This window comes from Lissotriton helveticus, chromosome 7, assembly GCF_964261635.1.
Source record: "Lissotriton helveticus chromosome 7, aLisHel1.1, whole genome shotgun sequence".
Lineage (NCBI taxonomy): Eukaryota > Metazoa > Chordata > Amphibia > Caudata > Salamandridae > Lissotriton > Lissotriton helveticus.
In genome coordinates this window covers 453,646,111-453,718,199 of record NC_136068.1, presented here as the reverse complement: position 1 = coordinate 453,718,199, position 72,089 = coordinate 453,646,111, and positions in this window count along the sequence as shown.

The following is a 72,089-nucleotide window of genomic DNA, read 5'->3' as shown; positions in this document are numbered from 1 at the left end:
CAACTTTTTCTGTATGGTAGAAATGAATTGGTGGGTCATCTTCCTCCAGTGTTAAACCACATTTTCCTATTCCAGCCAAAGGGCACAGGCCAACATTAAAATCCCCACCCCAAATAGGAACAATTTCAATCTCATCTTCTGATTTTAAGTTACTAATATCCTCGCTGAGCTTCTTTTTTTTTTTTTTGAGTTCAACACTGCTTTATTGCATAGTATGAGATAAAGTACACAGCTTTTCGCGCCCACAACCCGGAGGCTGGCAGCGTACTGCAACAATTATAACACAGCCTTGTAACCGGCATCCCTGAGGCCCGGTGGCGTAATACATCTGTGAGCGAGAGTGGTAACACCGCCGGTATTGTGGGTCACTTGGAAGATGAGCAGCAGCAGAACAGTGTTATCAAATTTTACGTTTAGTGTCATAACAGCGAACAGAACTCCCCAACAGTGAAGAAACTAAGAGGCAACTCATTCTCCCTTGGAAAAATAAAAGGTATCCAGTCGGTAAGGCAACCCAGTTAGGCAGAGTCATGCATGTCGCAGTAGATGCAGCCCCATACTCCCAACAGGCAACCAGCAAGGCCGCTGATAGCAACGTGTGCGGTGGCATGAAGTGTGATGTGATATAGCTAGAATGTGAGTATGTGCCAGATGCGATGTAAGGGAGCCCGGTCTAGCCAGGGGGGGGATAATAGCCATCAAGAGGGGGGCTCTCAATGTCAGGCACTGTGTGGGGTATGGATGGTAGGCCGAATCACCCCGTTTCAAGGACAATAGGTCATATTAAGTGCAGTCTACAATGATACGTGGGTGTGGGATCGGGAATGATGGCCTGTGTCAGGGCCGCAAGGCATATCATCAAATAGCACCAGGGTTTTCTTCAGGCGTGTCCGCATCGTCTGAGCGTGTTAGCAGATAGCACACCAGAGGACCTCATATGTCCCTGGGTCGATTGGAGATGGGCAATAATTCGGCGAATGTGGTATGTTGGTCCTGACAGTAGGTCAGGTCCGCTAGCCAGTCCTTAAATTTAGGCGCCCTACCTCGGCCCCATCGACAAGCCACGTGCCTCTTGGCCAAAAGGAGCGCAGTATCGACGAATCTCCGGCAAAAGCTAGGAATCCGTTGAGTATATCCGAGAAGTGTCACTAAGGGGTCTATGGGCACAGTTTCTTTCGTCATATCTGCGAGGGCACCCGTCACCTGCTGCCAGTAACGCGCCACCTGAGGGCATTCCCATGCCAAATGCAGAATATCCGCATGGTCGGCACGGCAGCGTATACAACGATCATCATCCGCCAAACCAAATCTATGTTTTCGCACTGGCGTATAGTATAGCCGCTGTAGATATTTGTAATGTATAATTTTCAATCTGCTGCTGGCAGATATGCGGGAGGTGAGCGCACAACAGTACAGCCATTGCTCGTCAGTGATGTCAATAGCAAGTTTAGAGGTCCAGCGCGCCCGAGCACTAGAGTCCGGCATCAGAGCCTCACCCCTGAGCTGACGGTAAAGGCCTGAGACCAGATGAGTCCCGTCCTGTGAGCATAACAGGAAATGAAGCGGAGGTAGGACCTCCGGTTCGTCAGGAAAGTTGGGGATGATGTCTCTCATCCCCGCACGTAAGCGTATGTAGTAAAAAAGCTCTAGAGGGGTATGGCTGTGTGCCGCGAAGAAAAGTTCCGCCGATTTAAACTTACCATTAGAGAACAAGTCACCCCAGCAGGAGACATGAATCCTCGCACAGAGGTTGCGGAATCCTTGTTCCCACAGTAAAGTGAGGTTAGGATGATAGGTAAGTGGCAACCTCGGTGAATATGGCAGGTGACAAGACAAACTCTTGGCTATACGGCGCCACGCATCCATTGTGCACGAGACCGAAGTATTTGGCGTGGAGATGGATGATTCCGGACAGTGAAGCAAACCATTCAGCGGAAGGGGATGCACAATCCAGTCCTCCACCGCAATATGTGGCATGAAAGGCGTAGGAGCCATCCAGTGGTAGGCGAATTGTGCCTGTGCGCACTGATAATACTCCTCGAAGTCAGGGACATCAAAGCCGCCTCTGTCATAGGGGAGGGTAAGCGTGGACCATTTGAGCCGTGGGCTCTTGCCTCCCCAGAAAAGTCTGCGCAGCTCCATCTTCAGGGTCTTAAAGAAAAAAGCGCCGGGGAAATAGGGAATGTTGAGAAAAAAATACAGAAATCGGGGAAGGACAACCATTTTGATAAGGGACGCCCTTCCGGCCATGGAGAGCGGTAGGGTGAGCCAGCGATCCACAGAAGCAGTCAGTTTAGTGATTGCCACTCCATAATTGGACCGTAGTGTCTCCTCCCTATCTCGGGAGATGCGGATCCCCAGGTAACGGAGGTCCGTCCGGCACCACTCTAATGGATAGTCAAGGGGGAAGTCATCAATCGCATCTGTTAAAGGGAAGATCTGGGATTTGGACCAATTAATATGCACACCTGATATCCCGCCAAACATAATAAACTCCCTGAGTAAGGGATTGAGGTGTGTCTCAGGGTGCTTAACATATAGTGTAATATCATCTGCATATAGAGACACATCTATTTGCCGCTGTAGGCATTGTATCGCCCCGTCCCGATGTAGCTGACGTAGGCGGCAGGCAAGAGGTTCAACGGCTATGGCAAACAACAAGGGAGAAAGTGGACAGCCCTGGCGCGTGCCTCTGGTAATGTCAATAGGTTGTGAGAGGCGAGAATTGACCAACACTCTCGCCGTGGGTCGAGTATAAAGCAGGCGAACCCATGATATAAACAAGGGCGGGAATCCCATGCTAGTCAACACAGAAAATAAGTAAGGCCATTCGACTGAGTCGAAAGCTTTGGTTGCATCAAGAAAGACGGCTGCGACAGGTACGTCCGGATGAACAGTGCGTAGGAGAGAAAAAAGGGTACGAAGGTTGTGTGAAGTAGACCGGCCAGCCACGAATCCCGATTGATCGGGCAGCACAATTCGAGTCATCCGCAGTGATAGTCGGGTAGCCAGAACGTTAGCAAGTATTTTAACATCACAGTTTAGGAGGGAAAATGGTCGGTAAGAGTTGCAGGAGCTGGGATCTTTGTCAGGCTTCAAGAGAGAGGTGATTACCACTTCACGCATGGAGCATGGAAGAACGCCATCACTAAGGGATTCTGAGTAAACCTCGCGGAGGACAGGAGCCATTATGTCGATGTATGCTTTATAGAACTCGGCAGGAAGGCCATCAAGGCCCGGGGCCTTACCATTCTGGAGGGACATGATGGCATCGCGGATCTCGTCAAGTTCGAAAGGTGCCCCCAGGAATGCCCTATCCCCATCGCTGAGCCAGCACAGCGCTACATCTTTTAGGTAATCAGCATAAGCTGTGTCGGACCCTGCGTTGGTAGTGTAGAGCGAGCGGTAGTGTGCTGTGAATGTAGTGAGAATCTCGTCCGTATTCCTGATTGTGGTGCCGCAAGTATCTGTGAGTTCAAATAAGACATTACGATCTCGCGGAGTTTGTGTGAGCGCGGCGAGTACCCTCCCAGGCCGATCTCCCTCGCAGTATTTTCGGGCCAGCCAATGTTTCCCACGGAACTTAGCTTCCCTAGCAGCCTCTTCTTCATACTTCGACAACGTCTCCCTGAAAGTGGCATACAGTTCGGGGCCAGTCTCCTCCACCATGCGGAGTTCCAGAGCTCCCAGCTCCTTCTCCAGTGTGCTAATAGTACGAAGGATGTCACGCAAAACCCCACAGCTCTTGGAGATGCAATATCCCCTGATGGTCACCTTGAAGGCCTCCCATATGTGTTCAACCGAGTCCACCGAACCCTTGTTTCTAGGGAAAAAGGCGGCTATCTCTTCCCCTAGTTCAGTACGAAACAGATTGTCCAAGATTTCGGGGCGTAATCTCCAATGAGGCCTCGGGCTATCCCACCCAGGTGTGTGGAAACGAAGCATAACGGGACTATAATCAGAGTATGTCCTTGGCAGGTGCTCCACCCCTACCAACTCTGTGGCTATCCCCTTGGTGACTAGGAAATAGTCCAGTTGTGCCCCTGTCCCCGTGTGTGAGGTAAAGTGTGTGCCCTCCTTCCCACATGGGTGCAAGTGTCTCCAGGCATCTAGCAACTCGCCTTCTGCGAGCACTCCCTCTCGCGCTCTAGGTTTATAGGAGCAAACTCCGTCCGCCCTGTCTAACTGAGGCATCAGTGGCAGGTTGAAGTCACCACCCCATATGACGTGTCGTGAGCCTGCGGCCATGATCTTGCCCCACAATGTGGTGAAAAAAGCAGGTGTGTCTACATTCGGTGCGTATGCGACAACAAATGTTTATGTGTCCCGGCACAGTCTGTCCCATAGCAATGCATAGCGCCCTTCCCTATCGATCAGCTCCCCATATCTGTGAAACGGTACAGTGCGTGCTATAAGGATAGCCACCCCTCTTGCATAAGTGGAGTACAAGGAAAAAGTGCGGTCACAGGCCCAACTGCTTGCAAAGGTGATCCTATCCTGTGGCGGCAAATGAGTTTCCTGCAACATGGCCACCTGAACGTGATGTCTATCAAGATAGGCAATGACACTGCGGCATTTTTTAGCATTGTTCAAACCCCGAACATTCCATGACAAACAAGTCAATTGTGCGTTAGCATTCAGAGTAGCCATAAAGAGGTCAACAACAGGAGCGGTAATGCCAACCCAGGTATTGAGTTAGAGCCTGTCCCACCCCACCTACTGATGAAGCAAAGCTTCGCATATTTTGCGACTTGCTGTATTCATGAACCTCGTTTATGTGTAACAAGGTAATAAATGTACGTCTTACTAACGTTTATTTTATGTTTGAGTAAAGTTTATGAAGCTTGCCTATGTGTATTTCTAATGCATTTAATCCGTGTATTTAAAACATGGCCGCCGCTTGTATTTAGTTACTGCGCATGCGTCAGTCACACTCACGTGTCCTGACGTGTCTGCAGAGTTGGAGGGAAATTTATGCGCATGCGTAATACATAGCTTGTACTGCTCGTCCAGTTCGCTCTTGTTCCTGTGTATGTGTAGCTAACATTTAGACTGCATAAGTATATTTTATGATGATAAGTTGAAAGTACAAAACCAAATGATGTGTTTTCATAATGTTATTTCTATGTATTAATTTGTTTTCGCTTACTTTTCATGTACCGCGGGGAATGGGGGTATGTCTGTACCGAAAGCCATCTTGGAGGTCCCTTCTACGCATGTGCGACTTCCCGGGGACCTGACAACCTTGGCTGATGGAACTTAGCCAGCTGGCAGTGATGGGCAAGATGCTCCTGAGAAACTGACCTGCGAACTCAGCTGGACGAAATCATGTGTCCCTGCTCCGATACATTGTACAATTGTCATTGTATTTCTCTGCAGTTTCTCATGGGAACCCCAATCTCGCTAGGCGGTACCCAAAAATGTAAATGAAGCATCCAAATAGTGTGTTATGATTGGTGTGTTACCCAAAGCCTACCTTAGGACCAATCCAAATTGAGGGATTCTGACACTTTGCAACATTGGGGGGTGGTACACCGTCCCCAAACTGTATATCTACCCTGGGTTCACCTAGGGAAATTGTCCGACTTGTCTGGTTTAGCTGACCTGTCACTGACCCATCGTACTCAATAGGTGACTGAAGATACAGAGCGCTGCGGAGCACTCTGTCCGAAATTTGACCATAGACTAAGGTTCTACTGAACCTTAAAGTGCTGGCGAAGCACTTTGCTGGGAGTTCGCTGACCCAATCGGGGTCTTGATCGATAGCTGCAGAGAGGGTGGAGCGCAGGCGTTGCTTCCAAACTGCGGGTGCAGTCCTGTCCTGAGCGGTCCTGTCCTGAGGGTTTGCTGTCCTGTCCTGAGGTCCTGTCCTGATTCCTAATCTGAGGGTATCCTGTCCTGTCCTGGGTGTCCATTCTGCACCTGCTGTCCTTTGAGGGGTATCCTTCCTTGAGGGTTTCCTGTCCTTAACTGACCCGTGGCCAGGGTTTGGTTTCCACACCAGTCTAGGTAAATACTGCTCTAAGTTCTTTAAAACTTGCACCTTTCTATTTTTCTGTCTTTTGCTTTAATAAAGACACACCTTTGCACATGTTGATTTTTCCATGTTTTGCCGCAACTATTGAATCATAAAGTCAATTGCATATTTTCTTAAATTGTTCTTATGTTATTCTACCTTTTAGAAATCATATTTTGCATTGCAGTTTGTCATTTTCTGATATGGTCTAGAACGGCCTTACTTAAATTTTCTAAAGAGTTTTTGCCTTGAATGCATAGCATTTTCCCTTTTGCATCTCATATTTGCATTTAAATGGTTACCCTGACTTTATTTCTCTATAGTTATGTACTTTTCATTATCTTGGTTATTGATTGCATTATTCTTGTAAGTTTGATGCTTGATGAAAACGAACTTTAGATAAAGCTTTTAAAACTTCCAGTTGTCCGTGGTCATTTACAAACAGTATTAAATGTCAATTTGAATTTGCATTTGCTGCCTTTCCTTTCACAGCTAGGCCCCTAATCCGTTGAGGTCATAGGTACCCGTGTCGGTGGATGGTAAGTCGGGTACTCTGAGTAATAACGGTAGGGAACACACACTAATTGGTAGCAGCCCGTGAAGTCGCCCTGTCAATGAATAGTGTGAATTGAAAGTATATGGGCCCTGAAGCTGGAAACGGCGAAATCATTGGCTGGGTGACCTCGCGCGCTCTATCAGTTTTCTGGTAGATCAGAGGATGGTTAGGGACTAGCTAAAGGTTAGGTAGGACTAGTTAGACTAGTTAAGTCGGTAGCTGCTAGTACACTAATGCTGCTATAAGAGCGGCTGTTCCGAGGGAACCGATCACTCTCTTGTGAATACGCTGCTGAAATTCATGAACTGTTTTTTCATTATTATTCTTGTTCTTATATTGTTATATGTATTAATCCATGCATTTGTAAACCGTCTTGTATTGTGTTGTCCGAACTCCCCGGGGAATTGAAAGGGCAAGTGGTGAATAGAATCCATTGTCCTGAGGTCACAGGCTTAAGGAAAGTTAGGTGCAGGTTAGGATAACCGGGAAGCACTAACTAGGGTTTTCTGAATACATGTGTGAATAAATGTCAGTAACGAGGTTCATTGGCAAAATTCCCATAGTGGCATAACCTAGTAAGGGTCACATCGGAAGAGTAGCAGGTTCCTCGGAGCTAGGGTGAAAGCAGAGGGGTCCGCTGGGAAACCTTAGACTCGGATATATCCCGGAGAAGTGGATGAGTTTAGGGGAATAACAGGTTCACCGATGCTAGAGTGAAGGGTAGGCGGAAGAGATCTACCCGCAGCGCGTGAAAAGTAAATGGAAGTAGTTTACTTGCAGTAAAACAAAGCTATCCTGTCTAGACACTTGAGCACTGTGGCGAATGTGTATTTGTTGTAAAATAACCAAGCACTGAGCACTTTAGAAAGAAAGAAAGTTTCCGTTACCTTGTAAAGGGAGGGAGTCAGCCGCGAAGCGTCTCTGACGTCACTCCGTGCCGCGCTGGGATTGGTAGAAAACAGCGGGCGGGTAGCGGGGCTGGAATTGTAAAGGAGGGGTGAAGCGCCGGAGCGTGAGGACAGTCTCACGAAGGGGCCGCGCACCCATTGGCTGAAATTATTTGAACGCGTGCACCCATTGGTCGCACAGAATTGCAAGACGCGTTCTGATTGGAGGTGAATTTGTAAACAGAGTTAAGCGTAAAAATCGTATGTGGCACTCGTATTGTCCAGAGACTAGACCCGATCCAAGAAACCAAGGGTTTGAAAGGGATCAGTGGAAAGCCAATAGATACGATATTATGTACGGAGCTAAGAGAAAATTGTCCCTTGTAAGCAGGGTAAAGAATTATTTCAAAACGGACAAACCGATTAAGTCTAGAGAGGGCGTTACTATCCCGCCACCGAATACTCCCGCCTCATTCATGATGTTTGACCGAGGGTACAATACCTGTGTGTGGTTGGAAAATTGGGTGAAGTACACAAAAGATGACGGAATATTGGCTTTTCCGTTAGACGGTACTTTCAATGGTAGGATTTTATTTAATTTGAGAACCCGAATGAATGAATTGCATCCCAGACCGAGACTAACGCAGTATGAGGCATTAGAGGAATGGGAGATTGAGGCTTTTGAAAGAGAAAAACCCCGGATGGACAAAGGTCTGACCAAGTGGTACCCAAGGCTGAAACAGGAGACCAGGGATAAGAGGATGAAACAGTGGAGGCAGAGCATGATTGTTGAGGGTCTGTTTCCCATGATGCCAGCAGGTAACCCTCCTGTGGGAGAGAAAAGGACAGAAAAGAGTAAGCATTGGGGGGCCCTTGGGGAGTCAGACGATGAATTGTTAGATGACATCTTTACGAGAAGTCCGCCCCCTTATAATGAGGGAGCCCGACCTTCCAGTACAGGAGAAAATTCCCAACGTCCATCTATCAAGGAGGAGGACAGATCCCTATGTAGGGGGGGAGGTGGCCAGGTGTTGCCCTATTTTGAGAATCCCGGACTCGCAGAGGTACGCGATATATATCCTAGAATGCCTGTGAGCTCGGAGGAAAAATATTCCCGTGAAAGAACGTTTTTCCCCAGACCTCTTTATGAGAACGAAGAAAAGCCAGTAGGTTCAGGAGTGCCCTTTTTGCAGCCTCCATATGGGGAAGAGCGCAGGTCATTTGGTGCAGGAACTTTGTTCCCAAAACCAAATTATGGCGGAGGACCAAGTGAAACGCATCCTACTGCCCCGAGTTTTACGCCTCACCTGACCCCACAGATGATACCTGACCGAACCTTAGGAAGAGTATTAGATGAAAGGGAGCAGGAGGCCATAGCTAGACAGAGGACAGAAATAATTCAGAAGATCTCCCAGTTAAATACCAGTCCTGAAGCTTTGACTATTCCGGTAACAATCGGACCCGTAGTTCCGTTGTACGGGAATGGTCAAGGAAGTCCGAACCCTCCGGTTATGAACCCGATAATGGCCCCGCCGAGGCAAGAGCCCCTACTGATAGACGATCAGTCCAGTGAGTGCGAGTCCGAAGTTGTGTTCTTGGACCTGCCAAACAAACAGACTGGGAAGGGAGTGCAGAAGAGGCATAATCCTTTTGATGCGAAAGAAATTAAATTAGAATCAGCAACAGGTACCAGGAGTGTTTCTTTGGTAACCCCGGAAGAAATCGAAAATTGGAGTCGTGAATTAGAAAAACAGGCTCCGCAAACGAAACCTTTAGACCTCTACAAGCTGAGGGTAGAAATAGAAGAATTGATGGCAGGAAATGTGGGGTTAGACAGATTAAACACCTATTCTGAAGAAGAGTTGCTGTTTATGTGTAAAAGCCTTACCAGAAGTACCAGGGTGCTCCACGAAAAGCTGACAGACACCGCAGCTAGTATGGGGGTAGATATTTCAAGATCCAAGCCCTTGCAAAAGCCTTACAGAGCTGAATTCTCAGACAAGGATTTAGAGAACCTGAATGTGTCAGGGAAGAAGGTGCAGATTAAAGAGTTGCTTGCAGTTTTGCAAAAATGGGGGGACGTGGAAAGGTGGAGAAGCAGGTGGGCAAGAAAGAAAGATGAGGCTCGATGCAGACAAGCTACCCCTGAGTTCCCTTTAAGAGAAGTAGACAAGCCTGAAACATTATGCCCCATGCGTGAAGTGCCAGGTGGGAGGTATGTGCACGTTCCATGGTCCAGACAGGATATTGTGTCCTTTACTAACGATTTTCCGAAACTGCGCGAGAAGCCGGTTGAATGGTACCGGCAAGTGGAAAGGTTCGTAAAGGTGCAAAAATGCCTGTGGAAAGACCTGGATGGGTTTTTCGATATTGTGGTCCCAGTCGATCTATGGACCGAATGTAAAATAGGCATAGGCTGGCCTAGTGAGGAGTACCCGAGGGACTCTGCCACAGGGGAGCCGTCAATTGAAGTGATGAAAAAATATGAACAAGTGATTCAGCATTTGAAAAATAAGGTACCAGCAAAGGAAACTGATTGGACCAGGATAGATAGAACAACGCAGGAAAGAGAGGAGACGGTCCACTCCTATTATGAAAGGCTGTTGCAGGTGTTTAAAACATACAGTGGTATAGATAACATCGAGATGAAGGATATGACGCATTTCATTTACAGGTTTGTAAACGGTTTAAGGCCTGAAATTTGTCAATGGATAAAAGATAATAAAATCTGTTGGCATACCAAAAAGGTAGACGAGGTCCTGCGGTACGCAAAGTACTGCGAGGACGAAATGGCAGAAAAGAAAAAAGCTCTCAAGGAGAAAGTGATGTGGGCTCAGGTGAAGCTCGCAGAACAGCAGGAAAAGCAGTTGAGTAACATGGTCAAAAATGCTAAGAACGAAGGTCCTGGGGGTGGGGGAGGAGGTAAGCCCCGGCCCAGAATGAGCAGGGAGGAGGCTATGAAGAAATTTCCCTGCCATCAGTGCGGCGAAATTGGACACTGGCGTAACGAGTGTCCTTACTTGCCCGATGATAACCCCAAAACACCTGATTTAACTCCACAGACGCAGAAAGAAAGACCAAGAAAGACTCAACCACAGGTAAAGACAGTGCAGGTGCCCCGCGCACCAAAGCAAGTATACAAGGGAAAACAAGCAGAGGGAGATGAGATAGAAGTCTGGGAAAGCAATGAGAACAGAAATGCAGCAACTTCGCAGTATCTATTAAATGATACCTTCCTTTGTGATGACCAGTACTGACGGGGCCTGAGAGGGGAGGACGAGGAGTGCGTACTTGGCGCCTCCTTGCCGGTAGACCAGTCCGGACCATACATTGAAGGAAGGGTTGACGGAAATGATGTCACCTTTCTGTTGGACACTGGCGCTACCCGTTCTACTGTGAGGACAGTGGACGTTCCAAACCTACCCCTCTCGGGAGAAGCCATCCAAGTAGTAGGTGTATCTAATCAATTGATTAGTACTCCTGTTACCAAGCCCATGGAAATATCAATTGGAAACTTTAAGGAAATGCATAGATTTGTCGTTTGCGACACCAGTCCAGTGAACTTGCTGGGACGTGATTTGCTGTGAAAAATGAACTGTACCATCTTTTGCACACCAAAGGGTGTTGAAATTCAGACCCCAGATGAAGACGGCATTTATAAATTAATGTTAGTCAGACCTGACTCGGAAATTAAACGAATGACCATGCAGGATTTGCCCAAAGAACTCCAAGAAGCAGTGAAGCCAGAGGTGTGGGACTTTACTGGGAAAGATGTAGGGTTAATGAAAAATGTGGACCCCATACAGATAGCCATCAAGGACAATGCAGTATACCCCAATACTAAACCCTACAGAATGAATGCAGAAGTGAAAGCTGGTGTTACTGTGGAAATACAGAAATTGCTAGAAGGAAACATCATACAGGAGGTAATGAGTAGCCCATGTAACTCCCCGATTATGGGCATCAAGAAGCCTAGTGGCAAGTACAGAGTAGTGCAGGATCTACGAAAAGTCAACAAGATAGTAGTCCCCTGCTGCCCTATTGTCCCGAACCCAGCAGTGATTCTGTATCAGATTCCCTGGGATGCTGAGTGGTTCACTGTGATAGACCTATGTCATGCATTCTTTTCCATTCCCTTGCATCCAGATAGCAAATTTCTTTTCTCATTTGCCTTCAATGGTCACGTGTATTGCTGGAACAGGGTCCCTCAAGGGTACACAGAGAGCCCCTCTATCTTTAATCAGATCTTGAAAAAATGTTTGGAAACTTTGGTCTTACCTGGGAACTCTGTCTTAGTGCAATACATAGACGACCTCTTGGTGGCGTCTAAAAGTCATAGGGATTGTGTGATGGACACCATTGCCCTACTGAATCACCTGTGTGAGAAAGGACATAAAGTGGCCCCTGACAAATTACAGTTCTGTGCAAAATCGGTAAAATATCTGGGGCACCAGATAGAGAAAGGTGTCAGAAAGGTGACATCGGAAAGAGTGAGAATAATTCAAAAGATGCAGTTACCCCGTACTCAGAAAGAGATCAGAATGTTCCTGGGTGTGATAGGATACGGCAGGCAGTGGATTCTGGGATTTGCAGTCCTAGCTAGGTCGTTGATAAAAATGACCAAGAGAGGAGCACCCGATATTGTAGAATGGAATGATGAAAGCTTAACAGCCTTCACCAAACTGCGAGATTGTCTGTGTACAGCCCCTGCATTGGGAATGCCAGACTATTCTAAAGAATTTGCCCTATTCTGTGACACTCGCGATAATTGCGCGTTGTCTGTCCTAACTCAAGAACATGGCACAACCAGAAGGCCTGTGGCATATTTCTCTGCCACCTTGGATCCAGTGGCTGCTGGATTACCAGGTTGTCTGAAAGCAGTAGCTGCGACCTGTGCCAGTTTAGAGCAGAGTGAGTCAATTGTCATGGGACATCCGGTAACTGTGTATGTCCCACATGGAGTGGTAATTTTGTTGACCAGAACAAAAACTCAGTATCTCACCCCTAGTCGGCTGACTAAATATGAGAGGATTCTTGTGGGTGCTGCAAATGTAAACATTGTTAGGTGCAGTATTCTGAACCCAGCCACCTTGCTCCCCGACCCAAAGGATATGGAAGGGGGTGTGGATGATGAGCATGATTGCATAGATTTAACAGAATTCAATACCAAGCCACGCCCAGACATAAAAGAAACGCCATTGCCTGTGCATGATAAGGAATTATTTGTAGATTGTTCATGTCTAAGGCATGAACAAGGAGGCCTGAGTGCTGCCTATGCGGTAGTCTCCTTAGAGAAAATTGAGGAAGCAGGTTACCTGTATCACATAAAGTCTGCACAAGTCGCCGAATTGATTGCTATGATAAAAGCTTGCCAAATTGGAAAAAACCTACGCATAACAGTGTATACTGACAGTCAGTACTGTTATGGGGTTGTGCATGACTTTGGCCAGTTGTGGCTACAGAGGGAGTTCCTGACTTCATCAGGTACCCCTATTCGAAATGGAAAAGTTGTTCAGGACCTTTTAGAGGCAATCCAGTTACCAAAGGAACTGGCAGTGGTAAAATGTGTTGCTCATAAGAAGAGCATGGACAAAGTATCACTGGGAAACGATTATGCTGATCGAGTGGCCCAATGGTGCGCCAGAGATCGGTATATCGTAAATCCAAAACGAGGGGGGCCAGGAACCAGCTGCCAACTTCAGGTGTTTGAAGAAGTGCCTACATGGGATGAAGTGAAAGAGTGGCAGCAGGCGGCACCTTGGCAAGAAAGAGAGAAGTGGAAGGACGATGGGTGTAGACCAAGACGTGTGGATGGTGTCATCTTAGGTCCAACTGGTATGCCTGTGTTGCCTAGACACCTACTTAGCACAATGGCGAGGTTGATACATGAAGGATCACACATTGGTAGGGATGCCATGATTCTAGTGTTCCAACAGACTTGGTACAGTAAAAAGTTCAGGAAAGTAGCAGAGTCCCTCTGCCAGAGGTGCCTGTCATGTCAAAAGATGAACCCAGGAAAGAGGACTGTGGTGGAACTGGGAAAAATTGGGAGGTCCGGGGGTCCCTTTGTAAGGATACAGGTTGATTTCATCACCATGCCCCGTTGTGAAGGGAAGCGATATGTCCTTGTCATGGTCTGTTTATTTTCAAAGTGGGTGGAAGCTTTCCCTACTCCCCAAAATGACGCAAAAACAGTAGCTAAGTGTTTATTAAAAGAACTGATACCTAGGTTCGGGGTTCCAGTCACTATTGAATCAGATCAAGGCTCACATTTTCAGAATGCAGTGATCGACGAACTCTGTAAGGCCTTTGGAATTTCACAAAAACTTCACTGTGCCTACCGTCCAGAGGCTTCTGGAGTAGTGGAACAAATAAATGGAACTATCAAGAACAGACTAGCAAAACTGTGTGATGCAACTAAATTGACCTGGGTGAAGGCCCTGCCCCTGGTCCTGATGGGACTGAGAAGTATTCCTGATCGCAAGACAGGCCTAAGTCCCCATGAAATCATTATGGGAAGAGTGATGAGACAAGCATGGGTACCAGGAAGCAAACTGTTGAGTATTACTGATGATTTGGTGCTTGAATACTGCAAGAGATTGGGTGACCAAGTGCGTTCTATCTCTCGCCAGATCGGAGAAGACGCCATCCTCAATCCAACGACTCCTCTCCACAAACTGGTCCCGGGGGACTGGGTGAAGATAAAGAAGCATACTCGGAAGAGCTGCCTGGAGCCAAGGTGGGGAGAAAAACGTCAGGTGATCCTGGTAACTACCACAGCAGTAAAGTGTGCAGGAGTTCCACGCTGGGTACACGCCAGCCACACCCAGAAGGTACCACCAGACGAAGTGCCTGAAGCAGAAGGACGTCCAGCAGAGGACTCTGGAGGAGCCAGACCGGAAGTAGCTGACGACGTACAGCCCAGTACCAGTCGAGCTGCAGAATCAGCAGACGTTGGCCCAAGAATAGTTGAAAACGAACTACCAAGAGTCCAGCCTGCTGAAGGGGTCCAAGAAGCTGAACCAGAAGTAGCTGAAGACGAGCTGCCTAGCATATGGCCAGAGGAGTGGATTCCATTGATTGATCTCACTGAAGACCCCATTCGAACAAGTGAGAGACTTTGGGAAGGTAGAGAGTGGACTAGAGAGGAAAAGCAAGGCACAGGCGAAGAACCTCAGAATCTTGAGATTCACATCAAAACTGAGGAAGGAGAAGGTCAGACAGGGACAGAGCACGTGATTGATACAGCACAAGTGAATAATACTGAACAAGTGCCCAATACTGAACAAGTGAAGGATACAGAGCAAGTGTTTGATACTCCTCCACTGACTCCAGATGTCGGGAAGGGACAGACTAGACATAGTGTAATAGTTCGAGCAGAAGAAAGTCCAGAGATCGAAGTGCTTGAACAGGATCAGATAGAATTAGAAGAACGTGTTCAGGAAACAGAGTCAGAGACACTTGAGGAGCAAACACAGAATTTACCTGAACAAGGCCAGATTAGTAACCAGGCAGAAGAAATAGATGTGAGTCCTGGAATTAGTCAGATAGAAGAGGAAGAAACTGAAACAGAATTGCCACAAGTTAATGAAAACAAACGGGCAAGAGAAGGAAACGAAGTCCAAGTACCAACTAAAAGACTTAAGAAAAGAAAGCATCTTGAGCCTAGATTCGTAAAGAAATTAAGACTAAGGATAAAGACGGTGGAAGAAAAACGTGCAGAAGAAAGGAGAAGTGCTCGCATAGCAGAACAACCAGAAGACACTTCCAAAAGAAGGAGTGATCGAATAAAGAGACAAAACAAAAAGTACAAGTCACCTGAATGGACACTTGTGTTAGAAGAACTTGAAGATCTCGATATCACTGACGTAAGCAACGGAGAGCCCGTCCCTGAGTACTCTGACGAAGAGGAAGAAGAGCCACCGTGAATTTGCACAAAGTAAGATACTTGTGTAGAGACACAAAGAGGGTTTGAGAAACTTCTTCTGAAGCCAAAATGTCTGATTCAAACGTGAATGGTAGACCTAGTCGCAGCGGTTGCAAAACTTGCTGCAAGGTATGTGTCTGTAGTATAGTTGTCCTGATATTACTCTGGATAGGACTAACAATTTTCATTCCCTTTGCTGTAAGCAAAGATACTAATATTGTCCCTACTGAAATTGTAAATACTGACAGTGAGGAGCTGACAACACAGAGTGTGGCTAGACATGAGAGAGCACTGAGACAAACAAAACAAGACTTAGAAGCATCAGATGAGGGAGAACTACATTATCATGGAATTAAAAACAGGACACGCTTAAATGTTTTCGCAAACTTATTAATACACTATGTAGAGACTATGGAAATTGAAGATTGCTATGTCTGCATGAAGCTACCTACCTCAGTAGCTGAAGGCGTGACATACCATCACTTGCCGCTGACATACGGAATCTCCTGTAGCATTTTAGCTAGTTTATTTTACAAAAGAGGACCGTTACAGTACTATTACTCTAATAATGACGTGATCTTTTCTGAGCTTCCTATACGTGGGAACTTGAATCCTGTACATACCAAAAGCGACGTGATACGATATATGGGAGACTATTTCCTGACTATTGGTGATATTGACATAGGTGAAGCACACAGAGATAACTTGACTTGTTCTTTGCATGAGCAGGAAAAGATGTTCCTGAACATGGCAGAGAAAAGGAGAATTAAAATACAAAAGAAGGCTAATGACGAAAGTCAGAAAAAGCCAAGGTGGGCAGAGAACATGGAAGGCACCTCAACTGGTGGGGCGGGTCCTGCTCTGTTGCTGGATTTTGAAAAGAAAGGCAAGCTATGTCTTCACCGCGAGAAGACTAGCTATTATAATAACATTTTCATTGGTTCCAGTGAATGCGAACATAATTACAAGGTAATTGGAGGTTGGGGTTTCAAAAATGGGTCAGAGCCTGTGTTTCCTGGAATTTATTATATTTGTGGGGACAAGGCTTATTTCAAATTGCCGGATCACTGGTATGGAAGCTGCTATTTTGGCATTGTCTTCCCGAAAATATACCATGTGAATGGAGTTGCTGGAAGCAGTGAAAATACTAATGGCTTAGTGCGTAGTAAAAGAGAAAGCATAGGTGAAATAATGGGCAGTATTTTCAGTGCACTGATACCTGGAGTGGGAGTGGTTCTGAACACTCACAGAATTTGCAAATTGTCCACTATAGTGGATGTGTTGTCTACTGAGACAGCTCATGGATTTCTGCTGGTCAATACCGAAATGGTTGCGATCAGATCAATGGTTTTGCAGAATCGACTTGCTCTTGATACCTTATTGGCGAAAGAGGGCGGAGTTTGCCGGATGTTGAAGGCGCAACATTGTTGCACTTATATTCCGGATAAAAGTGTACAGCTCAAAAGATATGTGAAAAACATTACTAATTTGGCAAAGGAACTCAGACCACTCGAGGTTGATAGTGCCTGGAAGAGACTGGTAGATGGTCTCTCAAATGTAGGTCATTGGTTTGCTAGCATAGGTAAAGGCTTATTGTTCAAGGTACTGATGCCAATTGGAATTATAGGTCTCATCCTATTTTTCATATTTGTCTGTTGCAAATGCCGTAAGAACAACAGAAAGCATGAAGTGAATGCAAGAGGGGTGAAACGAAGTGTGGATGAGCTCGAATTGGAGGAAGTGAATAATCAGATCTATAAAAAGGTGAAGAATTCTCACCCTACCAAAACTGAAAGAGAAAAGCTGGAGCGATTGCTGGAAGAGATAGAGATGTATAAAGTATGAGAGAAAGTTGGCATCTGGTTCCACTTAATTTTGTGATGATAGTAAATATCATCAAAGAGGGGATTGATGAAGCAAAGCTTCGCATATTTTGCGACTTGCTGTATTCATGAACCTCGTTTATGTGTAACAAGGTAATAAATGTACGTCTTACTAACGTTTATTTTATGTTTGAGTAAAGTTTATGAAGCTTGCCTATGTGTATTTCTAATGCATTTAATCCGTGTATTTAAAACATGGCCGCCGCTTGTATTTAGTTACTGCGCATGCGTCAGTCACACTCACGTGTCCTGACGTGTCTGCAGAGTTGGAGGGAAATTTATGCGCATGCGTAATACATAGCTTGTACTGCTCGTCCAGTTCGCTCTTGTTCCTGTGTATGTGTAGCTAACATTTAGACTGCATAAGTATATTTTATGATGATAAGTTGAAAGTACAAAACCAAATGATGTGTTTTCATAATGTTATTTCTATGTATTAATTTGTTTTCGCTTACTTTTCATGTACCGCGGGGAATGGGGGTATGTCTGTACCGAAAGCCATCTTGGAGGTCCCTTCTACGCATGTGCGACTTCCCGGGGACCTGACAACCTTGGCTGATGGAACTTAGCCAGCTGGCAGTGATGGGCAAGATGCTCCTGAGAAACTGACCTGCGAACTCAGCTGGATGAAATCATGTGTCCCTGCTCCGATACATTGTACAATTGTCATTGTATTTCTCTGCAGTTTCTCATGGGAACCCCAATCTCACTAGGCGGTATCCAAAAATGTAAATGAAGCATCCAAATAGTGTGTTATGATTGGTGTGTTACCCAAAGCCTACCTTAGGACCAATCCAAATTGAGGGATTCTGACACTTTGCAACATTGGGGGGTGGTACACCGTCCCCAAACTGTATATCTACCCTGGGTTCACCTAGGGAAATTGTCCGACTTGTCTGGTTTAGCTGACCTGTCACTGACCCATCGTACTCAATAGGTGACTGAAGATACAGAGCGCTGCGGAGCACTCTGTCCGAAATTTGACCATAGACTAAGGTTCTACTGAACCTTAAAGTGCTGGCGAAGCACTTTGCTGGGAGTTCGCTGACCCAATCGGGGTCTTGATCGATAGCTGCAGAGAGGGTGGAGCGCAGGCGTTGCTTCCAAACTGCGGGTGCGGTCCTGTCCTGAGCGGTCCTGTCCTGAGGGTTTGCTGTCCTGTCCTGAGGTCCTGTCCTGATTCCTAATCTGAGGGTATCCTGTCCTGTCCTGGGTGTCCATTCTGCACCTGCTGTCCTTTGAGGGGTATCCTTCCTTGAGGGTTTCCTGTCCTTAACTGACCCGTGGCCAGGGTTTGGTTTCCACACCAGTCTAGGTAAATACTGCTCTAAGTTCTTTAAAACTTGCACCTTTCTATTTTTCTGTCTTTTGCTTTAATAAAGACACACCTTTGCACATGTTGATTTTTCCATGTTTTGCCGCAACTATTGAATCATAAAGTCAATTGCATATTTTCTTAAATTGTTCTTATGTTATCCTACCTTTTAGAAATCATATTTTGCATTGCAGTTTGTCATTTTCTGATATGGTCTAGAACGGCCTTACTTAAATTTTCTAAAGAGTTTTTGCCTTGAATGCATAGCATTTTCCCTTTTGCATCTCATATTTGCATTTAAATGGTTACCCTGACTTTATTTCTCTATAGTTATGTACTTTTCATTATCTTGGTTATTGATTGCATTATTCTTGTAAGTTTGATGCTTGATGAAAACGAACTTTAGATAAAGCTTTTAAAACTTCCAGTTGTCCGTGGTCATTTACAAACAGTATTGAATGTCAATTTGAATTTGCATTTGCTGCCTTTCCTTTCACAGCTAGGCCCCTGATCCGTTGAGGTCATAGGTACCCGTGTCGGTGGATGGTAAGTCGGGTACTCTGAGTAATAACGGTAGGGAACACACACTAATTGGTAGCAGCCCGTGAAGTCGCCCTGTCAATGAATAGTGTGAATTGAAAGTATATGGGCCCTGAAGCTGGAAACGGCGAAATCATTGGCTGGGTGACCTCGCGCGCTCTATCACTACATAGGCACGCATACCATCGTATAATCTGCAAATACATTCCAAGCGATAATTGCCTCTTCACCAAACTTCCCAACCCCCCTCCCACCCCGGCATCCCAATCATGCCAGTAGCCATTGAGCCCCACCCAACATCCCTCCCTCCACCCATCCACTTCCAACCCATGCAACAACATCAAAAACAGCAGCAGTCTTAAGGGGAACACCTTGTAGGGGTATAGCATAGGGCACGCACAGCCACCTCCCAGTCCATAGCTCCAGTCTGTACCGCCCTCGGTGGAGCCTAGGGCCAGAAGAGTGGGCCTTGGTGTACATTACCACAGGAATGTCGAGGTCGTGCAGGTCCGTTGCGTGTAGTCATCTCAGTGTTCACATTTTAGCGCGAGGGGTAATATGCAATCATTGCAAGGGGGTGCACCCAGCGCAGTCGGCTCAGGCATTTAGTGATCGTCCGGCGCCGGAGGTAGGTCTCCGTCTCTCAGGTCCTCTGCAGCATCACGTTCCTCCCTACGCGCTCTCCGGAGCGACTTTAGGAAGTCTTCCGCTTTCTGCGGGTTCGTGAAGAATCTCTGTTGTCCCTGATGCGTAATCCACAGCTTTGCCGGGTATAGAAGAGCGTAATCCACCTGGGCTTCCCGCAGCTTTTTCTTTACAGGGAGACATTTACGCCTTTCTTCCTGCACCATCGGTGTGAAGTCCAGATATATGGAGAAGGTAATACCATTGTACTGCAAGGTCTGTTGAGTTCGGGCCGCCCTCAATGCAGTGTCACGGTCACGGTAGTTCAATAGTTTGGCAATAATAGGCCTAGGTGGCAATCCGGGTTTAGGCACAGGTGCTAAGGAACGGTGTGCCCGCTCAACAATGAATTGGGGGGGAAAAGCGTCTTCGACGATCGATCCTTTAAGCAGTTTCTCAATATATAGTTCCATCCTCCCTGTGTCTGTAGATTCCGGCACATTCGTAACGCGTATATTGTTCCGGCGGCTACGGGCCTCCAAGTCCTCATTTTTAGCCGCTATGATTCTGAGCAGATTGTCCATCCTAGCTAGCTGCGTCGTGTGAGTCGCGGTGGCATCTGTGTTGTCAGACACACGTTGTTCCGCAGCCGTGAGCCGTTCCTCATGGCGGTCCACCTTATGGACCAAGGCGTCCAGCCGTGCGGTGACGCCGTCGACCTTTTCGACAACCGTTGTAAACCCCTGCCTCATCTCCTGGAACAGGCTGTGAAGGTCAAGGTCTGCTGTGGGGGGTACAACGATACAGTAAAGGGGGTGGTGATGGACAGAGTATTCCGAATTAATGCAGAACACTCCTACCCAGTCAACAGATCAGGGCTTGATCCATCACCGTTTTTTAGCTCACTGCACCATCCCAGTTCAGAACCTGGCTATATGCAAATTAGTCTGTCCCTGGCCCAGTGCATCATGGGAACAGGGCAGACCAAACTACCAAGCCAATTCTTTCACTGGAAAGGAAAACAAGCTTCCGGGGACCGGTTTCTGGCATTACAGCCGTCTTTGGCCCGGCTTGCTTGAATCCTGATGGTGCAGTGAGCAAGGGACTCGCATCCGAGTATACCCTTCCACGCTTATGGTGGCCAAAACGATACAGTAAAGGGGGTGGTGATGGACAGAGTATTCCGAATTAATGCAGAACACTCCTACCCAGTCAACAGATCAGGGCTTGATCCATCACCGTTTTTTAGCTCACTGCACCATCCCAGTTCAGAACCTGGCTATATGCAAATTAGTCTGTCCCTGGCCCAGTGCGTCATGGGAACAGGGCAGACCAAACTACCAAGCCAATTCTTTCACTGGAAAGGAAAACAAGCTTCCGGGGACCGGTTTCTGGCAATACAGCCGTCTTCGGCCCGGCTTGCTTGAATCCTGATGGTGCAGTGAGCAAGGGACTCGCATCCGAGTATACCCTTCCATGCTTATGGTGGCCAAAACGATACAGTAAAGGGGGTGGTGATGGACAGAGTATTCCGAATTAATGCAGAACACTCCTACCCAGTCAACAGATCAGGGCTTGATCCATCACCGTTTTTTAGCTCACTGCACCATCCCAGTTCAGAACCTGGCTATATGCAAATTAGTCTGTCCCTGGCCCAGTGCATCATGGGAACAGGGCAGACCAAACTACCAAGCCAATTCTTTCACTGGAAAGGAAAACAAGCTTCCGGGGACCGGTTTCTGGCATTACAGCCGTCTTCGGCCCGGCTTGCTTGAATCCTGATGGTGCAGTGAGCAATGGACTCGCATCCGAGTATACCCTTCCACGCTTATGGTGGCCAAAACGATACAGTAAAGGGGGTGGTGATGGACAGAGTATTCCGAATTAATGCAGAACACTCCTACCCAGTCAACAGATCAGGGCTTGATCCATCACCGTTTTTTAGCTCACTGCACCATCCCAGTTCAGAACCTGGCTATATGCAAATTAGTCTGTCCCTGGCCCAGTGCATCATGGGAACAGGGCAGACCAAACTACAAAGCCAATTCTTTCACTGGAAAGGAAAACAAGCTTCCGGGGACCGGTTTCTGGCATTACATCCGTCTTCGGCCCGGCTTGCTTGAATCCTGATGGTGCAGTGAGCAAGGGACTCGCATCCGAATATACCCTTCCACGCTTATGGTGGCCAAAACGATACAGTAAAGGGGTTGGTGATGGACAGAGTATTCCGAATTAATGCAGAACACTCCTACCCAGTCAACAGATCAGGGCTTGATCCATCACCGTTTTTTAGCTCACTGCACCATCCCAGTTCAGAACCTGGCTATATGCAAATTAGTCTGTCCCTGGCCCAGTGCATCATGGGAACAGGGCAGACCAAACTACCAAGCCAATTCTTTCACTGGAAAGGGAAACAAGCTTCCGGGGACCGGTTTCTGGCATTACATCCGTCTTCGGCCCGGCTTGCTTGAATCCTGATGGTGCAGTGAGCAAGGGACTCGCATCCGAGTATACCCTTCCACGCTTATGGTGGCCAAAACGATACAGTAAAGGGGGTGGTGATGGACAGAGTATTCCGAATTAATGCAGAACACTCCTACCCAGTCAACAGATCAGGGCTTGATCCATCACCGTTTTTTAGCTCACTGCACCATCCCAGTTCAGAACCTGGCTATATGCAAATTAGTCTGTCCCTGGCCCAGTGCATCATGGGAACAGGGCAGACCAAACTACCAAGCCAATTCTTTCACTGGAAAGGAGAACAAGCTTCCGGGGACCGGTTTCTGGCATTACAGCCGTCTTCGGCCTGGCTTACTTGAATCCTGATGGTGCAGTGAGCAAGGGACTCGCATCCGAGTATACCCTTCCACGCTTATGGTGGCCAAAACGATACAGTAAAGGGGGTGGTGATGGACAGAGTATTCCGAATTAATGCAGAACACTCCTACCCAGTCAACAGATCAGGGCTTGATCCATCACCGTTTTTTAGCTCACTGCACCATCCCAGTTCAGAACCTGACTATATGCAAATTAGTCTGACCCTGGCCCAGTGCATGATGGGAACAGGGCAAACCAAACTACAAAAGCCAATTCTTACACTGGGAAGGAAACAAGCTTCCGGGGACCGGTTTCTGGCATTACAGCCGTCTTCGGCCCGGCTTGCTTGAATCCTGATGGTGCACAGGGCCGGACTGGGAACTGAAAGCAGCCTTGGCAAATTTTGCCAGACCAGCCCCCGTCTGGTGCGTAGCGAGCGAGCGCAGCGAGCGTGCCTGACCACTACTAGGGGTGTTTGGGGAAAATTTTGGAAAACGACTGACCAAAATGGTGAATTAAACAGCACATTTTTCATTACATATTCAATTATATCAACTTTTAAAGCACAGTAAATAGTAGATAATGACCTTAAAGAACATCAGGTGACCCACCCAGTCATATGTACCCATAGACATTCTTTTAGAGAGCACCAAAATAGACACAATTAGTGAATCAGAGAGAACAAAGTAAAAGTAAGAGCAGCCCCCACATGGTGTGTAGCGAGAAAGTGCAGTGAACAACCACTACTAGGGAGAGTTTGGGGGGTTGAACTCCCCCCCCCCAAGAAAATTTGGGAGACAGAAAGGCCAAAACAAAACATTTTTCAACACATTTTTCAATACATATTAGATGGTATTAACTTTTAAAGCATAGTAAATGATTTCCTTACAGAGCACCAGGATACTCAGTCATAAATCACAGACAACATTCCTACAGAGAACACTAAAAAATGAAGCGGGAGAGAAAAGGATAGAGAGCAAGGGATAGAGAGCGAGAGGGATATGGGGATAGAGAAAGAGAGAGGGGGGATAGAGGGAGGGGGAGAGAGTGAGAGAGCGAGAGATGGCAGCACTGTGAGCCCAGCTACAGCTACCATCGAACCATAGGGCTTAAATACTACTGCTTTTCCCCACGGAACCAGCACACAGCAGGTGGATGAAGTCTCAACTAGACCAATCCAAACAGCACTACTACAGAGGGCAAGAATGTGCACAACATTTTGGTTAGGCTAAGAATGGGCTAATCTTCCATAGCGCTTTAATAAAGACTTGAAGCACATCTAACTGGTGCTATGAACCAACAATGAACCGATGAACACAACCCTGCCATTCAACAGCGTACCCATCCAAACACAAGCATCCCAGAACGGACTGATCCACAAATCACTACAATCCAGCAAGAAACCGATCCAAACAGCACTGTCATTCAACAATGGGTCGATCTACTAAGTAATACTGCATGCGATTGGACTGATCCAAGCAGCATTGCTAACCGAAAATAGGGCGATCTTACCAGCCGTACCATCCAAAAGTGGACCTATCCAAACAGAGGTGCCACCCATATCCAACAATTCACCCATCAAAATAGCATTACCGTTGAGCAATGTACGTAACATATGGTGTACAACCTTTACAACGCAACTTTTACCACGCAGTGCCTTTACGACGCAACTTTTACAACGCAAACCATTACAACGCATTGCGCTGGGGGGCGCTCTAGGATAGGGAATATATTTAATTTACTATCCAACACCTTCCCTACTATCCACGGGGACTAGAGTTGGAATAGTAAATTAAATAAATCACTATCCAACACCCAAAAGCACTATGCGTTGTAATGGTATTCGTTGTAAATACCGCGTTGTAAAGGCATGCGATGTAAAAGTATGCGTTGTAAAGTCATACACCCGTAACATATGCAAGCAGCATTACTCTCTATTCATCTACAAATTCTTACAAGCGGCACATTCAGCCAGGGGGTCTGTAAAAAAGAAAAAGCACCACATCCATCTAAGGCCCATCCAAACCACAGTACATGCAGCCATGGGCATATCTATAGCAATGCACACCTACCCAATAGGCAGGGCCACTGGAATTATGCAGGAGGAGAGGGCCAAATTATGTGGCAGGGTGGAGTAAATTTTGTGGCAAGAAAAGGCATACTATGTGGCATAACGCAGCACATTTTGTAATTGTATTACTTCATTAGTTCATCGGTTTTAAACTTGTGAACACTGTCTGGATAATGAGTGCACCTCGTTAGTACCTGTTTAATACCCAAATATACCGGTAAGCAACAGAAATGTGACCAGTCCAGCTTTGCAAAGTGCTTTCCACTGCGCAATACCACGCGTCAGTGCATTTTGAGTAACTTTTGAACCGTTTGAGCTACCCCAAAAGGTTTTAGTTGTTAAAATCTGCAGATTATGCAGCAGATGATGGATTATGTGGTGAATGCGGCAATTCCTTAATTATATGAAAATCACTGCAGCCGCACAGTTGTGTAATTGCCGTGGCCCTACCACTAGAGCATTCAAGCAAATGCAACTAACTGCCAACCATTCAATGGTCCATACAAGTGGCAGTGCAGGTAGCCATGGACCCGGAGAATCAGCACGTTGTGCCATGTGCCTCTTCAAACCAAACTGCATCCATCCATTCACCCCCACAGAAACAGTACTGTTATCAAGAAATAGGCCCATCAAGAAAGCACTAAATCCAACAGTGAAACAACAAATCACAATAGAGCTAGGCATGGGATCACAAAAAACACTTCTATCCAACCACAGGCAAAGAGTTCACCCATCCATTCGTAAGTCTAGCAAAAAACTTCACTCGGTGTAAAAATGAAACTTACCGAACATTGCTACCGGGGCCAGTTCCCACTCCAATATTATCTAGCCACGAATCAACCCGAACTCTGCTAAAAGACAGCCACGGCCACAGTAACCTGCACTACCTTCCAGTCATGGGCCCATCCAACTGGCACTGCCATCTGATGTGTGCTTTTCTAACTAGCACTGTGTTGAACTGTGGTCTCATCGTAGAACTGCATGTTTAATATTGGCCTTTGGAATGTGTGTCTGTGCAATCCTGTTTCCGGTCACGGGCACTGCCAGAGGCTATGGGTAGTGACATGAACAGGATTCCCCAGACTCACATTCCAAAGGTCAATAATAAGCATGCAGTTCTACGATGAGCCCACAGTACAACACATCACCACCCAGCCATGTGCGTTTACAAGCAGCTCTACTATTCAGTAATGTGACCTGACACACCTCATCAGCATCCTGCCAAGAGCCCATGTAAACCACGTTTCCACTCAGCTACAGCCAATCCAATCCACATACCGTGCATTACCGTTCCAGCCCAACCGCGCCGCCCTTCAGTCATGTGCCCGTCTGAACCATCTACTTTCCAAATATGTGTCCTTTCACGCTCCACTACTCTCTGGGCATGTGCAATTTCAATCCAGACTACCATTACTCCACATGAGCTGCCCAAAGGGAACTGCGTCCACCCATACCGCATTAACTTTCAGCCACGCGCCCATTCCACTAGCACTACCATCAAATCGCTTGCCCATCCAAAGCACACTGCCATCTTGCCATGTGCTCGCCCAAGAGCAATGATAGCCAGCTGTATAGCAATTTACACCTCACAATCGACAAATAGCTGCTTTATCACCGGCCCACATAGGGCTATTAAGGAAGTGTTGGGCCTCGCTAGACCACATGAGTCCATTGCTGCGGAGCGCGTGGATCTGTGCACCTGGAACCCAGGCTTCTTGGTGAGTGAGTCGGCGAGAGTGCTCCAGAGACTACTAGTGCGCTCGGAGCCCGAAGTCTGAGCTCCAGGAGGTCCTCTGCTTACCTCTGACTCCTCACTCCCCGGCCTCTTTTGCTCATCCTCAAATTATCATTTGAATCTGTTCTTGACCCCTGACCCCACCTGTCGTTCTGCCAACTTGTCGTGTTTGTGAGCGGCAGTGTTGCTGCATTAATGGGCTGTATCCAAGCAAATACTGCCGCGATTATCTGGTCCACATTCCTTTGCATAATCGCATTTGGTGTACTCACCTACGGGCGGCAGTCTGTAGACAGGGGAAATTAAATTACGGGGTGCCGCTCTCTTTCCTGGCTGTCCCCGTCTGTCTCACTCTCTGGCCTTTGAATGACTGCCTCGACCTGAGCTCAGGATCACGCGCACTTTTCTCCCCAATGCATGACCATCCCACCCTAAAAAAAAAAAAGCGGCGCGCAGGCGCAGAGGCAGTGACATCTGCGTGCTGCGCGCCGCACGTCTACAACAGCATTTCCTTGGTTGGTCAGGTGACAGCTTCAGGTCAGGTGGTGTAGGGCCCAGGGACCAGCCTGCCTTAAATAATGAAATAATTGAATTTGGCGTGTCGGAGCACCACTAGTGCCAGCATAAAAAAGATGAATGATGAATCGTGCTCATAGTCATAGGCCTCAGTCAGACAGATTGTGCTTAATGTACGCACTTTTGTTTGGATCGACCGGTCGGTCCAAATCGGCCCAAACAAGAGAACCGGCCCCCTGTCACAAAACCGGCCCCTACCCCATCCAGCCGACCTGGGGATTGCCCGGTGCCCGGAATGTCCAGTCCGGCCCTGATGGTGCAGTGAGCAAGGGACTCGCATCCGAGTATACCCCCTTCCACGCTTATGGTGGCCAAAACGATACAGTAAAGGGGGTGGTGATGGACAGAGTATTCAGAATTAATGCAGAACACTCCTACCCAGTCAACAGATCAGGGCTTGATCCATCACCGTTTTTTAGCTCACTGCACCATCCCAGTTCAGAACCTGACTATATGCAAATTAGTCTGTCCCTGGCCCAGTGCATCATGGGAACAGGGCAGACCAAACTACCAAGCCAATTCTTTCACTGGAAAGGAAAACAAGCTTCCGGGGACCGGTTTCTGGCATTACAGCCGTCTTCGGCCCGGCTTGCTTGAATCCTGATGGTGCAGTGAGCAAGGGACTCGCATCCGAGTATACCCTTCCACGCTTATGGTGGAGTCCCTTGCTCATTGCACCATCAGGATTCAAGCAAGCCGGGCCGAAGACGGCTGTAATGCCAGAAACCGGTCCCCGGAAGCTTGTTTCCTTTCCAGTGAAGAATTGGCTTGGTAGTTTGGTCTGCCCTGTTCCCATGATGCACTGGGCCAGGGACAGACTAATTTGCATATAGCCAGGTTCTGAACTGGGATGGTGCAGTGAGCTAAAAAACGGTGATGGATCAAGCCCTGATCTGTTGACTGGGTAGGAGTGTTCTGATTAACTCAGATACTCTGTCCATCACCACCCCCTTTTTGTAATTATTTTGGCCACCATGAGTGTGGAAGGGTATGCTCAGACATGAGTCCCTTGCTCATTGCACCATCAGGATTCAAGCAAGCCGGGCCGAAGACGGCTGTAATGCCAGAAACCGGTCCCCGGAAGCTTGTTTTCTTTCCAGTGAAGAATTGGCTTGGTAGTTTGGTCTGCCCTGTTCCCATGATGCACTGGGCCAGGGACAGACTAATTTGCATATAGCCAGGTTCTGAACTGGGATGGTGCAGTGAGCTAAAAACGGTGATGGATCAAGCCCTGATCTGTTGACTGGGTAGAAGTGTTCTGATTAACTCAGATACTCTGTCCATCACCACCCCCTTTTTGTAATTATGTGGGGGGTACAACGGCCTTCAAAGTCGCCTCCTTCGTCTGTCGATTATCCAGGCGCCCCATGGTGGCGGCAGGTCGCAGCGCCTTGTTGCTGCGTACCCTTTCAGCATTATGCGTACAATGGTCAAGCAAGTGGTCACAGAGTTAGTACCCGAGTCTGACACGCACTGGCAGGTCTTAACGTGGCATCCGCTGGAGAAGATGGCGACGGTGTGAGGCAATAGTCGTCGGGGGTTGGGCACGGGTCACAGGCACTCCCCAAGTTCCCAGGCGCCCCAGCGATGATGGTGTAAAAGATCCAGGGGGGGCAGCGGCGAGCCAGCTCTGGTCGACCTGCGGGCCTAGCGAGTCACGGATGTATCCCCGCAATCCAATAGCCGGTGTAATGGCCGCGGGTACAAGGCCCAGGAGAGGGCAGCGTCCCGGATGAATCCTTCAGAATGTGGCAAAGTCTAGCCTCACAGCCTGCCAGTGGGAAGCAACGCAGCGCCGCTAGTTCGAGGGGCCCGGACCTGCTCCCCTCAAGATCAATGCGTCCACAATCATACAGCATCCCATTCGGCACAGTGTGCAAGGGTCGAGCGTTTCACCGAAATGCAGAGAGCCTCAGCCCCTCTCATTGACAGTCTAATACGTGTCACTGCCGTTAGATCAGGGTATTCTATGGGACCCACCGTCCCACCGAGAGGTCCGGCACGCTGTTGGGGGGTGTACCGCCACCCGGCGCCTCTCCGGATAGGAAAAATGGTTCTCTGGCAGTCCAGGTTACGGGAGCCAGCAGCCGCGGGGCGGGGGGGGAGGCCGACACAAGCGCTGGGGCGGCTGTACCTCACCTCCAGCCGCAGGTTCTCACACAGGATCCGTCCCGACGCCGGGCGGCCGCCCGAAATCACGGCCTAAGTCCTCGTGGCCGACCCCGGTGTCGCGTAGACCGCCGCAGCCGGCTCCCTCCACTCGTAGTCTCCCGGCCGATCTCCGGTGATTTTCTATCCGGCGGTAAATCCGGCCCTGGACCTCGCAGCGGCTCCAAACTTGGGTCGAGTGCAGAGGATATCTTCCTGTAGCAGATGAGGGGTATATAAGGCGATTCGTCACCCTGTGGTCAAGGATAATTGAAGGATAGCTTGCCAAGGCGCGGGAGATACTTGCCTAAGCAGCCATTCCGCTTGTGCGCCCTCTAGCGCCCCCCTCGCTGAGCTTCTTTAGTGTGGTGCCCAGTTGCCCTTTTTCAACATTGTTGTAGAAGTTAATCATGGCTAAAATTCTGTTCACATCTAGGTGTATTAAGACAATTTGATAATAGATTTCAGAACTAATCATGTTAATATTTTGTGCCCCCGCAGATTTGAGACATATACACAAACTCCACCCTTAGATCTTCCGCTGTCTGATTGGATAGCTGGTGTGTGGAATGTCTTAAAACCATTAATAGTTATTTCATCAATGGCCCAGGTCTCTTGCATACATAAGATATCAAAGTTATTAATGAAATCCAACCAAACTGTATCATTTACTTTGTTCTTTAGACCCGCTATATTCCAAAAAGAACTCTACAGGCTTTTGTTTCCTGATCAGCTGTTTCAGATACATTCACAGGCTGAGTTATAGGTTCGCCCTCTGGTTGTAAAGCAGGATCAGGGTCTCTCATACTGTCTATCAATATATAAGATCTATTTATATAATCCGTCTTGGTTAATTCCTCGCATTTAGGATTACAACCATTAATAGTTATTTCATCAATGGCCCAGGTCTCTTGCATACATAAGATATCAAAGTTATTAATGAAATCCAACCAAACTGTATCATTTACTTTGTTCTTTAGACCCGCTATATTCCAAAAAGAACTCTACAGGCTTTTGTTTCCTGATCAGCTGTTTCAGATACATTCACAGGCTGAGTTATAGGTTCGCCCTCTGGTTGTAAAGCAGGATCAGGGTCTCTCATACTGTCTATCAATATATAAGATCTATTTATATAATCCGTCTTGGTTAATTCCTCGCATTTAGGATTGCATTCCCCCTCCTCCAATAGCTTAACCCCAGTTGAACTACACAAAACTGATACACATGGAGTTTCTGGACTATAATTAGTTACATTCCCTGGTGAGTTCCACCTAATTGGTGGTCAGTCATTTTCATCTAGGGTTGTAGTGGATCAAATCTGTTTGATGTTGATAAGTTGAAAAATGGACCATCTATGGCCTGTCTACATGGACCTTAGTTTTTTTGTTTTATAAAACACGGAGGTTGGTAAAAAAAAGCCCAATGGGAGAACTTGTATGTTTGTGTAGGCAGGGCTAAGCTCTTGTGTTCTTAATAGGATTTCCCTTACCAATGTGGGTGATGCTAATGAGAGGGCGACACAATCACCTTCAAAGAGTTTGTTGTTATTTCCCACCCAATCTATTCTACTCACCATCTTGAATTCCCTAAAAATGGCACTAGTTAGACCTGTTCTGTGTCCCAGCCAATGTATGGTTTTATTTCTTAGGGCAGGCCATGTTTCCGTATCAGCTAAAGGCAAGGACGGGACATTTGCCAGGTTAATAGTATAGGGTGTGGCTGCTGGCTGTATATTTAAGTATTTGTGGGATATGCATTACCGCTAGAGCGTGGCTATCTATAGGGGTCGTTCTTGTGCTTTCCCCTCCCAACCATCTTTCAGCTTTTTATGATTTGTCCTTCCCATCTCATTTAATCTATGAGCCACTCCCTTTTGAGGGCAAATATTTCTCTCATTTACGGGTGTATTAAGATTTAATCTTTGTCCCTTGCCCTGTTCTCTCACCCCGTACGGTGCCTCTACTGTCAGAGAGGTTGCTTTTTGGGCTGCCTTCTCACAATATGTACTCGTACCCAATAATTTCTGGTGCTCTACGCCTCTTTCTTGTATGGCCTTATTCTATTCTGAGCTGTTAAGATTTTATCTATGCCTACTTCTATTTTACCCAATCTACCCGTAAGGATATTAATGGCTTGTGTAACATTCTCCGTAAATTTTTTAATGGCCGAAGACAGGCTTACAAATTCACATGAGGTTGCGTCACCTTTATTGTTTGCCTGTAATATATCAATGGTGCCTTTTTTCCTATGCATTTTATTTTGGGGCCCTGAGATTTTCCCTGTAGCTTTTTTGAATGATTCCTAATTGGTCTGGGAGTAAGTTGTGTTGTATGCAATCCTTTAGTTGTTATATCCAGAATCCTTAAATTAGGCGATTTACAGGATTTTTTGAGGGGAGGTAAGTGATCGTTATGTAGTTCTCCAGAGGAAATATCCTTGGAAATTACCTTTATACAACCATTTTTTCGCTGCTCAAGGGGAGTGACACACGGGATGGCATGTTCAGTAGCCTCTACACCCTTTGGAATAATATTTTTGTCCTTTGGTTTTAGGGGTGGTGGTAATGAGTCCACTGTGTCAATATTTAGTGTTTCTTCCACGGAGATTATCTGTCTTTCTATGTCTCCGACAGCCCCGGTTAGATAGTTGAGCAGGGTCATATTTACTTTCTTATGTTTACTTGATGTTTTCAGTGTATGACTCGCTGTCTGCTTTCTTTTTCCCATGGTGCTAGTCAACTAATTGGCTGCTGCGACTAGAAGGTTAGAGCTCAATGTCCTCAATGAGCTCAACCCGTCCCCTAACTCTCACACACAGAATATAGAGTGCAGAGTGCTTTTTCTTTAAAAATGTCAGACCCCAGAAAGGAAGGTGCAAGTATAGTTTGTTGCCACAAGAATTCAGTTACCCTTAGTTACCCTCAGATTTAGGGATGAAGTAAAATAGCAAGATAGGTTAACATACTCTTTCATAACTCTGGGAGCACTACTTATTTCACAGTCACAGTACCTTTTGGAGCAAATATTAGGGCCGTGGCCCAATCCGGTCTTTGCCGGTCTATGACAGGCTAAGACAGCCCAGTCTTGACCCGGTCTTCGCCCGTCGCGCCCGGGATCGTCCCGCGCTGCGTGACCTGCTCCTGGTTCAAGTAGTCTCCTCCCTCCTTCAGGGGCCCTAGGCAAAGTGCGTTGTGCAGGTCAAGGGTCCGGGACAAAGTGCTGGTGCGTCTCAAATTCCAGAGCGGTCTCCCACGCTGCGGGACCTGCTACTGGTTCAAGTAGTCTCCTGTGTCCTTCAGGGGCCGTAGGCAAAGTGCGTTGTGCAGGCCAGAGGTCTGGGGACAAAGTGCTGGTACTCAAAAACATTTCTAGGTGAAATGGATTTGTGCAGAAAATGATGACCATAATGTTGGTAACAGTAAAATGTGTCTTAGTCTGAATTACCTTCTAACATTTCAGTGTTCGGAAATGCAGCAGTTTTCTCCAAATCAGTCAACATGTTATTTACAGTTTCAGACTCCCAACCATCAGAAAATGTACTGGAAGTAATAATATCACTTAATGAAATTTTAAATATATGAGAAATGTTTTAACGTTCAGTCGGACCGAATATTTTGAAATCAACCTTGTCGCAAACTATACCATCCGGTATAGGAACCACTTTGATGTTCGCTGATGACAAGTCCCTTTGATCATGATGAGTGATTGATGTGGTTTTAAAATCAAATTAACGTTCTGGCTGTAGAGCTTTGTTGAAGGTTTCGTCCATTAATAAGCATTCTAAAAGTTATAACTAAACCTAGCCAGAAAAGAAAAAAATGTATCCCAGTGATTTCCCAGAGTTCCACCGAAGGTGCTACCAGGTATTTCTTTTTGAGAAATTGCAGAAAGTCTATAACTTGCTGCTTGAGTGATTTTTGGGCTGGCATGGTTTCAGGTCCAAAGAAAAGATATCTAAGTTCATGAAATAGCCAGAAGCAGTTTGATCAATTGTTGGAATTGCATCGGGATTTGTTGAAATCGTATTTTGCTCTTGTCGAGGCATGTTGATGTACACATCTGTATTAGGTCTAATTTCAACCTGGTTATTATTTTGAAGATGAACTTCGGGTTCAAGTGGAATGAGTTCCATAGCATTGTTGCATATTCCTTCATTCGGTACAGGAGGCTCTTCCAGCGTGATGAGTCTTTCTGTTTGAGCTTCTTGGATTGTAGTGAGAGGAGGGCGTCTGCTACTGTGGAGTCCATGAGGCCTACTGTTTAGTATCGGCCGCATAGTGTGGTTTGATTATGTCAATTGAGACAAATCTTTTCTCGTTTTTCCCAGGAAGAGGTGGCAAAAGTACAATTCTTGTTCCTTATACTGCTAGGACCAGTACAGGCTTTTGGTAGAATGGCCTGAATTCTTTCTTGTCCGCTATTTTCTCTATGAACAGATCCCCGACTTTTAGGATCCAGACAGGTCTTGCCGTGACTGCCTTGACTTCCCTAGTGGTGGTCTGTTTGGTGTGGGCATTACTTTGTCTTGTCCTGGATTCATTTAGATCCTTGAAATTAGCCAAAAGATCATGGATATCAAATGGTTTCTCATCCGCCACTGCGCCTTCACAATCAAGGTCAGGTACCCACATTCTCGTTCCAAATAGGACGTCATATGGAGTGACACCCCCTAGAGAACTTCTTGGCTGATTGTTGAGGGCTCTCTGTACCCCATATAAGTGATTAACCCAACTACCACCCTTGCCTAGTACCCTAGCTGTTAAAGATAGCTTTAAGTGCCGGTTTTTCCTCTCCACAACCGAATTTCCCTCAGGATGTTACAGAGAGGAGTACTGCAATGCTGCACCCATACTTTCCATGGCCTCTTTGTAAGCCCAAGAGCTAAACACCGGGCCACGGTCTGAATGTAACATGCCAACTGCGTATGTCCCTATAAAGACTCGCAAATCTTTGATAACAGTTTGAGCGTCAGCCTAGCACTGAGGCTATACCCATAGGAATCTTGAGCATGAATCCACTGCCACCAAGATATACTTGTAAGCCCCATCAGATTGTAAGGGACGGCAGTGATCCAAATATACACAAGCAAGAGGATTGTCTGATTTTACTAATGGTGTCTGTGCCAGGCGTGTAATGGTGGAGCCTTTCATCTGTTGGCAGATGCCACATTTCATGACATAGTCTTTAGTTTGTTTTTTTAGTCCTGGCCACCAATAGAGCTGTTTCAGTAGACAAATAGTCGCTGTAACGCCTGTGTGCGCAGAGTCCAAACCTTTGTGTGCTGCTAGTATTAAACCTTGCCTACAATCCATATTTGGTATTACTCTATCCCCCACTCCAGAAATATGAGCATATGGAATGTTGTGTGCATCTAACTTTAGTAGGAGTACTTGAGAGGGTTTTTCTTTGGTACTGCTGGGCTGCCCTTGCGTGAAGCAATGACAGCCACCAATATCTTGCCATCTATTCTCATTTTAGAACGAGTGATTGCAGCTACGGAAGCTGTGCGCACAGCCCCCTTTGCTGCTTCATCAGCCAATGAATTCCCTTCAACGTGAACGCCATCACCTTGATGACTCAGTGTGTGTATCACGTGAGCCCATAGTAGCTAGTTTTTCAACTCAACTACCTGTTCCGATAGCATGTTATGCTTAATTGTGCCACCTTTTGCATCTTTAAACCCGTTTAGTTCCCAATGATGTAAGTACTCATTGTACAACTGTACACGGTAATAGGAATCACACACAATTAGTGTGGGGAATTTGTGATCCATATTTCCAAGTGCCAGTATCAGTGCTTTTAGTTTTGCCAACTGAGCCGTGCAGTCTCCTAGAGATTGCGTTTTAGTGCAACTTGGAGGGAACTTTCCATCCTGCATGCAACCTTCAACAGTAGCACATGCTGCGCTGTATTGCTGTTTATTCCCTATGGCCGGTTGAGCAGATCCGTCAGTGTAAATAATATATTCATACTGATTTAGAGGCAAGAGTTCATTTGGTAGAGGATATTCTTGTTCGTATTGCAGAAATGCTTGTGTTTTTAGACTTGGATCAAACCTGTATTCAATGTCCGTTGCAGTAAGAAAATTAGCCCATTGTATCTATCTTGGATGTAAGTCTTCCGCATTCGGGATGCTAGCCTTTGTAACAGCTTCTAATGCTGGTACCGGAGTTACGACAATTATACGTTTCCCCTTAGCCAGTGCTCTTTCTCTTGCTACCGCGGTCTGTACAGCTGTCAGTAATTTTTCTGTTGAAGTGAAACGCATTTCTGCATTTGTGTACAGGTGTAATTTGTATGCAATTGGTACCGTTTTGCCTTCATTGAAGGTTAAGTGTACACGCATTGACCCGCTATTACACGGATCACCAAGTTGCGCACTTTTACGCATGTCTGTAAGGGTTTGGAAACAATCATGTCTTCTTGTAACGAATGTAGGATATTTGAATGTTCCTGTGTCCGATGTCTAACTGAAAAGTCAGATTTTATTAAGTCGTAGAAAGGTTTTACTCTTTCTGCATGATCCAAAATGGGGGTTCTGCCAAAATTTAGGAATCCCAGTATTGATTGCAGTTTTTTAAAAATGTTTTGGGGGGTTGGAGCAGCGCACACTTTTCTAAAAAGTTGGCTGCCAGGCTTTTTCCTTCACTTGAAAGCTCATATCCTAAAAATAGGACACTGGGGTGGGCAATTTTCTATTTTTTAAAGTTTCATTTGTAGCCCTCAGAAGCGAATCCCATAATAATGCTGCTCCTTCTCGTCAAGTGCCTTTTTAAGTCATCATCCATTACATAAATATTATCCACATAGGACAATGCTTTCTCATCAAAATTTTGGAGTAACTCAGTTACCCTTGCTGAAAATACCCCAGGGCTGTTCCTATACCCCTGGGGGAGATGACAAAAATCTTGCTGGGACCTTAACACTGAGAATGCGGTCAAATTCCTGATTTGAAGCGCTATATTTTGGCAGAAAAATCTGCACAATGTTATTCATTAATGCAGTACTGTGTGCTTTTTGGACAGCGAATGTCTTTGTGCAAGTGTTTAAATGTCTGTAATCTAAAACTAGACAATATGAGTTGTTCGGTTTCTATACAGGAAACAAAGGATTGTTCATTGGTGAGGTGCAATTTTCAATCACCCCATGGTATTCAAGTTGTTCTGAAATCCCCCTGACTTGTTTTTTAGCTTTTTGCTTAATAGGATATTGCCTCTGAGCATTTGCTGAAATGTTTAACAAGATCACGTGGTGGGTTGACTCCTCATCCCAACCTGCATGATTTTCATACAGTGCTGGAGCTAGGGCTTCTGCCCACTCCCATGCATATGCATGTTTAAGGTGTATGGGAACGAGGTCAGAAAATGTTGGAAAAATGATATCTTCCCCCTAGGGCACTCCTTAACGAATGCTGGCGGCCAATCTTGTTCTGCTAATAGGATGTCATACCCAGATGACAGATTTTCCTAAAAGAGACCCTTAACTTTTCTGGGCTTGTCCCCCTCCATTTGGAGTATTATCTTGTGTAACGTATGTGGGACGCTCACTCTTGTGTCTCAGTAATGTAATCATTCAAGTCCGCTGTCACCAGAAATTCCATCAGGTTCTGGCGAGCTAGTGTTACTACTGCCGCACTGTCTAGCATCTTCAGAGCCATTCCCCATTTAGAAGCTGTGTCCTTATTATTCTGGGCATATCTGATCTTCAGACCTGCAACTTTCTTAAATTGAAGTTTTGATTTTGGCTTGTCTTCTTTTTCGCAAGTATAGTATTGAGTGTGCTGCTTGTCTCTGGAATTTGTACTTTCTTCTTTGTGTTCTGACCGCCTTCTCTCTCTGAGGTTTTTGTCGAGCCCTGAAAGGAACGAGAGGAATGTGTATCAGTGTCCTGATACCTGTCAGGTTTCCTAATATTATCCATATTCCTGAGATTATACCTCTTTTCCAAGGGCTCCTGTGGAGGAGATCTACCTCAGGATTGAGATCTCTTTTCTGTAAAAAAACTAAAATGATTATAGACCTTCTTTTTAGAAGAAGCAGGTGTCTGCTTGGAAGAGTCCTTTTCAGGACTGCCCATCAGTTGTGGTTTTAAAGCTTTCCCACTCAAACTGTCTCTGCCTAAATCTGCATATGCAGTTTCAATTATTTTGGGCCGTTTGTGTTGCTGATCCAACGGACCGAACTCCCTTAGGCGTTGGTGGATTGCCATTGAAGCTGCTTCCTCTTTAATATTAGCTAGTATTATGGATGATGCCTGGTCATAGTTATTTAATAACTTCATCCCCAAGTTCAGAGCAGGCTCTGCTCCGTACTCATGTTGTATTTATCTTAATACATCTGGTATCACCGCTAATGAAGGAATACCATGTGTCCTGGTATATATGGCAGCAAAGACTGTACCCCAAGAGGTGCAATCCTCAAATTGTGGTGTTATCCTCATGGGCAAGCAGATTGTTAGCATTCTGTGTTTTTGAAACGTGGTAGTATTTGAGAATACTGCCTCGAGCTGAGTTATTTTATGAGCTACCCAGAATGGTATTTGTTCTTGTTTAGTGGGCATTTTGCCCATTACTGCGTATAATGCTTGTGGAGTTATTTTAGTTGCTGTACCCTGTGATTGAGTTCTATTTGTTGCAACTGTTTTTGGTTGGACTGTAAAAGTCCTCATGATGAATTGAGTTAGGTTTCTGTATATTCTAATTACATCGTTGTGTTGTGGGAGTAAGTCTGGATGGGGCATTGTATCAATGTCAGGATGTGGTGTGTAGGCCACTAATACTGGCCATGTTGCCCCGTCTTCTCCAAGCGGGCCTAATCTTACTCTGTGTCAAATGTGGGGTAGGGCGCCTTTAAACCAGTAAAAATGTTCCTGGTACGTGAGTGGAACTTCTATGTCCTCGCGTGGACCATATTCCGCAGGTGCATCTCCCTCTGTGTAAGAGTGAAATGTGTGTGTTCTAGCATCTGCTTCTGGGAATGTAACCCATGATTAGAATACCTCTATTTTGTTTGATTTGTGTGCCTCAATCACAAAAGCTACTAAGCCACCCCTAGCTGGTAAACTATTTTCTAGTAGTTTCAGGGTGATGGTACGCCTGAATTTAGGTGAGAATGCGAATTCCATCCACCTCTTCATCTTCTGCTGAGAGGCGTTGCACCAGTACTGCTTTATTTTTGCTTTCAGTCAGTCTGTCACCAAGAAGAAGTTTGTTCAAGGGAACTAAGGTAAGGTATTATGCACAATTTAGGAACACTATGTCCTGTCAAGCATGATTAACCAGCAGCTAATAAATACGATATTTCGCCTACTCAGCTGTTGACGTCTCTGGTGTTTTGTGAGGAGGGGTGTGGGCTTTTGGCTGGGTTCTCAAATAAGCTTACTGACACGGGAGTTCTAGGTAACGAGGGTTTCATTATTTTGTATTGTCTCCTCTTTTGTACTGGCACCCTGTAGAACGGTAGCGGGTTGTCGGCGTCCTCTGATGTTTGTTTTGCCGCTCCTTGCCGCCGGAACTCCCGGTGCCTTCTGGGTGTTGTAGGCCTTGAGTCCGCCGTTTCTCAACTCCCGTCAGGAACGCCGCCCAAAACAGAAAGAAACCAATATTAGGCTACAGTTTACTTGTGTATTCGGGGTAGGGAAGTGAGGGACCACACGTGCTCTTCAAGTCTAAGGTGCCGGTGAAGTGAGGGGGGGGGTTTGTGCACCGAAGGGCGTTGGTTGGTGTCACGGAGGTTTACCCCACTTACGGCCCGCCCATCCCGTGAACCATGACCGTACCTGTTCTAGCCACACTTCATGTGAAGTGTGGCTGGGCGATGCGCCTTCCCGGTAGCCTCCCGGCTTGTCGCAGTAGTCTCTGGTCTTTCTCCCCTCGGCTCCGGTCTCTGTCTTCCGCTGTACCTCTCCTGCCTCCGCTTTCCGATGTTCCCCGCTCGTCTCCTCTCCCGACCTCCTCCTCTGCTCTCCCGTCTCTTCCGGCTGATGTTCCTCGCTCGTCTCCTCTTCCGACCTCCTCCTCTGCTCTCCCGACTCCTCCTCGATTGCAATCCTCGGTTCTCCTTCCTCTGTCCTAGTCCACTCAGCTCCTCTCTCACGCCACCACTCTCCGACTCCTCCGGGTGTAATACACACCTGAGTCTGTTCCGGGCGTTCTTTTAGCTCCAGCTGGTGGGCGGGTTCAGGGTCCATCTCCGCCCAGTTAAAGTAACACGGCTCCTCCGTGTCCTGTAGGGGGTGTGTCCTGTCGTCAGCCGTTTTCCATGTGTCTGTGTGCTGCACAAAAAGAGGGGACACAGGTAAAGGTAAGCCGGGAGGGCCCGAGTCCGGGTCCTCCTCGTCACAAGGGGTCTCTGAGAAATAGCACTACTGAACTACTCAGATTCTACTGTTAAATAAGTATACAATTAACATTGGTGGCGCCATGTTGTGTAGTGCCTATAGTACCCATACAGGACATGTGTGTTTGGATAACATAAACTGTGGGATTGGTGGCAGACTGGTTCTGTGCAGCCCCACTGAGAAATGTTAGCCTGTGTGCATTTAGCTAGCTCACAGTACTACTAGTGTCTCCTCTTATCGGGGAGAGAATAGTTTCTGGCAACCTCAGAACATGACAATCCTGATCCCTCAAGATCGTGGAAACAATGTACTACTTTTTGATCAGTCACTGGTGCTCATTTAATTTATCTCAGAGATACACAGAATAAACAGTCTGGGCGGTTCATGATTAGCAGTGGTACATGATTTGCAGTACAGTGACTATAAAAGCATAGTATAGTTCTACCATCTTGCAATAAGCATGAATAAATACATGAATATAAATGCAGGATAAAAGTGTGCTTACTCTTACGATGCCTGTCTAGATGTACCTAAGTGTACCCTGCATGTGAGTAGGTGTGAAGCCACAAATCCCTCTAGGATTTTATTCGAACCCCATTACCTGAAGAATGAGAATGTATGAGCCCTTCTTGGTCTCGAGCTGGACACCCCGCGAGGGATGTTTTAGACCACTGTCAGCTGGAGCGTCTGCATGCAGGAGCCACAGTGTCTCTGGTCAGTGTCTTGGCCTGGAAGTCTTGGTTCCCTGTCTAGCACTAGCAAGAGGTGTTGTATTTAAACAGAAAAGTATCTAGGGTTCTTTTGTCCCTTTTTTCTTGTATTAGCCATAGTTAGATTTGAGGATAGCGTATGGGATGAACCGTGTATGTAGATATGGGGAGGAAGTTGGTGTAGCCCCAGCCTGGTTTTCAAGAACCCTTATGAATATTCATTCCTACTGTTTCAGTCTAAAGATGAAGTCATAGAACGCCATTGTTCAGGGAAACCCTCTTTCTGCGTCCAGGACTAGAACAAGGTAAAGGTTCAGTCCTAACAGGCTAGTTCCTGTTTGGTGTAGGGGAGGTGATATAGGTGAACGGGTATGATGTTACCTGGGCCTATATTAGGGTACCTATATGAAACATAACACTATAACTATGCAGATGACACGCAAATACTCCTTTGGAATGCCCCAAAGACATTGGAAACTCGTACATTTTCAGTTGTCTCAGAGCCGTGGATCATTGGATGACTTGGAGCTATCTCAAATTGATTGCTTCCAAAACAGAAATACTCACGTGTGGCGATTGGAAACATTATGACCCACTCGCCGCCTGGCCTGATGAACTGGGATCACCGCCTACAGTATCGAAGGAAGAAAGAAACCTTGAAATTACCATGAACTCCAAGCTATCGATGAATGCCCTAGTAGACAAACTATCAAGATCAAGCTTTGTTACTATAAAAACTCTGCAATTAATCTTCCCCCATTTGGGATTTCCACACAAGGTTCAAGTTACCATCTCCCTTATTCTGTCCATACTTGATTACGCCAATGGCCTCTGCCACGAAACGCCTTTAATGACTATGAAAAGACTACAATGGATTCAGAACTCGGCTGCCAGATTACTCTTGCATATCAAACCGCGAGACCACATCTCCCCTGCCTTGAAAGCCCTGCATTGGTCACCAGTTGCCAGAAGATCCACGTTCAAGCTGCTTTGTATCACCCACAAAGCCATACGTGGAATGGGACCGCTCTTCATCAGGAATAAAATCATCAAACACATTCATTATAGGAACCTCCGCTCTAGAGTGATATCTCGCCTCAAAATCCCAAGATACAAGAAAAAAAAACTTGGGTGGCACATCCTTCTCTGTTCAAGCAGCCAAAATATGGAACTTTTTACTCCCCCAACATAAGATCCACCAACAACCACCTTCTCTTCAGGAAACTACTCAAGAATTGGCTCCTTCCCACATAAGCACCTTACGCAAACAGAAATATACAGCATATCCCTCTGTATATAAGCATTTATTAGTACTATAGATATGTACCTATATATGTGTATTGCTTTGTATAAACATGTACATTAATTATGTTTAAAAATAAATAAATAAATGTTTAAGTAGAACACTTGAAAACCAGAGTTTATCGAATGCATCTTTAATCTACTTGACTTACTTCCTTTATGCATCTATATACCTTCCATGTACTTGGATCTAGATAGTTATTACTTTCCTCCCAAACAAAAAGGCATATTTAATGCACTACCCTATTTCTCACCCTATACCTCCATCAATATGTTTAATCTACATATACTTACTTCATTTATGAATCTATAAACTTTCCATGTACTTATGGATTTATATATTTATTACTTTCTTCTAATTCAGCAGATCCAATGCACTACCCTGTTTCTCACCCTATACCTCTCTCAATATATCTTCTACCCCAACTCTCTGACTCATCTCATACCTTTCTACTACACTAGCCTATTTCTCACCCTATATCTCAATCAATATCCATTACCTCCACTCTCCCATTCATCCCAAATCCATACCACTACTATGATCCCCAAAATAGCCCTTTCTAGACTCTCCCCTACTCTACCCCTTCTTGCACCACCTGACACCTATTTTCACTATACTGATGCCCAAAACAAGAATTTCTAAACTCTTCCATCTGACCCTTCCCCTCCATATCCATTTTTACTCATCCCAAGCCTCTCACTACTGCTATGACCTCCCCCCCCAAAAAAAGTCTAAATTCTTCACTCTTCTATCTCGCCACTATCCTTTTCAATCAAAATAACGTACTAACATGTCCACATCTCAAATTTTATATTTTACCACTAATCCTTTATGGGTTCGAGAGTAGGGTGCTATTCGCAGAAAAAAGCACTTCAACACCTCATTAGGTGTAGCAAGCACTATATAAATGCAAACTTTTTTCCCCTCTTCTATCTCTCCGCTATCCTTCTGAATCCAAAAAACTGACTTGGTTCCACCACTCAAATTACTTTCATATTTCACTATAATAATTCAACACTAATCCTTTAATTCCTTCGATGCTATTGACGGAACCGTTCCGTCACGCCCCTCGGGTGGGCTGTGCTCATGACGGAACGGTTCCGTCACGGCCCGCTCGCCGCGCCTGCGCGGCGCTGATTTCGCGCCTGCGTGGCGCTGATTTCGCGCCTGCGCGGCGCGTTTCATTAAGCGGGCGGGGCCGTGACGGAACCGTTCCGTCACAAGCACAGCTCACCCGCAAGCTGTGACGGAACGGTTCTGTCACCAGCGCAGGTGAGCCGCGCGCCCCCCCACGACCGTTAGCGCTGCGGCGGAATAGCCGCCGCAGCGAAGGTGCTAATGGGTTCCGGAGTAGAGTGCTACCCGCCGAAAAAGAGCTTCAACACCCCATCAGGGGTAACAAGCGCAGTATAAATGCAAACCTTTTCCCTCTTCTATGCCTCCGCTATCCTTCTCAATCCAAATAACTGTTTAATATCCACCACTCAAATCACTTTTATATTTCACTATACTAATTCACCACTAATCCTTATGGGTTCCAGAGTAGTGTGCTACTCGCCAAGAAAGTGCTTCATCACCCCATTAGGGGTAACAAGTGCTATATAAATGCAAACCTTTTTTCCCTCTTCTATCCCTCCGCTATCCTTCTGAATCCAAATAACTGACTAACCTATCCACCACTCAAATTACTTTCATATTTCACTATACTAACTCAACACTAATCCTTTAAGGGTTCTGGAGTAGCGTACTACCTACTGGTAGTAAGCGCTATATAAAGGCAATTACAATACAATTACAATACAATACATATATTTTATACAAGAATCACAGTGGTTCAATAAATATTCAAAACGCCCCTCTTTGAATTCTTTGTATATTTCTCTGAGAAAAAAGAGAGCACGAGTGACTGAGCAAAATGGTTCCTGATCTGTTACCAAGATTCCTGGGGGATCAGGGTCGTCCTATTCAGTGGTTGCCAGAACCATTGCCCCTTTTTAAGTTTAGGGGTGCTTATGGTGGCACTGTAAGCTAGCTGCCTTATAGGACAACATACCCTGAGGGGGTATGTGGAATTAGTCTGGCACCTTCCCAACGTTTATACCATTCATAAATGCGCAGTTTCTACTGTAGAGTGGAAACTACTTGACAGAAGCACAGAGCAATGAAGTGACTGACTTGATTGTGTGCCATAACTAGGACCCTGAAAAAGGGAACAACCTTAGCCCTATCAAATGAGTCCGCAGAGTGGGGAGGCTTGGGTAGGTCTGTGAAGAATCTGCAGCTAGATATTGTCTCTACAGGATAATGTCTTACCGAAGGTAAGTAACTTGTTCATCTGATAGAGACTTCTAGCTCCAGATTCCTTACCTTTGAATAAATACTCAAGCCATACCATCCTGACGGCGGGCTGCGGTCAGATTTCTTACACTAAGAAGCCCTGCAGGACCGAACGGGTAAAATGCCCATCCCTGCAGACCTCACTTTCCAGGCAATAATGCTTATCAAACGTGTACAAAGATGCCCACATTGCTGCCTGACAATGTACAGGACTGGGACACCCCGAACCAACGCCATGGTCACAGCCATCTCCCTGGTGGAATGAGGTATCAAGCCCTCTGAGGGCGGCTTCCTAGCCAGGACGTAGCAGATCTTAGTGCAGAGAATAAACCAGTGAGAATGGGTCAGTTTCTGCACTGCCCAACATTTTTTAGCTTCCAAGTAACCCACAAAGACTTGGTCATCCACCCGGAACTCTTTTGTGCAGTCAAGTTAGAATGATGTTCTTTTTGGGTCTAGACAGTGGAGACGCTCCTCTTCCTTAGAGGGATGCAGAGGAACAAAAAAGGTGGGCGCCGTGACTGTTTGACTCAGAAGAAAGGAGTTACCACTTTTGGTAAAATGTATGCTTGGGTGCGAAGCACAACCTTATCCACTTTTGCTTGACAGTGCCTGCAAGCTCAGTAACCCTGCATGCAGAGGCTATGCTAAGCACCACCGTATCCAGTTTTGCATGACAATGCCTGCAACTCACTCACGCTCTGGGCAGATGTTATCACCACCAGAAAGGCTGTCTTGATGGTAAGCAGCCAGAGGGCACAATTATGCAAAGGCTCAAAAGGAGTGCACCTAAGAAATGTGAGAACCAAATTAAGGTCTTACTGTGGTATGAGAAAGGGAGTCGGTGGAAACATATGTACAAGCCCTTTTAAGAATCTATTCACAATAGGAGAGTTTAAACAAGGAGAATTGACCCGGCAGCCGCAAGAAAGGAGACAGAGCACCTTTGAGGGTACCCAACACAGAGCCCTGCTGGGCATGGGTAAGAATGAAAACAAGGATTGTAGCTAAAGAGGCAGAAAAAGGGTCAATAGACCTTTCTGGACAGTATTTTGCCAATGACAGTCATACACCATCGTAGTGGAGGGCCTCCTGGATGCCAAAATAAATTTACAAACGTCAGGAGGACGATCAAAAGCTATCACCTGTCGCAGCTCAATCTTCATGCATGGAGGCGGAGAGTTGACAGGTTCGAGTGGAAGACCCTCTCCTGCAGCTGCAACAGAAGATCCTCCCAAAGGGGCAGCTTGATCGGAGGATCACTGCTCATTTGAAGAAACTTGTGATGAAAAACTCTCGGTGCCCAGTCCGGGGTCTCAAGAATTACTTGGGCCTGGACACTCCTGTTCTTCTTTAGGACCCTGGGCAGAAGTGGTATGGGTGGAAAGGTGTACAGGAGCCCTGAGCTCCACTTGCGCTGAAAAGCGTCGCCAAGCACTAGCCGCCTTCAAAACTTCATCACACAAAACATCTGACATTGCGCATTCTCTATGGAGGCAAACAGATCTTACCAAGGCTCTCCCCATTGCTGAAAGAAACCTTGCATCACCTTGCTACAGCGCGGCTCCAGAAATCATTTCTAATCAATACTCACCATTACCCTAAAACCTTAAAACACACAAATCATGCGTCAGTGGGGCCCATAACACTGCACATTTACCCTGTTCACTTACACTTGGCTTCAAGGCTTTGGCGAATCGCAAATGGAGAAGTGCTGTAACATTTGGTGGAGCGTCTAAACCTATTTAACTATTCATTATTTACACCTGCAGATTTTAACATTTTTCCATGGATTAAATTATTCAGACACACCACCATAGTGGCAATGGATCTACTAGAATGAAAATTAGGCGTAGGAAGAATCAAAGACCAGCTTTTACTTCTTCATTTATCTAATTTTTATTCAAAGCAAAAACTTTATCATGTCTGACATTTATGCATTAGTAAATCTTTATTCAGTAAAATCTTAAACTTTATTTCAAAATGATCATTTATTTAGAGCTCAAGAAAATCGCTTTATTTAGTGGACAGTTAAAGATTAGCAAAGAACAGATAGTTCCAATATCATTCTCTCCTAACATCCCTAACTAACACCCTCATCTTATCCTTCAAACCTGCAAAGCAAACAAGTAAAAATCATAAGTATCTTACATCCAGGAATCGGTCAGCAATCGGGCAGCATCTCCGATGGAAATGGAAAAAGCGGCCCCAACTAGACAAAATCAGGGGTTTTTATACCCTAATTTCCTAACTTAATCTATCTAAAAAGTATCTAACATCTCTTATTCAGAATTTCATTGGACGATTTTGGGGTGGGTGAGCATCATCTCACCATTACAGCATCATTTTCACAACATGTCAGCAAGAAATAAAGGGTTATTGTTTAAGTAAGTCCGTGGCGTAGACATTTCCTTGTATTCGACACATCCTCAAATTCTCCCAGGCCCTGAGCATTACATCGTCCATGCTTGCCACCCATCCTAGGTTCCGGGCTACAGCAGCCTTGAACCTCCTCGAGCACAGGCAGTTCACTCTAACTTGCAGATTTTGGCGCGCCTGAGCGGTCCAACTCTTGCTCACAGTTTACGCAAGAAGCCATCTTTTTGCATAGGCCTCAGAGGCCACTTTTGGAACTATCGAAAAACAAACACAGATTTATGTTAATTATTCAATTTTAAACCGTTCTGTTTACCTCCCACCATACTAATGTTTCCCATTAGTTGTTACCTAGCAAAAAGCCACATAAATGCGTTTTATACTTACAATTTCGATCACCTTTTAACATAGAAACGTGTACAGTAAGCACATTTAAATTGCGTATGTTTACACCTAAGCTGCACATTAATTCACATCACGATAACATTACATATTAGCTGGATTTATTGTAACATGCAAGCAAAATTAGTTTCCCCCGTGTGTAATAATAAAAGTAATGTGTGCATTTTACTCTATGGTTGGTTATTTTCACAAAACATGCAATCAGTACTTATTAACGTTATGGGACATTAACTTTGCGAGGGGTACACAAAATTTTGCGTTTGCCACCTCGCTCCATCAATTCCCTCATATGGTGATTCTATCACCAAATAACCCTCAAAATTTTGAAAAATTTAGCAGAACATGTTTCAATTCCCTTTTGTTAATATCATCTATACTTTTGTCTCCTTCTCTTTTGAATTTTTGAAAACCTTTTCTTTAATTTCTTCCATTTCTATCTCATTCTTTTCTCTCATTCTTGCCAATCGTTCTTCATTCCTTTTCTTCATCAAGTTTCTGAAATCTCTTCTACCTTTGTATATACAGCATAACCTTATAAAGAAGATCACTATCACTATAACTGTTACTGGAATTAGTATCTTACCTATAATTGAACTACCTATTTCTTGAAACCAATGTTTAATTGCTGAGAAACTTTTACCCAGCCTTACAAGGACACCTTCAACCTCCAGTGGTTCAATTTCTTTATGCAAATCTGTAATATTTATAATATATTTTTCAATGTTCTGACTTTTATCTGGAATATAAGTACAACAATGTTGAACTTTCAATATTCCACAGACTCCTCCCTCTTTTGCTAAAATTATATCAAGGGCAAGTCGGTTTTGCATAACAATAGCTCTCATAGCAACCATTTCGGTATCTACCATTAGGAATCCTCCTGCTGTATCTGTTGATAATTTATCAACTATTGTGGACAATTTTCTGATTCTATTTGCATTAAACGAAATTCCCACTGCTGGTATCAGTGCTCCAAATACATCACCTATTATTTCTAACACACTCTCTCTTCTTTTTCGACTTAGAACTTTACCTATCTCATGCTTTCCATTAGTACCTCTATCTACATGGAAAATTTTAGGAAAGACCAAACCCACATAACATGTTCCATACCAATGGTCCGGCAGTCTATAATAAGCTTTATTTCAACATATGAAATAAATTCCAGGGAAAACAGGATCATTTCCTCCTTTAAATCCCCAACCCCCTATAATTCTATAGGTGTCTTCACATTGACTCGCACCCACAAAATAATTGTCATACATTGAATTATCTCTTCTGATACAAAATTTTCCCATCATTGGTGCATCTATATTTATTGCTACATTCACATTCTTGTCTTCAATATTCTCATCATCAAATGTATAATATTTAGATTTTGCATGTTTAATCTTTTCTTTTCTTTTATAAGCAATTCTCCTTTCCTCAACCATGTTTAAGAATGCCTTTTCTTCAACTCTCATTTTACAGGTCAAATTATTATTAAATGCATACTCGTGTGTTAACTCATCTACTTCTAAAAAATATTCTCCCATCACCTCTGCATGTTTCCTTTTGTTTAGTGTGGCATCAATCGTCAACTTTGCAAATATCTCATCCACATTAGAATAATGATATTCCAATTTCCCAGTCTTATAAAACAAACTTGAGATTACACTACAAGTTACTCCATATGTAAGATGAAGGTGGTGATAGGTCACCCCTTCTGACACTGATGCTGGCAATTTTACACAAACATAACAGTCATCAACATTCATAGTTTTGATGTACTCAAGCAATCATTTTGAAAAAGTATTTTGGGTGTAATCACTAATAGATCTATCTTGATGCAACTCTGGCTTGTACACATGAACCTCATGCACTTTTTCTTTATCAATTGGCTTACTTGAACTCACATTCAGTTTTAGTTTTGTTAAATTAGTTTGGAAAGGAATCACAATAGCTAAAATTATCCATAGTATAGTCAACAACCCCATACATATCGTACAACACCTGCACCATTTTCTAAAAATAGAACATTTCGTCTTATGGTTATTCATTGCCATTTTTCTCTAACACTGTTTCTTCGACCTTATGTCACCTATAATTTTCACACCACACAGCACTCTAATACGTTTTCTTCGACCTTGTGTCAATTTCTATTCTAAATAATGCTATAATTAGATTTTCTGACAAGTTTTCTTCGACCTTGTGTCAACTCCGACCTCTTCTATATTTACCAAAACCCGTCTCACAGGACTTCGGACTTTTTACTTTAATATCATATACTTTGAACACCTATCTTTTCTCTTAGATTACCTTTTTACTCACTTTTCCCAATTGGTTTTGGGTCATACAGATTTTCTTGACTGCTATTTACTTCAACAATTGGTGGAAGAACAATATATGTCCACTCAGGTGACTTGTACCTCTGATTTGGACATCTTACTCTTTTTGGCCTTTGTATAGTCTCTATTTTCTTTCCCAGTGTTTCTTTCTGACTGGTAATTTCGTTCACTTGCTCTTCTTGTTCTTTTGTCGTATTTACTATTTTGAATCTCAATCCTCCAGCCACTTTAGGCCAATTGTCTCCTTTGCAGACTTTCTTAGTCTTTGGCTCTACAGTGTTATGCTCCACTCTCCAAGCTCTTTTTCTTGTGCTTTTTCTTAATGGAGTCTCATCTGTACTGTCATCAGTTTCGCTTTCAGTATCTTCTACTGTATCATTGATTATGATTTTCACAATGTCTTTGTCTTCATCGGTCTTAGTTTTCTCTACTGTCACTCTGTCAGGATCTCTTTCATAACTGTTACTTGGAATCTCATCCTTGTCGTGAGTTACTTCCTCTTCCCCAGTTTCAGGATTTCAGTTCCTACTTCCAGAGTTTTCAGTTTGCGTTTCAGTTTTCTCCTTTTCAACAGCTCTCTCTTCACTTTCTTTTACGTCTTTACTGGTGCTTGTCTTTACCGATTCTCGATCTTCAGATTGATCTTCTGAATCTGGTATTTCAACAATCTCCCTTTCACCTTCACCTTCAGACGCAGAACTGGCTTCTGATACTTCCAGATATCGACGTTCTTGTCGATCTTCAGTATCTGGATCCTTTTCTGGTTCACCCTCAGAATCAGAGTCAGTTGTACTTTCACCGTCGTATGGCTATTCAGGTTCAGGCACACGGATGGTGTGACTGGCATGAACCCACCTCTTCAATCCAGCACACTTAACTGCAGTATTGCTGATCAAGATCACTTGACATGGTCTTTGCCACCTTGGTACCAAACAATTCCTTCTGCGATGAACTTTCACTCTTACCCAGTCCCCAGGGACTAGATCATGAGCTGGAGTTTTCTCTTTGGTATTTGATTCATTTCCCACCTGGTGGAGCACAGGAGTTACTACATCAGATACATTTTTGCAGTAATCCAGTATGATGTCATCATTTATAGTTAGCAACTTAATAACTGGTACATAGGCCTGTCTCATTACCCTGCCCATTAAGATTTCAAGTGGGCTTAATCCAGTTTTTGTCAGGTATGCTTCTCAGAGTCATCAAAACAAGTGGCAAAGCACCAGGCCACTTCATTCCTGTTGCCAAACACATCTTTGCAATTCTGTTTTTAATCGTACCATTTACCTGTTCAACTACTCCTGAAGCCTCGGGTCTATATGCACAATGTAGCTTCTGGCGAATGTCCAGAGCTTCACGAATCATCTGCATTAACTCATTTTGAAAATGCGGGCCTCTGTCCGATTCAATCGTGACTGGAAACCCGAAACGTGGTATTATCTCACGCAAGAACAGTTCAGCAACAGTTATTCCATCATTCCTTCTTGTGGGGAAAGCTTCTACCCATCGAGAGAACAAGCAAATTATTACAAGAACGTATCTGAGCCTGTTGCATGGAGATAATTTAACAAAATCCATCTGAACTCTTGTAAATGGGCCACCCTCCCGTCCTATGGTTTCCAAACTTACAACAGTTTTTCTGTTTGGGATAAATTGTTGGCAGACTAAACATCTTTGACACAAACTTTCAGCAATCATTCAGAATTTAGGATTATACCAAGTCTGTCTAAAGAGACGAATCATAGCGTCTCTGCCAATATGTGCTTGACCATGGTATATTCGGGCCATATCTGAAATCATGCTATCAGGCATTACTGGTCTTTCATCTTTGTAAACCCAAATTTCATCTTCCTCCCTTTGTCTACAACCTGATTTTAGCCAAATATCTTTTTCCTCTGTTCCTGCCTCTTCCTGCATCTGCTTCACATCCTCCCAAGTTTCCACTACAGTGGTTAGCATTAAAGGACTTGGCACATGTTCTTCAGTTTTCTCTCGATTGATTGAAATTTGATTCTTGGCACAATGCTTTGCAATTGCATCAGCGTAACTATTTCCTCTGGTGATATAATCCTCACCTTTCTTGTGGGCAGAACATTTTACCACCGCCAACTTTTCAGGCAACTGTATCACATCAATCAGTGTCTTTACAAACTCTGCATTTCGAATGGGTGTTCCTGCAGAGGTAAAATAACCTCTCTGGGACCAGAGCTGTCCATAATCATAAACAACTCCATAACCATATTGACTATCGGTCACTATGGTTACTTTCACCTCTTTTCCCAACTCACATGCTCGTATCAAAGCAATCAATCCCGCTATCTGAGCAGAATGAATTCCTTTCAGACAAGATGCTTCCAATACCTTTGCCACTGTACAGACAGCATATGCAGCACTTAGAACACCACTCTCTGTTCTCAAGCACGATCCATCCACAAACATTACAAAATCTGATTCAAGTAAAGGTTCATCTTTAATGTCTGGATGAGGTTTTGTGCAATACTCCAAAACATCCAAACACTTGTGATCAAGCTCACCTTTCACTTCTGCTTCAACTGTATCAGGTAACAGTGTCGATGGGTTGACATTTACACATCTTGCAATTGTCACATTCTCAGCTCCTAGAATTATTTTCTCATAACGTGTCATTCTGCTGTTAGTCATGTACTGAGTTTTTGGTCTTGTGATGAGAATCTCCACTGAATGAGGTACATAGACTCTCACAGGAAATCCCATCACAATTCCTTCACTTTGCTCCAGACTTACACTGGTTGCTGCTACTGCTTTCAGACAACCTGGCAAAGCTTTTGCAACAGGGTCCAAAACAGCTGAGAAATACGCAATTGGTTTTCTCATTCTTCCATGCCTCTGAATTAATACTGATATAGCACATCCCTCTCGCTCACTGCAGTACAGTTCAAATTCTTTTTCATAATCAGGCAATCCTAAAGCTGGTGCTTCACACAGTTTAGTTTTTAGCTGTTCAATTGCTTCCATCTCTCTTTTGGTCAACACAATAGGTTCTCTGATGTTTGCTGTTGTCAGTCTCTGCAATGGTTTTGCAATCAATGAAAATCCACTTATCCACTGTCTGCAATAACCTACCATTCCTAAGAACATTCTTACCTCTCTTTGAGTTTTAGGTGGCTGCATTCCTTGTATCATTTTAATTCTCTCAATTGTGACTTGTCTGATCCCTTTAGCAATCTTGTGACCTAAATACTGTACTTCTTTCTGGCAAAACTGCAATTTTGACGGAGACACTTTATGTCCCTCCTCTGCCAAATGATTCAATAACGCCACTGTGTCAGCTACACAGGCATTCCTTTGTTTTTGATGCAACCAAAAGATCATCAATATACTGTACCAACACAGATTCTCCAGGCATGCTCAAATTTTCCAATGATTTCTTTAACAACTGATTGAAAATCGATGGACTCTCAGTGTACCCTTGTGGAATTCTACACCATGCTAGGATACGATTTTGGAAACGAAACGCTTTCTGGATGCAATGGAACAGAAAGAATGCATTGCACAAATCAATCACTGTATACCACTCCACATCATGTGGTATTTGGTACAGAATCACTGCTGGATTTGGAACAATTGGACAACATGGAATTACAATTTTGTTAACCTTTCTCAAATCCTGCACAATTCTAAATTTTCCATTTGGCTTTTTCAATCCCATAATTGGTGAATTACAAGGACTACTCTCGATTTCTCGTAAAATTCCCTGCTCAATCATTTTGTCAATCACTGGGGTAATTCCTTCAATTACTTCAGCAGTCATTTTGTACTGTGGTATGTTCGGATAACTTGCACCTTCTTTTATAGACACTTTTACAGGATCAACTCCTTTCATCAAACCTGTATCCTTTCCAGTGATTTCCCACACACTTTCTTTCACTGCCTCTTTCAATTCAACAGGAAATTTCTCTTTATCAAAAACAGGAAACAGTTTGTCTTGCTCTGCCTCAATCATGAGCATTGTCAATTTATACAAACTATCTTCGTCTGGAGTCTGCAATTCTATGCCATCTGGTGAACAGTATATGGCACAGTTCATTTTACACAATCTATCCCTGCCTAACAAATTAACAGGACTACTGTCACATACCACAAACCAATGCATATCTTTATACGTCCCAATCTCTATTTCAACTGGTTTTGTCAATGGAGTATTTATTTGTCTGTTAGCTACACCTACAACCTGGATTGTTTCACCCGAGAGAGGAAGATTTTGAATTTCCACTGATCTAGCAGTAGAACGGGTAGCACCAGTGTCCACTAGAAAAGTTATTTCCACATCATTCACCTTTCCGCTCACAAATGGACCTGACTGATCTACCTCAAGAGTGGCTCCAAGCACACACTCTTCTTCCTCCCTCAGGCACCGTCAGAAACTTTCATCCGGCTCACTGCAATTCTCTTCTTGCAACCAATATTGAGGACACGCATTTACTCTCTGCGGGCTTTTTACCTGCTCACCACCGCTAATCCTGTCTCTGCACTGTATCTCTGCTGATTCCCACTGTATGGCAGTGGCGGTTGCGGCACCTGACTTTGATGTTTTGCTATTTGCTGTTGCTGTGGTTGCTGCTGATTTACCTCAAACTGCACCTGCGGATTCAATGATGTAGGTTCCCCATTAACTCTAGGCGGACATTTACACTCTCGTTTCCAATGCCCTATCTGGCCGCAGTTAAAACATGGCAATTTCTTTTTCATTTCATCAATATTCCCCACTAATTTAGGTTTACCTTTAATCCCACTTTGATTCCTTACATTCTTATTCTCCATCTGTGCTACTTGTTGTTCGGCTACGTTTACTTGTGCCCACATGGCTTTTTCTTTTAACTTCTTTTGTTTTGCATCAATCTCTTCACTGCAATACTTCGCTTGTCTCAGAACCCTATCTACTGAACTCGACTGCCAATTCATCATGCTATGTCTAATCATGTCTGAAATTTCTGGTCTTAATCCATATACAAATCTATAAACAAAAGGACTCATGTCCTTCTCATTTAACTCCTCATAACCACTGTACTGTTTAAAGACTAACAACAACCTTTCGTAAAATGAATGCACAGTTTCTTTCGGCTCCTGTGTTGTTCTGTCTATCTTTACCTAATCAGTTTATTTTGGAGGTATTTTGTTTTTCAACCACACTATCACCTACTCATATTTCCTCATCACATCTGGTGAGGGAGCTCCCGTTTTCTCGTCTCTGGGATACTCCTCCCTTGGCCAATCCACAGATATTTTACATTCTGTCCATAAATCTGTTGGTACTACTATGTCAAATAATCTGTCTAAATCAATCCACAATACTTTTGACACCTTTACAAATCTATCCACTTGTCGATACCATTCTACTGGCTTCTCTCTCAGTCTGGGGAAATCATTCATAAAGGACAATATATCTTGTCTGCTCCAAGGCACATGTACATATCCTCCTCCAGGAATTTCTCTCATAGGGAATTCAGTTGCCATCTTTCCCTTCTCTCTAATGGGGAAAGCGACTTATCACTATTTTCTTCTTTCTACTTTGCCCACTTGACTCTCCATTTACCTACATCACCCCATTTGCGCAATAACACAATCAAATCTTTTATCTGAGCTTGTCTTCCTGCAGTGTTCATATTTTCAATGTCTCTTTCTGAAAAATCAACTCGATAAGACTTCTGCAATGACTTTATTTTTGAAAAGTCTATTCCACATTCACTTGCCACTTCTTCTAATTGATTGTACATTGTCTTTGCTCTCCATGTTATACTTTTACATAAAAACATGAGCTCATCATCCTGATAAGTTTTTAATCTGCCTGTCCCTATTGTTCCAATTATTAACTCTTCCATGTCCACTTTTAATTTAGACACATCCAACACTTTTAATTCCTGCTCTTTTAATTTGAATGATTTTATCCACTCACTCAACTCTTTTTCTGATGGTCCCATGGGTGTCTGTGTTAAATCTATTTTATCTGCACTTTTCTCTGGAGTAGCAGAGTCAGATTCTGCTCCTGTTGGGTATCCGCATGACAAATGTTGATTACAGGTTAACTCTGGTGGATTTACACTTATATTCTGCCTTATTTCTGATAAATCAGGACAAGTGCTCTCTTTTGCTCTCTGTAAACTTTGTTGTAATGGAATGGTTAATCTCGGCTCTTTTAATTTCTGATCTTCAAATACTGGTATTACAGGTCTTATGGTTACTGGTACAGTTACAGTTTCCATATTCTTAGTAAGATTTTGAATTAGTTCATGTGCAGAACGCTCACAATCAGACATATTTGGCTGTTCATTACTTCGTATTTCCGCACTTAACACAATCCTGTGTGAATCATTACTTTGTACAGGGGTTCCTGTAATCCTAGTTTCTCCTATCGGTGTACTTGGAACATATCTTGTTTCTACTCTTTCAGGAAAATCTCTAAAGTTTGATGGTTGTCTTGGCGATTCATTTACTCTTTCCTCTTCCATCGGGGCATTTGGGGTTGTCCATAAAGAACTTGGTTGATATGGAGGCGGTCTTCTATTTAATATTTCTTCTAAAACAGCATCTTCTGATTCGCTTTCACCATAGCTTTGATTTCCCAATTCTGTATTCTTTTTCTTTTCTGTACTCTTTCGCCCCTCATATTCTTCTACCAATCTGACGGGATACATGCCATCGCACAAACTTCCATCCCTCCATCTTCGCATTCTACTCTCATGTGTTTCTCCCCGCAAATCTCTGCCTCTACCTCGCCGTCTAAGATGCCTACTCAACCTCTCACTGTCCATTTGATGCATCTCATCTTCTCATTCCACCAATGCTTCAAACTGAGTTGGTCTGGGTCTCGGTTCAAGTTTCATCATTTTGTCTCTCAAATTTCTCAGAATAGCCACATCAAACGATCCTCCTTCCGGAAAAGCTAACACACCATCATCCTTGGTATAATGTATCCAATCTTCCAACCAAACACACATATGGTAACCATATTTGCTCAACATATAGGAAGCAGGCGTTTTCGGTGAAGGAAGTATTTTTCCCTCTCTCGTAACTACCTATTTGTCTTTTACGAACATGTTTTTCAGCTTTTTGAACCATGAAGATTTCTTCCTGTCATCATCATAATAGTAGTATGACATTTTCGGTAACTTTTCCCTGCTTTCAAAAGATCGCGTACTATTCTGTTGTTGATTCCGTAACACCAACCTATCACAGCGCGGTTCGCACTAATGCACCAGTTAGAACACGATACGTCACTATAGTGCTTAACCAATAGCTTTTGCTGCTTTCTGTGGTGAACCAATCAACTCCTACTCTGTCTCGGTCACGTGGACCAATCCCAGCGTGACACTTTTGGCGTCACCAGCGCTCCGGCTTCTGCAGCGTCGACTGACTCCTCCTTTACAGGGTTTTTTCAAGAAGCCCTATTTACAAGATATTTTACAAAATCAGTTAGTAACTTTACACAAAACAAATCCACTAATCTGTTTCGCTAATAAAGTGATAGAATTTTCAATCACACAAGTATTCTGTAACCGGAGTAGGCAACGCTTATCTCCTCAGAATTTGTAGACTCGCCGATAAAGCAACACTACTGGTTTTACCCATCTATCAGGCAATAACGATCTCACTTCTCTAGGAAAGCACATACAGAGATCTTTTTCACCTCCTTAGAGACAGTCTCAGAGTTTCACTTGAACGCGTATTGCAATATCATTTACACACGTTCATACAGAAAACCCTATTCATATATACATGAACTCTGTGTTATCAATAGGCAGCGTGCCCACTAACCCACCACAGAATTCCTCTAATGTTAGCAAACGAGAGATGCACTCTCTTTACCCTTCAATCAAGCTCGGGTTAAGACTTATTACTCTCCCAGCAGTAAGTTTTAGTGGGGAAGCACGGAATGATTCCTATACTTGAAGGCTGAAATTTCAAAGACTGTCCTCACTATACATTTATCCTTTCACACCTAAAGTCCCTAAACAGTGATATACGACGATACCACCGCAGTATTCGGCGATACTCCTTTTTTTTTAAACAGACTAATTCACTGTGTGACTACCTTGCCACACTTCCTCCACCTGCAGACGGAGGCACTGGCTTCACCCTACTCTATAGGACTACATGTAACGTAATACAAACTCAAGAGATGTTGGTCATAATTCTGTACATCAAACTCTATATAGTACTTTACCATAACCCTAGCTAATTTCCTTAGTAACCACTACTCTGCTACCAAGATATAACTGCTACAGCGCGGCTCCAGAAATCATTTCTAATCAATACTCACCATTACCCTAAAACCTTAAAACACACAAATCATGCGTCAGTGGGGCCCATAACACTGCACATTTACCCTGTTCACTTACACTTGGCTTCAAGGCTTTGGCGAATCGCAAATAGAGAAGTGTTGTAACATTTGGTGGAGCGTCTAAACCTATTTAACTATTCATTATTTACACCAGCAGATTTTAACATTTTTCCATGGATTAAATTATTCATACACACCCCCATAGTGGCAATGGATCTACTAGAATGAAAATTAGGCCTAGGAAGAATCAAAGACCAGCTTTTACTTCTTCATTTATCTAATTTTTATTCAAAGCAAAAACTTTATCATGTCTGACATTTATGCATTAGTAAATCTTTATTCAGTAAAATCTTAAACTTTATTTCAAAATGATCATTTATTTAGAGCTCAAGAAAATCGCTTTATTTAGAGGACAGTTAAAGATTAGCAAAGAACAGATAGCTCCAATATCATTCTCTCCTAACATCCCTAACTAACACCCTCATCTTATCCTTCAAACCTGTAAAGTAAACAAGTAAAAATCCTAAGTATCTTACATCCAGGAATCGGTCAGCAATCGGGCAGCATCTCCGATGGAAATGGAAATAGCGACCCCAACTAGACAAAATCAGGGGTTTTTATACCCTAATTTCCTAACTTAATCTATCTAAAAAGTATCTAACATCTCTTATTCAGAATTTCATTGGACAATTTCGGGGTGGGTGAGCATCATCTCACCATTACAGCATCATTTTCACAACATGTCAGCAAAAAATAAAGGGTTATTGTTTAAGTAAGTCCGTGGCCTAGACATTTCCTTGTATTCAACACATCCTCAAATTCTCCCAGGCCCTGAGCATTATATCGTCCATGCTTGGCACCCATCCTAGGTTCCGGGTTACAGCAGCCTTGAACCTCCTCGAGCACAGGCAGTTCACTCTGACTTGCAGATTTTGGCGCCCCTGCGCTGTTCAACTCTTGCTCACAGTTTACCCAAGCATCCATCTTTTTGCATGGGCCTCAGAGGCCACTTTTTGAACTATCGAAAAACAAACACAGATTTATGTTAATTATTGAATTTTAACCCGTTATGTTTACCTCCCACCATACTAATGTTTCCCATTAGTTGTTACCTAGCAAAAAGCCACATAAATGCGTTTTATACTTACAATTTCGATCACCTTTTAACATAGAAACGTGTACAGTAAGCACATTTAAATTGCGTATGTTTACACCTATGCTGCACATTAATTCACAACACGATAACATTACATATTAGCTGGATTTATTGTAACATGCAAGCAAAATTAGTTTCCCCGTGTGTAATAATAAAAGTAATGTGTGCATTTTACTCTATGGTTGGTTATTTTCACAAAACATGCAATCAGTACTTATTAACGTTATGGGACATTAACTTTGCGAGGGGTACACAAAATGTTGTGTTTGCCACCTCGCTCCATCAACCTCTGACTGGAGATGCCCTTTGTGATCCGCTAGGTATTGATGGTGGAGTTTGTCTGCCCTGGTATTCAGTGAACCTGCCAGGTGTTGAACCACGAGGGTTATACCCAACTGTTCCAGCCATATCCAGAGACACATGCCCTCTTGACAATGAGTCCATGACCCCACCCCACCCTGCTTGTTGCAATACCACATGGCGGTTGTGTTGTCTGTGAATACTTGCACTAACGTTCCCTTGACAGAGGGAAGAAATGCTTTCACTGCCAACCGGATCGCCCGAAGCTCCAACAAATTAATGTGAAGCCCCGACTCTGGCAAAGACCAGTGTACCCCTGATCTCCACTTCTCCCAGATCCCAGGAATGATGCATGTGTCACTACTGTGAGATTTGGTTGGGGGAAAGGAGAGGGGTCTGTGTCTGACCTAATAGCAGTCTGTAAACCCCTACTGCAGGTCTTTTGCCGTTCCCTCCAAGATCTGGACCATGTCAGAGTGATTCCCCTGATGCTGCACCCAATGGAACTTTAGATCCCACTGGAGAGCCTGCATACTCCATCTGGGGTGGTTCACCAATGGGATGCAGGAGGCCATGAGGCCCAGTAGCCTCAGAGTCAGTCTCACAGAAGTCCAGGATAGAGGCTGATACATCTGTATCATAACCTGAATATCCTGGACTTGCTGCTCAGGAGGATAGGCCCAAAGCTGCACTGTGTCCAGAACAGGTACAATGAAAAGGAGCATCTGAGAAGGAGTCAGGAGTGACTTTGGCACATTTATCGAGAACCCCAGCGAATGCAGGAGGTTTGCCATAGTCTGGAGATGGGAGATGACAGCCTGGGGTGAGGATGCCTTCAACAGCCAGTTGTCGGGGTAGGAGAAGACTGAAACCCCCTTACCTGTGCAGATGAGCTGCTACCACCCTCATCACCTTTGTGAACACCCTAGGGGTGCTAGTAAGGCCAAAAGGTAGCACTGTAACTGAAAGTGCTCCTGGCTTACTGTAGTAAAGAAAGTCCACACGTAGTTGGGTTCAAGAACATTTATTAAGTTCTATAAACACAGGTGCTCCCAGCTTGACGGGTTTGTCACACAACCTCAACATTCTATTGCTGCCTTCAGGTGACAGCACGGGCCATACCAAGTGGGGAGGAGGCAATGGGGGGAAACAGGAAGGCGTGGAAAGAACCATAGGCTAAGTTACAACACATCATCCTCCCTAGGGAGACCAAGGTGGGTTGGGAGAGTGGGGCCAGGAATCAGCGGGTGAGGAGGAGCAGGGTGGAGGAAAAGAAAGAACGAGAGAGAGAGAGAGAGCGAGAGAATGAGGGCAGGAGAGGGTGGAAACAACATGTGCGTAAAAGAACACAACACCAAAACATTGAGTCTTGCGCAGAAGACTCTTTCCCAGGTTAAACACCTAGGTAGCCTGACAGGAGAATCCAAGGGCCCCTTCCATAGATGGTAGAGTTACCCCTTAATTCATGTTATACTGTTTATGCCAGGACGGGATGGTTCTTTTCCTGTAACTCTCTCTTCTCTGCCCCCTTTCCTGCCAACTGTCAACTCACTCTGACAACCCCTCACCAACCTGGTTCTTTCTATTAGTAACGGGGACTACCTGGTCTTGACTCCACATTTTCCCGTCTTCCATGACCACCACATTACTCTTAACTTCCTTTATTTTCCCTGGGGCGTAGAATCTGTCCTCACTTTTCCCAACCCTGTCCGGCTTCCTGATATACACCATCTGTCCTTCTTTGAGGTTCTTCTCCTCCACACCCCACTTCCTATCGTACCAATCTTTGTATTTGCTTTGCTTGTCTTCAATTTTCTTTCTCATTTCCTCCTGATCTACATCCACATGACCATTTTTCCCCATCCAATTCGGGGACAGCTTTGATCCGGCTTTTCTTTTTTTCAACAGCTCAAAAGGTGAGTGTCCTGAGATTGAGTTGGGGGTGGTATGATAGGCCCACAGAGTTTCCATGATGGCGTCCTCCACGTTTTTTCCCGACTTGCTGGCCAGATTGATACACTCCTTCAGCAAGCGGTTAGCCCTTTCCACCTTGCCGTTAGCTTTAGGACAATACAACGGTGTACAGATATGGGTTATCGAACAGTCTTTAAGAAACTCTTTCATCTCCTCCGAGATGAGTTGCACTCGGTTATCGGTTATCAACGTTGATGGAATGCCCTCTTTTGTAAAAACCTCTTTTAAGAATCGTATCAATGACTTGGTATTGATATTAACTACCACCTTGTGAGTTATCCAGTTTGAGTAATAGTCAATCATCACCAACAAGTACCAGTCTTGTGAGCCCCTTCCACGAATGGGTCCCGTAATGTCGAAGCCCAGCTTTTGCCAAGGTGCCATAGGTACTTCCACCGGAATCAAAGGAGAATGTTTAGATACTTTAGATTTGTCGCTTAAGCTACATGCATAGCAATCTCGTACCTTTTCCTCCATTTCTCGATCCATTTCTGGGAACCAGTAGTCTGCTCTTAACCTTGATTTACATAGACTTCTGCCCAAATGGCCTTCATGTGCCAAGGAGATCACTTGATTCCTCACTCCCTCGGGAGGAACTAGTTTACCAGATTTCAAAACGAAGTTTGCCTCCACAGAAAGATCTTCTCTTACATTCCAATACGGTTGAATATCGGTATCCAGTTCCTTGCACCTCTTTGCCATCCTGACACTATATACTTCTTTACCCTCTTCAAGGTATCGTCCCTTTCCATTTGTTTTTCCCATTCCTCTTTTGCCACTGCTGCTACGCCTATTTCCAAAATCTTGTCATCATCCTTTTCCTCCTCTGCATCAAAGCGGATTGGAGCTCTTGAAAGGAAATCCGCCACTCTGTTTTGTTGGCCTGGTATGTACACTGCTCTGAAATTAAATCCTTGCAGGCCCAACACCCACTTCGCTATGCGTGGGGTCATTTCCTCCATGTTTTTCTTTGTGAACAAAGGTACCAATGGCTTGTGGTCCGTATGCACCTCAAATTGTACTCCCCACACGTAGTACTTGAAATGTTTGTTTGCCCAAAAGACCGCTAGGGCCTCCTTTTCCACCGTGGAATAGTTGGCTTCCGGAGATGTAAGGGTTCTGGAAGCGAATGCTACCACTTTTAGCTCCTTCTCCACTCTTTGAGCTAAGGTTGCGCCTATTCCACGGTTGCTTGCATCGGTAGAAATTATTATGTCTCTTTCTGGATCAAATTTTCCTATAGAGGGTGCCTGTATGATTGCATTCTTTATATCTTTGAACGCCGTCTCTTGGTTTTCTCCCCAGTTAAAAATGCTGTCCTTCTTTACCAGCTCTCTCAAAGAATAAGATCTGGTGGCAAAATCTTTGATGAATTTCGCCATGTATTCCGCCAGTCCAAGAAATGACACCACCTCCTCTCTGTTCCTTGGCATTGGAGCATCTCTAACTGCATTGACCAGATCACATTTTGGTTTGATGCCTTCTTCCGAAATAGTGTGGCCCAAATAGTCCACCGAGCTCACACCCAACTTGCACTTGCTCACTCTGGTTGTGAACCCTACCTCCTTCAATCTCCTTAGTACTCCTTTGATGTTCTCACAGTGCTCTTTTTCATTTGAACCATAAATCAGGATGTCATCCTGAAAGCACATTGTTTTTTCGCAGTCTTTAAGAATGTGCTGCATCACCCTTTGGAAAGCTGCAGCCGCAGACGCCAGCCCAAACGGCATACGTAGAAATTTGAAGTTTCCAAGAGGAGTTGTGAAAGCTGTCAGAGACTGTGACTCCGGATGTAGCTCTAACTGATGATAGGCGGAGGACAGGTCCAATACACTTTGCTCTCATATTTCTCTCTAGTTGCCACTTCATGTATTTTCATCTCCTTCATGCACAACGCAGTGTGCTCTAAACCTTTTGCAATACTCAGACCTTCCTCTAGGTCCGGGTTCCTTGTAAGGAGTTCCTCCTGGATCCTAGGGTCATTTGTGCATCTAACTATCTGGTCTCTTATCATAGAGTTCGTTAATGCCCCAAACTCACACGTGGCAGATAGGCCCCTCAGGACCGCAACATAGTTAGTGACCTTTTCATCTTTCTTTTGCGCCCTTTTGTAAAATGTGTGCCTTTCAAGTACCACATTCAATTTGATTTTAAAATGTTCCTCCAATTTCATTAATGTATATTCGTACACATTGGTCCCTTCTACCTCTTCTTGTTCATCATCTACCTGTCTGCCAGTTATGTCCTCAAACACTTTCCTGCCATGAATTCCCAAATTATGCAGTAATATGTGTTGCTTTCTCACATTGTTGTAATTACCTCCCCCTATAGCTATGAGGTATGACTTGAATATGCCTGCCCATCTTTTCCATGGAAAGTCCGGCTCCCCCAGATCATTTAGGAAAGGTGGAGGCTGGCTCATTCCTGCACCTGCCATGGCCATAAAAATGTATACCCTCCTGGTAACACAAATAACTATATTCAACAGCTTTCCCAATGGCCGAGCTAAATTTGCCCTCACTATTTAAAACTTCCTTTATTTTATTTTCCTTCTTGTGCAGGGTTAATTAGAAAATACCTGTTTTCCCCCCTTTAATGTGGCAAAGGTATACTTCCTTTTATTCCCTTCCTCACAGTACATTTGAATTATAAACAAAATGCTAGAGATTCCACACGAGTCCTCTTTCTTTATCACTTGACTCTCCTCACCGAACCAATTACAAGTAGTGCAAATTGTCCAGGGCGGGAACTTCCTGTGAGGAACGTCGACGCCTCGTCAGACTGAGTCAGATCTGCATGCAGTTCGCCTTCGTTTTCTCCCACACGCGAGTCTGTCACTTCCAACGCCGTACATCCACTCCTCATAAACCACGAAAGGAAAACAAAGGCTACCTCCGGGAGATCACGCTCGTCATGAAGAACGATGCATCACCTCACAATCTCAATCACCACTTTACTCTCGCCAGGCTAGATCCTAGAACGCGCCACCGCTCTCCTTCAGCCCCCGATCTGGCACCTTGACTTCCCGAAATCCTGCTGCTCTCTCGCTCCCCATCCGCAGGGCACACCTCAGTGAATGCAGATAGCCACTCATCCAGCGCTGGTCACCCGATGTCGTAAGACACACCAGCAAGCCTTGAACCTTCACCCCCGCTCTGCTCCGGCTCACCTTCCCACGGGGACGCTTCTCACTGTGGTGGCTGCGACCAGCCCTCCTTCAAAATGGGGATATAACCGAAGATCTTCTTCTTCTTTCTTCGATTCTTCTCAAACCGAACAGGAGGCGAGGGTAAGTCATTAATTCATATCTCCTTCTCCGTCCAAGCTCACAACGCTCCAGGGGAGAGACACCTCGCTGACCCTGGCTCAGCGCCATTACCTCCGTCGCCAAAAGTGTAGTAAAGAAAGTCCACACGTAGTTGGGTTCAAGAACATTTATTAAGTTCTATAAACACAAGTGCTCCCAGCTTGACGGGTTTGTCACACACCTCAACATTCTATCGCTGCCTTCAGGTGACAGCACGGGCCATACCAAGTGGGGAGGAGGCAATGGGGGGGAAACAGGAAGGCGTGGAAAGAACCATAGGCTAAGTTACAACACTTACCTTGAACCACAGGTAACGTCTGTGGCCCGGCAGGATGAGGATGTGAAAATACGCAACCTGCAAGTCCAACGCTACCATCTAGTCTCCCTGATCTAGGGCAGACAAGGCCTGAGCGAACGTGAGCATCTTCAACTTCTTCTTTTCGAGGAAGAGAGTGATGGTCCGAAGATCTAAAATGGGCCACAACCCTTTGTTCTTTTTCAGTATCAGACAGTCGTGGGAATAGCAGCCACTTCCTACTACTGAAATTGGAACCCTCTCTATAGCTTCCTTGGCCAGAAGAGCTGTAACTTCCTCTTGGAGTAAAGTTAGATGATCCTCCACCAGCTGTTCTTGAATTGGCGGAATAGAAAGAGGAAAAGAAAGGTAAGGCAGAGGATAGCCGTCCGGAATGATTTGCAAGACCCATTTGTCCAATGCTATGGACCTCCAGCAGAGAAGGTGATGAATTCTCCATTGTCTCAAAGCTCCATCATCCAATTGAACTCTGTAACTTCTCTGTAAAGGAAAACGTTTTAGAAGATAGACATCCTATTTTCAAGCTACAGCAGTTAATTTATCTTATGTAATTGCTGCTCTTCTTTTAATCCATTTCCTCAGGTAAATCAACTCTTTTTCTTGATACTGGTTCTAATGTTCAAGATCTAAACACCCTTTAATAATCTCCTCTAATTCCACTTTTAGTTTGGAAACATTGAGTGGTCTCTCCCTTGCGAGTTCTAGGGTAACTTGTCATTCTGTACTCTCTATGTCTTTTTAAATCCTGCTGCTTCCTCAAACTATGGTGGAAAAACCCCATCTTCAAAAAAATTGGTCTCTCCCTGGGCAATTTGTGTCAAAAAGACAATCCTTACCCCTTCTCTCAATGATTAAATAATTTGTGGTGGATTCCAGGCAAAAACATGGAATTTTGTGATGTCGGAACAAATCCTGATACAGTAGCTCCTTGAACTGCTGCATTTGAAATGACATGAGTCGTTTTGCGAATCTCTAATGGCTGTGCTGCCACAACCCTAGTAATGGGTGTTGGTACAGCTACAATTGAAGCATTAATACTGTAGGAACATTCTCAATTTGCGTAGGCACTACATTTGTTACAACAGGTTGCACAGCAGGCTGTATCCTCTGTCAGGGTCTCTCAGTCTGAATTGTATTCGGATCCACGAGGGTAGTAACCGCTGTTACATCAGATGTGGAAGTACTCTCAGCATTTATTATAGGGTTCACATAAGGTGGTGGGCACACCATTAACAATGCATCCAATCTTTCATCCCCTGAATCACCATCAGGATCTGTCTTCTTCTTATCTTTTTCATTTTCTTTTCCTTTTATTTTATTCTTTTTCATTGTATCCGGTGTCTCAGTAGTAATAGCTGGGTATAATCTAGTACCCTCAACTATGGCTTTCCTCCATCTCTGTTGCTCCTCCTCCCATCACACATCTGCATAATTATGCACTGCTCTTCTAGTCTTATTGTGGTATTTCTCTCTTCCCTATCCTGTGCTGTCTTTTCCCATATAATTAATGCTTTGTACTATGAGGGTCTAGGTGGTGGCTTAATTTCGTACAGCTTCTCCTTTAATTTGTCAATAATTCTCAAGTCAAATTTACCATAACTTGGAAAACTCAAAGGACCCTTCTTTTCAGTAATCTTGCACCATTGGCAAAGCCACAAACATGTATGAAATTCCAATTTCGTTGTTATATAATGTGCAGGAGTACCCGCAGGGGCACTTCTTCACCTTCCGGGATCTGAATTGTAATATCACCTCTGACAAAGTTTTTTAATTCCTTGAGCCATTTCATTATTTTGCAAAGTTTAACAACAAATGGGTCAGTAATGCAATTCAAAATTCAATGTTTTGATTCCATTTCATAAATGTCACATCTCCTTTTCCAATCCTGTTGCAGCTTTAATTCTTGAAGACTCATTAACCAAACTTAATGCAGTACTCAAACAACAACTGAGTTGTTACAGCGCAGCACACTGTATTGTCATCAAGTAATCACAGCGCAGCAGTGCATCAACCTACTAATCAGCACGGCATGATGTGTGATCTCACTGATAGCAGCAGGTTATCCTTCTTAAAAATGTCTCTCATACACACAGTTCTGTAATCTTAAACAAATGTAAATAGGCAAATCTTTGTCTGCTCCACTAAAGAGAATGAAAAGGCAACTCTACAATCGAAATATTAAGGTTTTAAGACCTTCTGTCTTTTCACACAACAAAATTTAATTTTGACTAGGAGGAAATCAGTCTAATGAATGTAGCTTCTCCCTTTTTCATCGTTTAGATTCCGCCAACTTCAATCAATATTAGTACAATCACAGCCAATCATCATAATCTCTATCTCAATTGTGTAGTTGACAGTACTTCATGATCTACACCACAAATCTCAGCAGACAAGAAAACTATATAACTGTCTTCTATTCTTATCTCAATATCCTGGGTTCTTAGGATATGCAGAACCTGATAATCTCTTCATCTTTTTCACAATAAACACAAAAAAATCAACATGTCATTCAACATGCATACTCTAAATTCAATCAAACAACATAACAATAATCACAATTCATGATGCATATCTCTATTGATACTCACACCTTTAATTCAGCAACCACAATGGTTACTTCAAAATATAACACAATGCATTAAGCGTGTTCCATAAAAGAAGAGATCCCTTTTCTAAGAATGGGTCAAAAAAGTCTTAGTAGGAAACCATAAAGAGTTTGAGTTCGAAAGAGAGTGTGATCAAGCATATATCTCAAAATATGAAAAATCAATTATCAATTAATGCAAACTTCCCATAAAGAGAGGTTCACAAAACCTAGCAGAGTGTCAAAGCAATAAGGAATAAGGCAAGGGAAATGTGCAGTAGCAAAAGTAACCGCAGAGGCAAAAAACATTGATAAATGCATTAGGTTTCGCCTATGTGATTAATAACTAAGCTGTTTGCGCAGGTGAAACCCAAAAACAAAGATATCCAAGTTGACGACCGTACTTGGCTCAGCAACCAAGCAACATAAAACCTGAAGGGAAAATGTATGCAGAGCAATTTTTATATTCAATTAAAAAAATAACCAGTAGATGGCAGTGTTGTCCAGTTCTTCTAATATTGAGAGAGAATGACAGATCTTCAGACACACTAATATAACTGCCCAAAATAATGTCATAAAATCGAGTTCAATAACTTAAGCCCACATAAAATGTAGAGTGAGTTAAAATGAATACTCCTTGGTGGCTTCCCGATGAAAATATCAGGAATGTAACAGTTGTTTCAATGCATGCAGTCAGGGAAAGTAAACACAAAAAAAGGTTCCACACAACAGTGAATGGACACAGTAATTCGGCTACAGGAACTGTTAAGAGCCACCTTTTAAGATATATTAAATACCAGAGATTTCACAAGAACAGCACAAGCGATGTGCAGGTGAAACCTAAAAATCACCACCATTCAACCTATTTTACTAGCTGTATAGCAGCATCCGCATGCTCATATACTTGTGCTGAAGTATGCCCCCTAGGCCACATGTGCACTCTACAAAACACCAACTTGGAAGAAAAAATTAAGGTGAATACATTGATAAATGAAGATAAAGCTTTGCCTGTCTTTCACCTACTTGAGAAAAAGAGGGTGCAGGGTAGGCAAAGATTTGTAATTTGGAGCACTAGTGCAAAACGAGTGGGTCAAATGCCGTTTCTTTTTTTTTCAAATCCAGAAATGAGTCATTAAAAAAAATACTGTTCGATTTTTTTTTACCGCCTTAAACTAATTTGCCAGCATTGGTAAGATTTAAACCCTTGCCCTGGAGAAGCTTGTGCCATCAGAGGCAGAAGACACTGCCACTGACCTATAATCCCTTGGTGGCATCTGCAGTGTAGGAGACGCTATCCGAAACATACAGGACTCTATTGCACACAAAAGAGGATAACCATGACATATGGAATATTTGAAATGCTACAGACAAGGAAGCCAGTGTGGCCCAGTGGGTAAGTTCCTGACTTCCAGCCCAGCAACCGGGATCAAAACTGAGGTCAGCACCAGGTAAGTGATGGCTGTGAAGCAGAGGTAAGTCGCAAAAGTGAATTGGTGAAGTAAAGTGTGTGTGGAGTTAGGCCTGGCTGGTGAATGGTGGATTACTTTTGTGTGTGGGGGGTTGAGAGAAAGGGTGGGTCCAGGAAGAGTGAGGAGGAGCACAGGTGGTGGTAGTGGAGCAAGAATGGCAAGCTGAGTGGGGTTGAGGAAGGGAGGGGTACAGGTGAGGGAGGAGCCTAGGAGTGTAGGTGGGCCAATGTGAGAAGTTGGCCTGATGTATGATGTCCACAATTCTGGGGGCACCTTGTATCAGTCCAAACAATCCCTTATGGTGGTGGTTGTAAGTCAACCTTATAGACAAGCTATCCTAATGGGAATGTATGACGTTACAACGCATGCTTTTACCACGCATGCTGTTACAACGCAGGTTTTACTACGCATACCATTACAATGCATTACACTTGGGGGTGCTGGATAGTGAATAGTTAAATTTACTATTCCAACTCCAGTCCCCGTGGACACTAGGGAAGGTGTTGGATAGTAAATTAAACGTATTCCCTAACCTAGAGCGACCCCCATATCCAATGCACCACCCTATTTCTCATCCTGTGCCTCTATCAATATATTTAATCTAAATATACTTACTTTTTGTATGTATCTATATACATTTAATGTACTTATGGATCTATATATTTATCACTTTCTTCTAATTTAGCATTTCCAATGCACTAGCCTATTTCTCAGCCTATACTTCACTCAATATATCTTCTAGCCCAACCTTCTGACTCCTCTCAAACTTCTTTCTACTACTCCTTCTAATGCACTACCCTATCTCTCATCCTATAGATCTATCAATATATCCTCTACATCCAATCTCTCATTTATCCCAAACCCCATACCACTACTATGATCGCCAAAATAACCTTTTCTAGACTCTCTCCTGCTCTATCCCTCCTTGCATCATCTGACACCTCTTTTTACTACACCGATCCCCTAAAACAAACATTTCTAAACTCTCCCCTCTGACTCCTTCCCTCCAAAACTCCTTTTTACTCATCCAAAAGCCTCTTCCTACTGCTAAGACTAAAAAAAATCCTTCACTCTTTTATCCCTCCACTATCCTTTTTCAATCAAAATTAACAGACTAACATGTTTCACTTCTCAAATTCCATATTCCATATTCAACTCTATTAATATACTGCCCAAATAACTGAATAATATATCTACTACTCAAATTACTTCATATTTATACTATACTAATTTTCAACACTAATCCTTTATTGGTTCCGGAGTGGCGTGCTACTCGCCAGAAAAGTGCTTCAACGCCCATCAGGGGTAACAAGTGCTATATGAATGCAAATCTTTCTTCCCCTTTTATCCATCCGCTATCCTTCTCACTCCAAGTAACAGACTAATATCCACCACTGAAATTACCTCATATTTCACCATATTAATTCACCACTAATCCTCTATAGGCTCCCTGAATAGTGTGTGTCAACAAGCGAGCGATAAATAAATACAAACCTTTGTCCTACTCTATCCTTCTGCTATCATTCCAAATCCAAATAACTGATTAACCTATCCACCAATTAAAATGTACTTGCATGTTTCACTATACTAATTCATCTCTGTGGGTCCCGGAGTAGTGTGCTACCCGCCGAAAAAGCACTTTGACGCCTCGTCAGGGGTAGTAAGCGCTATATAAATGCAATTGCAACACAATACAATACAATGCAATAGAGGCAAAGGAAGACCAGGAACTTAGAGGAGGAGGGGGGCATAGGTGTAGGCGGAGTTGAGGAGTGTTGGAGTGGGGTCACAGAGGAAAGGCAGCACTAGGGAGAAAGAAGGGGGCATAGATGTAGGTGGAGTCTGGGGAACAGAGAAAGTATGGGTGGAGATTAGGGATCAGTGGAGGAGCATAGGGGAGTGCTGCTGATAACAGATAAACAAGCAGTGCCCTGCCCCCTTCAGCAAACAGATGGGACTGCGCCTTATGGTAGGAAACCATCATTTTTATTCTCACCCCCACATTTGACTTTTAGGGGAGGAGTGGGGGCGCAGCTCAAGGCTCTTCCTGGTTTCTCTCAGACTTGCATAGCACGCCTCCATTGCTACACATTGAACGTGACCTCTGCTCCCCCTTTGACGTACCCTCCTTTCTCACAATGTCCAAATGTGTCATACCCCACTCTTATCGCATTCTTGCTGATACGGCATATGCTTTAGGAGTGCTAGACAAATGACACCAAGTATCCATTAATACCTCCAGATGGGCGTGTCTGTGGTTCAACCCTAAACTCAATACCAATATTGACCATAAGACTCTGCATATGTTGGCCTCTAAGGGAATGGGATTAATAATTCTTCCCTTTTCAACCTTAGCCACGAAACATAATCTCACAAGCCTTGACTTTTACAGTTTTCTTCGAATTAAGGTCAAATCATCTAAACTTGAGTTGTCCAATAAGTGGGCCCTAGTTACGAAACATAACCTCTGGCAACGCTCAGGACATATTGCTTCTAAAGGTTACACATTTCTGTCTGATCCCCCTTTGCCAGAAGAGTCACTTATTTGCACAAAGTGGGCGAAACATTTTGATAAAGGGGTTTTTGAGCATATCACAACTGACTCATGGCACACTATTGGTAAACTTGCCTTGCATAAAAAATTACTCCATCTCTTTTTCAGTCAAAATTTTTCACAATTAATCTTTTACACTGGACTCCTGATCGGTTATACAAACTGAAAGTAAGAGATAACGAGTGCTGGAACTGCAGACTTGAGGCTGGCACACATCAACACATGTTTTTTGGATGCCACCTATTAAGCTCATATTGGACAGTAACACAAACCCAGGTATCAGCTATTCTCAACACTCCCATTTCTCTGACCTTCACTATGGTAACGCTAGGCCCTTGGCTTCCCCGACTGCTCTGGCCTTAGATTCTACAGATATGGCGTTGTTAGACTTGCTCTTAACCATTGCAGTTAAAGTCGTACTCATAGAATGGAAGTCCTTTCACAATCTATGGGCCCACACCTGGTGGGCTTGGGTTTATTATCTCTGTGGGGCTCATACGCCACTCTTAGGTTGGCATTCCGCACCACTAATCTCTAGTAGAGTTTGGCTGTCCCTTGATAATTACATGGAACTAGGCTCTCAGGGTCTACTGACCCTTTCCACTGTTGGTTCCTAGGGATCTTGCTGGAATCAGATGACAGACATCCCAGCCTATTTTTTGACCTACTTCCTTCCCTCCTCCCTCTGGCTTTCTATGTATCATAGGGGAGATGAGTTGGCCTAACGGCTAGGGTGATCGTCCTTGAATCTTGGGAACTGGGTTTGAGTCTCGGCCACAACGCTGAACATCCTGTAATTCTGGGCAAATCACTTAATCTCCCTGTGCCTATCAAAAAATAAATGTGTCCTCACGTAACGCAACTGGTGCTACGTAAAGTGCTCTGATACCCGATACCTTAGGGTCAAGTTCACGCTATATAAAACTCTGTAAAAAAACAAAAAATAAACAATACACATACTGTTAATTCTCTTGGTACTGCTTTACATTATCCTTAGTTTTCACTGGTTGTACGGCTATTTTCGTGCTCTTGATCACATTTGTTCTGACTGTTTATATTGCTGACGCATCTCTCCGCTGTGTCCTTGCTCATCTGTTCCACTTCTTTGACTCTGCCGTACCAATTTGTTCTGTATAATCAGCTGCATTCTCATGTACATTTTATATTACATGGATTTTACCTGTGTCGCATGTATTTCTGAATGTATGCCTCTTTTTTTTATTTC